We start from the raw sequence: 65,903 nt of genomic DNA, 5'->3' as shown, positions 1-65,903 counted from the left end.
GTGAATATGTAAAATGTAAATATTGCAATGTAAAATTCTGTAATATGAATACTGAATTATGAGAATTGAAATGTGAAATTCCGATGTAGGAATACAGACATGTGATTGATGAAATGTCAATACACCACATAATGATTGCTAGTATGTGGCAGTGATAACCCTGATGGATGGATATGGAAACCCTAATGATGGGTTGTGATATTGAGCACGATACCGTTGTTAGTGGTGTTAGTGCAACCACACGGACTCGTGGAGCGTGTGGCGTGACAGTAGACTGAATCGTATAGTAGAGTTGTTGTACCCCCTGAGTCTGGATAAGGGCTATTGGCCGGCCAATTGTACTACAGATACGGGATATATGATGTTATTTGACCTAACCGGGTAGGCCAACCGTCGTTAGGTCCAGCCTTCGGGTTGCACAACCTTATTCATGGGGGGAAGCATGACGTGATGTGGAGCAATATCCTTAGGGCAGCTATGAGTATAGACACAGATGTATCGGTTATGGTGACACTCATGAGCTAGAAATGAGAAATGAAAAGGAAATGGAAATGGAAATGAAAGGAAAATGGAAATGGAATGAAAAATGGAAATAAAATGAGAATGGAAATGAGAATGAAAATAAATATTGTGAGTTAATAAATAAATAAAGTGAAGTAAAACACACCATTTAAGGGCTTATTGAGTAAGGTGAGTACTCTGATAGTATCAGTTATAGCTGAACCCGAGTTAATTGGACTAGGCTGCAAACGATATCAGGGCAGAGGGAAGCTACTTGTATGGGCGGGTAAGTTTTCCTATTCTTAGGAACTTCACCGATAAACTTGCGTTACGAACAAATAATTGGAAATTGAAGTAAAGCTTTTGAAAGCTTATGTTGTATATCTATATGATTATGATTATGGAAATAGTATATTTTCTTAGAAGATATTATTACTGAATTGAATGTTTGTTATGATATAATGAATCTCATACTGCCACACACTGTTAAATAATTTATTCCGTCTTATTGAGATGTGTCTCACCCAATCATTTAAACATTTCAAGGAACTGAGCTAGACCTAATGATAGAGCTATGATATAGAGGGGAGCAGATACCCTGGGAAGACAGGGTGAGTATTTTAAGTTAGGGAGGTTTGATTCCCCTAAAGCTTCTGTGTTTGACTTGTATATATAGATGGTAGTACTTTGGTATGTGTATTCGTTGTGGTTTGTATAAATATGAAATGACTTCCGCTGTTAGGTTTATGTATTTGAGTATGATTGTAAACCCGATACCCAATTGCGGGTCGGGTTATGTATTATGCCATCAGTGGTTGACGTGGCTGATTTGTGGTTATATGTGCTGTATATATAAAAAAAAAAAAATTGTATGAAAATTGGGGCGTTACATAATCACACCCCCCAACTAACGTTTATCTAATCTCTAGCAAATAACGTGAATGAAATCCAGGGCAGTACCCACATACACTAATTCCAACAAACATGAAATGAATGCACATGGGACACGACCATGTAGTGGAGGAAGATTCTGAATGTAGTGATGAAGATATACTATGTGTTTCATTGGGTTCGGAGTGCCTCACGGGTGATTCTTGGATCTTAGATACCAAATGCTTTTATCCTAAAATATGGTTTGACATCTACATGTTAGTTTATGCTGGTTGTATTTTGATGAAAAAAGATATTTTATGCAAAATATTTGTTATTGGAAATGTCAAAATCAGAATGTATGATGGTGTTGTAAGAACCATATGTGATGTAAAGCATGAACCGAATCTAAGGAAGAATTTTATTTCATTGGGTACTTTAGATTGTAATGGACATTGTTACAAGTCTGAAAGTGGAGAAATAAAAGTATATGAGGGTGACTCGATAGTGATGAAAGGAGAAAAAATAGCAGGAAATATCTATTCACTACAGGATGTTACGATTGTAGGTGGAGTTGCAACTATTGAATCCGAGTCGGATATTATGTGGCATATGTGGTTAAGGCATGTGGGTGACTACATGTATTCAGATGTTTGGGAGCCGATGATGATAGCATCAGGGGATAAACATATGTATTTTGTGAATTTATCATGAAGGATCTTGATGTACTTCATGCAATGGCTAAGGTGGAGAACTAGACCGGGAGAGAGATTCTCGAGCTAGACATTGGGTCTGAGTATGCTCGTTTTGTTCAAAGAATTTTGTGAGCAGGGTAGATCATATGCTGGGCTTGCAGGGTACGACGCATTTCTCATGTGACTAATCGTCAAAGTTGTCACTAGATGGGAAAGTTGCAAGTAAATTGTGGGCAGGTTTTGCAGTAGACTACTCAGTTGTGAGTGGATGTCCATTAGTGCACTATTTTAGTGATAAAGGATCTAGGCTTGGTGTGATGTATGAACAATACACTTTTATGGGATATAAGAAAGGTGGGTACAAGTTAGGTGATCCTGTGGCATACAAAGGGGTAATCGAGGACATGGTTTTTGGTGTTAGAGCCATGAGACAACGTACTCAGGTAAAGGAAGAAAAACATATTTCAGAATACTACAGTAGTAGTAATCATGTTATTCAGGTGGAGTTAGGGACTTGGGGCAGAAATGCGGGGGGGGGGGGGGTCTATCTCAGGTCAATAGTATCACGGTATGAATGAGCATGTGATGCAGGTGGAGCAACAAACTCGGGACAGAGATGACAATGGTCATGTTGCAGGGAGTTTTAGCTTAGGAGAGCAGCAGAATCACAGTGGGCCCATGTGCACTATCAAACCACCACTCAGATATAAATTTGGCATTTTGGTGTTTCATGTATTCATTACTTTTATAAACTAGGTTTCTACTATTTTTCAAGTTGCAATGCATAGAAAAGGGAGAAATAGAAGGATAAATGTTATGGTAGAGAAATTGAATGTATTACATATGTACCAGGTGTGTGAGTTGGTGAAGCTTCTAGTATGGAAGAGGATGATAGGATGCAGTGGAGTGATGTATCTGTTGTGTGTGAATGACATGTTATTGGCTGAGAAGGCTTTAACTGAGACTGATCAATTGGAAACTATATTGAAAGTTTTTGACATGAATGTATTGGGTACGACCAAGATGGATCATGGTTTGGTGATTCGCATTGACAGAACTGTAGGGAGATTAGTGTTATCTCAGGGTGGTTTTGTGGACAAGGCTACAAGGAGATTAGTGTAATCTTGGGGTGGCTTTATAGATGGAACGGCAGAGAGACTTCATTTGCTGTCTCAAAGAGGTTCTGTGGAGAATCAATATGAAATGTCTATCGCTCAGTACCCAAGGACGGGCTGTGATATCCGAGATATGTCAAAGGTCCCTCATTATTATGTAATGGGGTGTTTCAGCAGGCAACAGAGTGAACCGTCAGTTGTGAGATTTATTGAAGACTATACAAGGGACTTAGGTGATAGAAGGCTTGCAGCAGTGTTTGTGTTTTCTATTGTGGAAAGGTCTTGTTGGAAGTCTAGGGTGAAGTCTTCAGGTGTTGTATCTACAATTGTATCAGGGTTGATGGTAGAAGCCGAAGTTGCCATCGGTAGGTTCAAGCAGTGTTACTTGGACTTGGTGCATATCTCCAAGTGCTAGAAATGGAGATGGTCTCAACTGAACGTTCTAAGTACAAGGTGGAGAAATCAGATATGTTTTTCAAGTTCTCCTAAGGAGCGTATAATCGCCAAGGTGGAGATTGTTGTATTTGTGTGTGGCTCTTATACTTGTTAGTGTTCATAAACAAAGGAAGAAAAACATATGGATGAAGACTTTGTGCTGTGCAACAGTGACTCGTCGACGAGTGCCCTGTACTCATCGACGAGTAGATACCAAGAGCTAGAAAATTGCAGTAGTTCTGAGACTCGTCGACTAGTGGTCGTACTAGTCAACGAGTGATCTTCTCTCTCTCGTCAACGAGTGTCATGTGCTCATCGACTAATGCCTTGGGGTTGCGAGGAAAAATTCAAATTTTGAATTGGAATGTTGGGACGGTAGGGTATTCAGAGGGAAGCCTCCGAAGGTTTGTTATATATGTTCTTCTGGGCATATTTTGACAAGTGAGAGGATGAGAGAAGGATAGAAGATCATTGTATAACATTGTAGTGTGTATTTTGATTTTCATAGTGAAATTTGATTGCTCCTGTGGATGTAGGCTTTGCCAAACCACGAAATTCTTGGTGTTGTTGTTCTTATCTTTGTTTTCTTTATATTGTTATGGTTGTGGGGATATTCTGTTTGTCATCATTTAGATTGTTGCATGTGTATGTTTGATCCTTTATAACAATATTGTTATTCCGTTGTGCATTGTTTCAGAGGCGTTAATTTCACAACACATTGTTTAGAAGAATATTATGATTGTACAAATGGTAAAACCTAGCAACACCCTCTAAGTTTTTTTAATATAACACTCCACCTTGAGTTTTTGACAATTACCCAAAAAAAAACTTTTAGATTTTGACAAAATGAGCCTTCCATTAGTTGACCATTAATTAATCGTTAAGTATATGTTAAAAACAAATCCATTTAATATAATGTTTTACCCTTTTTATTATATTATCATAAGATAACTTAAGAAAAATGACATTTGTTAGACCAAATAGTTAAAGGTCTTTCATTCCTACTATGTTTTGATGTTATCAACCCATTAGCTGCTCTCAAGGTCACTAACGTTTCTCTAAGATATGTTTCAGGTATACAGAAAGACATCTGAACCAACAAGCAGTCAAAACAACTCATGTCATGACCAGAAGCACGAGTCTCTTAAAAGCATTCATGAACAATACAACAAATGTACTAAAGTCATCTGAAAAATGAGTGTGTAAAATAAGATAGATATTATCTTGTAAATATCTTGTGCATAAAGTCAAACTCAATACAAAGAGCAAGAAAGGGGCATATCACACACGCACAACAAAATACTAGTTAAGCCATATCTTGAGTATATAAAGAAACCCCCCAAAATGGACAAGAACCTTCTTAGAAACTTAAAAGGACAAAAATTTAAGAAGGAGGATCTCATCGATGAACACAGGGTTTCGTTGATGAACACAGGGTCTCGTCGACGAAAATATACCGAGGGGCATCTAAATTCAGAACCAGCAACTCGTCGACGAATACAGGGCTTCATCGACGAAATTGCTGAAGAGCTCGTCGACGAACACAGGGCTTCGTCAACGAACGTCGGGCAGCAGCAAACATTAAATGTTGCGAACGACTATTTTTGAATCTTGTCTTACATTCATAAATGCCCAACGGCTCTCCAGCGTTACCCTCGTCCATTCAATGTATAAATAGGAGTAAATGGCATTTTACTAAACACTTTTGAGAAATCATATTGAAACAAGAACATTCATTAGTATTGTCATCTCTAGGGTTTACTCACAAACTCACTTCCCCTCTTCTTGCTACTCTTAGTATTGCATTCACTCTATTGACAGCGATTCTTGATGGGCTGTTTTTGGGTGTCTCTAAGTGAGCACCTTGTTGAAGCTCTTTGTGAGCTGGTGTGTATTGGCTTCTCCGCCCGAAGGAGGATTTTAGTAGATTTTGGGAATCCTTGAGTTGGTCTCAAGGCATGGACATAGGTGGGGTGCCGAACCACGTAAATATCAATGTGTTAAGCTTTTCTTCTCTCTTATCTTATTTATATTGTTATTGTGTTTTGCAACATTTCATTTTACACAACAACTTTATGCACTTGCTCTTAGTAAGATTTTTGTGTTTGTAGAAAGTAATCTCATCACCGAAGAAAGTCTATTCACCCCCCCCCCCCCCTCTAGACATACTACCAGGCCAACAACATTAATTTAGTAAATAAAGTTCAAAAAATTGTTCAATTAAGTAGAATATGTATGTATTTAAAATTTGAACTTTTAAGTGAATTGGACACCCAACTCTTGGGTTGACCAGTCTAATTGACATGACTCATTTCGATCAACAAGTTGACATAAGAATGATAAAATAATAAAATTATAATTTCAAAAAATTTTAAAATATATGAAAATAAATAAATAATACTAATAATTCAAAAAAGTATTTAGATTATGATATTGTTCCAAAATATTATTGCAAATTAAGTAACTAAATACCTCTTTAAAAGATAAAATATAGTTCAAAAATCAACACGAATCAGCTGATTGGTCAAATTGCAGCCTACTTTTCTAAGTCTAGTTGCATCTCATATTTAACAACATAACAAATTGGATAAAATAAGGAAAGAAAAATTGGTGAATTGACTCAAATAAAGATCAGCTAATTCTTATAAATTTAAGTTTTCTTTATCGATTGCATGCTTATTTTATACTCAAAATAAGTAACATTTAATTTTATAATTTTATTTTACAAAATATGAGTTTTGAGATTTTAGTAATGTTCGATAGGCACTTGAATTTAAAAATATTATACTACATTTTATTTATTTGTGATGTATCACATCATAAAATTTTCATTAAAGTTACATTTGACAAACATTTTGTAGCATTATAATTACTCAGTATTTTTTATAATTTATTGATAATTTCTATATTTTTTGTATATATTTTTTAAAATTTTAAAATAATGATAGAATTACTTCCTAGTGCTAATATTAACTAATTGACCCAAAGTGGTTGGACTGTTAAATTCAAAAATAAGTTATGTCTATGATCCGATTATTCAGCTTTCAAGACATTGTACAAATCAATTTTCTCAATTTAATTTATTAAGTTAATGTCATTTTAAAGTATCATTTTAGTAGTAAAATTTATTCTCACGTACTTCAGAATTAACTAGTGGTTAGAATGTTTAATTTGTCAATAAATTTAAACATTGGGAAATTTTGATCGTTTTCAAAAATTCAAAAAATAAAAGTGTCATATTTAAGAACTCAAATGGTATTGCTTGATTTTACCCTTCTAAAAATTAATACAAAAGTATTAGAAGTTGAACAGGGGAAAAATATGCCGGCAAATATTTGACCAAAGATCAAAGCCGCCTAAAAATTGATACATTGCATAAAACAATTATCACTCAGGTAGAGGATTGACCCATGTTTGATGTTACAATCCACTCTGTTTAAACCATAACCTAACAAGTCTGCAATTTGGTTGTAGCAATTCAAACCATGTTTTGAGTTTAATTTTGATTTTGACGTGACTTTAACAATAGTGTGCTTTGTGAGTTCCCTGGATTAGTGGAAACAAATACTAATCAACACATACCAAAGTCGAACAGCTATATTCATCAGAATATTCAGCTTCAAGCGTCACCATTGCCATCTTTATCATGGATTAATCAAATTAATTCACATACAATCAAAGTTTTGAAACATGAATACAGCTATGCCCATATTGCACCAAATCAAATAGTTGCAAGATCCGGTGTAACATGTTAAAGTTTTGAAACCTGAATACAACAATTATTGCCCATATCTGCAGGAACTTGCCCATTGCTTGGGGAAAAGAAAAGAAAAGAACAGAAAAATGAGGGAACTCTTCTCTATTAAATACTACTAAAAATAAAAATTTCTTTTAACATGATTAAAAAATCAAATATTAATGACAGAAAATCAAAAAAACAAAAAAAATTTCATACGTTTAATATATTTTAATTTTCTTTCTCATTTTTCTTTTTCTTGATAACCAAACATGTAAACATGGGCCTTGATATTTTCCTTTCCTTAATATTTTCGCGCACCCATGTCAAGCTGACTTCCATTGCAGGGCCACGAGACTCCAAAAGCCTTCAATTTTAGAGCCAGGGGACTAGCAAAGCAAGTCACAAGAAGAATCTCCTGCGGCTGGTGTCCATTTCCGGCTAAAATTCCAAAATAGCAAATTAGACATCACATGCTTCATTCCAAAAATAAAATAAAATAAACAAAAAAAAACATTAAAACTGCATTTGAGTCAGAGATTATTTTTTATTTTTTATTTTTTATAGAAGAGTATAGGTGAAGAAACAGATAATCTATTTTTTTGTTATAATTTCTCCATAATAAATACTATTTAAATTTGTTCTAATTTAACTAAAAATTAAGAAATGTTAAAGGCTAGGGACGGGTAAAAATCAAACTCTTTATTTATTGATGTACTGCATATTTTATTTTCTTTCAGGCGTTCCCTAGAATAAATAAGCAGATGCCTTCATATTTTTCTTTTCCTCTCATCCCTAATGTTTTCCAAGTTTCAAGATGTGTAAAAAATCAAACGCTACTACATATTTTATTTTCTCTCGCATTTCCTAAAATAAAAAGTGGATGCCTTCATTTTTTTTTTCTCTCATCCATAATGTTTTCCAAGTTACAAATGGAGCCTAAGAAATTTTACCAAATCAAATGCAAGATAAATTGGCAAAGTAAATTACCTTGTGAACCCACTCATATTCACTGCCTCTGCTGTCAAATGTTCCATGTTGTAGACTGATCAACTTCAAAATGAAACGAGGACCACACTCCTGCATGTTTGATAAAGATGTAAGACGTGCATTCATAAACCAAAACCAAAACCAAAAGAACACTTCGGGGGCAGGGGGGATCCTGGATGCTTTCTTTGTAATTTTATTTCTGAAGTGATTTGATATTTGTTCTCTTCACCTACTTTTCTCTTCAGCTTTAGGGGAGAAGCTTATATTAAAGGCTTCATCATGTACCATTGAGACAGCTTGGATTATTGAGTAATTGAACTCTAATTGGGCTTTCACTTTTCTCATTTTATTTTTCTTTTAATTTCCTCCTTTGTTCAATAAATTTCTCATTATCTTCTGTCCTTCTCTTTCTTGCCAATTGGTCCAACATCAATATTTAGTAGAGCTTCGCTTCTGATATAACCTAAAAGGGAACCTAGCATTAAACTCTGCATTAACTAATGTAAGACCAAAAACTGAAAAGACATCGAAGGATTAAGGGAAAGAAAATAAAATCCTTTAATTAAAGTAGGGGATTAGCATACTAATAGTTTTACTCTCTAATAACCCATCTGAAATGTAAGTCCTACAATTCATTCGTAGGGAAATCAATTGGAAAGTGTCCTGAATGCCTACAAAAAAAGACCTTATAAGGAAAGAAATACATCTCATCTTATCTCATTCTCATCCACCATCCACACTTTTACTGTTGCAAACATACAGTCCTTCCAGATTCTCTAACTTAAGCATTGGAGTAATTCCCCGAAATACATCCCAGGTCCTCCAAGCAATTTTTCTCTTATTCTTGACAAGTGATCAAAGTCGTGATTGATCCAAATTCTCTTAGACAAATTTTGGCAGCAGCAGCTGGCACCCTTTATGGAAAACTTGGAAAGAAATCTTTCTAAAACTCAATCATGGCTGCATCACACAATTCCGAGTCTGAATCCGTTGCTGGGGATCAATCACTCCAATTGGTTCACTCCCCACCACTAGACAATTTGTCGCAAATTGTGCTTTTAGACCAATTTCTAGCCTTCCAAAAGGTGGAAGACATGTTTAGCATGATCTTACAACAGAAAAAAAAAATCCTGTACATGGTCCAAGGACTGTTCAAGCAAAAAAGATACCTAATGGTAAGGCAGTGGTAGCACATAAAGCATCCTTGAAAATTTTAGATCCAACAAAAAATGTAGAAGCCAATAGTTTGGGCATTAACGAACAACGATCCCAGGAATTGGAAGAAAAACTCCAAAAAGTTAGTAAAAGACATTCGCAACCAACCCTTAGTAGGGGAAACCTTAGCCAGATCTTATGATCCTCCCTTTACCAAGGAAATAATGGAGATCCCTCCGCCTTGTAAATTTAAGATGCCCACCATATAAGAGGATATAATGGGTTATTAGATCCCCTAAACCACCTTGACACCTTCAAAATGTTGATGCAATTGCAAGGTGCACCTAATGTCATTATGGTTCGAGCATTTGCGACAACCCTGAAGGGGAATGCTAGAGCATGACATCGGACATTGAAACCCAACTCGGATGGGTCTTTCTCTGAGATGAAGCAACAGTTTGTAGGGCATTTTGTCAGCAGCCAAAAAATGGTGAAGACTCCGGCCAACCTTATAAGCCTTATTCAAGGAGAGGAAGAGACGCTCAAAGAGTTCATACGTCATTTTATCAATACAACTCTTGGTGATTAGAAACTTGGACACAGAGTAATAGTAGCCACCTTGATAATGGCTTTGCAACCTTGTGACTTTCTAAATTTCATAGGGAAAAAAAAACCCCTAACCTGCATGGGAGAGCTTATGGCACGACCCCTTATGCACTGAATGACTCGGTCGACCGAACCATGCCACGTGAGGTATGTGTTGTGCAGCCTCAGCCGACCGAACTAAAATGAAAATACTGTCCACGGCAGACTGAACTTCAAGCCTGAAAAACCGAACCTAAGCCTTGGTCGACCGAACCTATGAAGGTTCATAAATCGCCTTGACTCGGCCAACTGGCATTGCCCACAGCCAACCGAACCCTGTTTAAGATTCAAATTCTTTGCGTGTGTTCAACGGACCGACCAAAGCATCGGTCAACTGAACCTCTCAGGTTGGGTTTACCTTCAGCGCTTAATCGTCATTAATTTTTTAATTAAATGTTTCTAAAATGACGAGCGTGTCCCTCAACGGTCACTTTTTCAGAAAATCTATAAATACCCCCTCATAACCTCAAATTAGCAACTTTGATTAACTCTAAAATTCTCTCTAAACCTTTGTTAATCAAAGTTCCCTCAAATCAATCCGTATTGCTAAAATTATTCTTTTGGGGCAAAATCTTTTAAACAAATTTCTCTCAACTCTCTTTTACTTATTTATTTCAAAATCATTTTTGAAGAGAGTATTTTATTTTGGGCATTTTATCTGTATTCGCATGCATATACTCTCACTTATTATTTATCTTCTGAAAATCATTTTTGATAGTATTGCTTGGGTTTCTCCCGCTTACTTTCATGATAAATATTATTGGGAGAAATTATTTATAGCACAAATATTTTCTTGAACTTAAAACTCCAAATTCTCCAAATACTTTTATTTGCAAAAATCTTTGTTGGAGAACATAATAATTATTTTATATTCATATATTTTATTTGTGCAATAATCATTTGATAAGCACTCTTACTCTACTAAGCATAATGCATATCATAATAGAGTGCATACATCGGGCTTAACTGTTGTACATGTTCTGCTTAGTTAGAAGCATTTATTTTGTACAAATTATTATATTTGTTGTATTACCGACGGGAGGTCGGAAAAGGGAAACTCGCCCTATGAAAAGTCTCGAATTGCTCAGACTCGGTTAGGAGAGAACCGGACTGATTCAAACTCGATTAAGAGAACTAGGTGCACCATCCCGCAAGGTGTTGTAAAGGCTAGGGTTAGCCCTGTTGATCTGACATGGGTATTTCCTTGCCCAGTAAGGAGAGGGAGGTGTAATCGGTGTCACTTCACCTATTAAGCACGCAATTAGTGGAATCCTCTTACTTTTGAGCTTGAGGCGGGGACGTAAGCAGTATTGGCCGAATCCCGATATCATATTGTGTGTTGTTCTCTTCCTTGCGCACTTTATTTTCTACACTTTGAATTCAGGTCATGTATGTTTAATTATTTATTGTCTTGATTGTTTTCACATACATGCTTTGAATACTGCGGGTACTAGAATCTGTTTAGAAAAACCTTAGGTTGCGAAATACTGCTGATATCTAGTTAACCTAGGAAGAAGTTTTAAATTTTCAATTCACCCCATTCTTGGGATTACACCAATTCCAACACTATTCGTCTGGATACCGAATGTATCAAGTGGGCAACCCCTTTCCAATTCAAAATCATGTGGCTTAAACATAATGGTTTTGGAGATCTGGTTAAACAATGGTGTTCTTCTCTCCACTTCGAGGGTAAAGCAAGTTTTGGAGCTGTCTCAAAATAAAGGGACTAAAGGTAACATTGAAAAATCAGAGCCTCGTTGCTGAGTGTAAGCAAACAGACTCTCACTTCCAGGGGGTCTTGCAAATGTTATGTACATATAAGAAATCACCTAGAGAACAGAAATCTAGAGGGGGATTGGAACACTGTTTCTTCCAGCAAACATCAAACGCCAAGTTCAGCACTTTGTCTAAGGGATCGTTTGGAACCACTTATGCAAATTTGCTTTTTAGAAAAAGTGCTAAATTTAATAAATGTTGGTAATAAGTGTTGAACTTGAAAAGTGCTAAAAGTTATAAGTGTTGTTTAGTTGTATTAAAATAAGTGGTATTTGGACACTTACATTTATTATAGGGTACTACAAGATTATTTTTAAACATATTTTAAATTAAAAATATTAATATTTTAATTTAAAAAATTCATTTAATAATTATTTATAATTAAATTTTAAATATTTTTTGTTAAAAATAATATAACATTATTATTTTTAATTAATAATAATCTTGTTATTAATGTATATTTATAACATAATAGTATCATATTAAAATATGATAAAAATAATATTACTATTGTTAATTTAAAATTAATAAATAATTCTAGTTGAATCCAAAATTGAATTATATTGACCAATATGTATTTTTAAATATATTTTAAATAAAAATATTAATATTTTTATAATTAAATATTTATATAATAATTATACTATTTTTCTAATTAAAATTTAAATATTTTCTATTAACTAAAATAATATAATATTATTTATTAATTAACAACAATCTTGTTATTAATGTATATCTATAACATATGATTATCACATTAATTTATATTAAAAATAATATTAATAATTAAATTAAAATTTCTAGTTTATTTAATGTTAATTTAAATTTATAGATGGTATTTTTCATTCATTCCAAAATTTAATTATATTTTATTAATTATAACCTATTAATAATTAATAGGTTATAATGCATAATAAAATAATATATGATTAATTTTTATTAACAATTTAATTAAGGATTATATTAACTATTATTTTTAATTAACATTCAAATATTTTTGTTAGGTAAAAAAAATATAATATTATTTTTTGATAAACAATTATCGTGTTCGGAATTTATATTTATAATATATGATTGTCACATTAATTTATGTTAAAATGGTATTATTAATTAAATTAGTATATTTAATTTTTAATATTAATTTAAATTAATATATGGTTCTTCTACACTCCAGAATTGAATTATGTTTCATTATTATATTATAATACATAATAAAATAATATATGATTATCTTCTAATGTATTTTTTGAATTATAAAATAGTCACTACCCTTTCGATGCACAGTGCCACTTATAAGAAGGGGTGAGCATAATTCGGGTTTAACCGAATTAACCGACCAAGTTTAGTCGGTTCAGTTGAGTTACAGATTTTGATAATTTCGAGTATTCGGTTTTCGGTTCGGGTATGGGGAATTTTAATTCAGTTAACCAAATTACCTGAATTACTAATTAATTAAAAATTAAATATAAATTATTAATATTAAATATAACTGATATATTATATATTATATAATTAATCAATTTTGTTAATTTATTTATTAAATCAATGTCATTCTCCTAATTCAGCTCTTACAATTAAAAGAAAGGATAAACATTAATTTTAAAATTTGCAATCATATTTCATTTTTATAATTAATTTTAAATTATTTCAGTCAAATTCGGTTAATTGAATTACTCGAAAAGTTGGTTCAGTCAGGTATGGTTCGATTACAACACCTAATTCAGTCGGTTCGGTTAGAGATTATTGTTAACCAAAAATTTCGATTAATTCGGTTAATTAACCGAATTTGGTCGAACCGACCATTTGCACACTTCAAACGGGAGGTGGAGGGGGATGGAGGTTACTAGGAGGGTACCAAAAGTGGTATTTTTGAATCCTACAAATAACCTTGCACCAAGCCGAAGACTTGGACAACAGCGGAGCTGCAGATGGCATTACTTTGCACAGTGGCTTGGAGGACCATTCGATGACGAGGAAATCTATCAAGCCATTAAATCTTGTAATGGAACAAAGCACTTGGCCCACATGGTTTCACCTTAGTTTTTTTATTTTTCCAAGCAAATTGGGGACTCCTTAAACAAGACATTGTCAGCATTTTTAATGATTTTTCTTGAATAGGCAGATCTGTTAGCAGAGCGTTAAACAAGAAAATTGGGGCTTCCAACATTAAGGAACTCCAATCCTATAACTCTAGTTGGTAGAATCAATAAGACCCTATCCGAAGTTCTTGCTGCAAAGCTGAAGAAAGCAATCCCGGAGGCAATTGGCTAGCATCAGCATGCATTTGTAGCAGGAAGGCAGATCATGGCAACCTAATTGCTAATGAAGTTGTGGTTGCCTATAACGAAGGCACGAAGATTTGGGTGGTTTGTAAGCTTGACAAAGAGAAGGCTTACAATCATGTTGACTGGAATTTTTTTCGTCATAATTCTCAAAAGAATAGCTCTCAGAGATCTTTGGGGTGTGCAGATCCAGCAATGAATTCCAATGATCCAATCCCAACATCTTCAATGCTCATCAATGGCTGCTCATCAGACATTACATCATTTTTTGTGGAGAGGATCCTCAGCAAATCCTTAATCTTAGATGCATACTTCTCAGGTTTGAAGCAGTCAAATGCGTGAAGGTGTATCTGTGAAGAAGTGACTCATTCCTCTTCAGGCCAGCATCGAGGGAACTTTCCTCGAGGGCCTTTTCAGCTACAAACTGGAAGCTTTTCCAATCTCCTACCTTGGTCACCCTCTTGAGCTAAATTCAAACACAGAGGAGTTTGGGACCCCATTGATGAAAGATTTTTAAGGGAGCTGACCAAGTTAGAAGAGGAATTAATTTTCTGGGTAGTGAGACTTGGCCTTATAAAGAGCACCTTAACAAATCTGCAGGTTTATTTTCTATCAATCTTCCTTGTCCCTTGCTCTTTTGCTATGGGAGTTTAGGGGAGGATTTCAAGTATCGTCTGGTCAAATTGGGGGGTTTTCAAAGCTGCGAGAGAAGCACTGGTGTTGGAGTTCAGAAGCCTATTAGGAAAGCATGGGATGGTCTTTTTCTCCCTCATCATCTTCCAAGTGGGGCGAAGGGGTAATATTCTTTTTTGGCATGATAACTTGTGCAGCCATATTCCCCTTGGCATTAAGTTCTCTTCTATTTTCAGCTTGGCTCAAAACAAGGATGCCCTTATTCAAATTTCTGACCAACTGATTTTCTAGAGGTTCCCTTGATTAGAAATGCTTTCAACTGGAAATTTGACCATCTTATAGATTTTTATGGCTGAGTCATACAAAATCCAACAGCAGAACCCTACTAGACAAGTGGATCCTGGACAAAAAATGGTAATTTACAGTCATATTTTATTATAAGAAACTCAATCCACAGGCAGAAGTTTGCAGCAACTTTCCCAACAGGCCTATTTAGAAAACTGCTGTCCAACAAAAATGTTGCTTTCTTTATGTGGGTGGCTACTCTTTGGAAAATTCTCACTCTGGATAACCTGTAGAAAAGGGGCCTGCCCCTTGCTGAAAGGTGTTTTTTTTTTTTTTTGAGTGTTGAACCCATTCATTACATCCTCATACACTGCTCTTCAACCAGAGTCCTTTGGGACTTGGGCTTTTCTCACCAAACAGCAGTAGGTTACTGCCGAAGCAGCGATAGAAGAGCTGTGGACCTGGACAGCTATCAATTCCAACAAAGAGAGAAAGAAAGCTTTATCCCTCATTCCCCTTGCCGTCAGGAAAGAAATAAGAGAGCTTTTGAAACATTGCGCCCATGCCCACGCATACTACAAATGCCAATGGAAGCTACTACGATCAGATGGCACAGTTGTTTATTTATGGTTAACTCTTGTAACTCTTCATATTTTATTTTTTTAACCACCTGCAGTGGAGTGATTTCCATTGCTATGCCCTAGTTTTACAATCCTTAATCCGCTCCTTCAAACCATCCTAGAAATCCTACGTGTGATCCCAATTTGAATGGCCTTGGTCATGATGTCATGCCAACATCAGTTTGACCAACAAATTGACCTATCAATCCGACCAACCAAATGGCTTCAGCAGGTTGCTCACTACTCCACAATAGCTCAATTATAAGTCCATGCCAATCGAGTTTTAAAAAATCAATATTACTTATTTGAATCCATAATCACAATATGTCAACTAATCAAATGAATTACAGAACTCAAACCTGAAAGCGGGCTACAATGTTTTCACCATTCGCATTTTTTCCATTTTTATCTTTCAGATCACCATGTTTGCTTTCTTTACATTCAAAAATATACCTAAGAATGAAATAAAAATTAATAAAATGCAATTATCATTTTAAAAAAAGAACCCGAATTTCAAAGCAAGAACCAAAAATGAGGCATTATGTGCAATGGAAACTCACCGATGATGACGAAAGAATATAAAGTCTCTCTGGTTTCGAAAAGTCACAACTCGCCGACCACGAAAATTTGGATCTCGGGGGAAAAGTGATTGTATCATCCTAGATTTAAAATTAAAAAAAAAAAAAAAACAACGCAAAAAAAGGTAAGAAACATACATACACTCTCGCATACATATACAAAAAAGATGCAAAGTTCAATGAGAGAAAAAAGAGAGGGGAAGCGACAAAGATGGCACATAAAATTCTTTGATTAAACGAACTAGTCTGGCAACCTTCCAATTCGATGACCCAAGCTTGTTCTGAAGTCGATCAATGCCAGCTCAGGCTTGTGATTTGTTGGATTTCCATGACCCTGCAAGCAATATAAATTTGAAATATAATTCATCACTCAAATTGGAGCAACTTGGACTTTTTAATAATTGAATTAACATATTTGGAACAGTTTGATTCTCAGTGTTGTTCAGCTCAATCCAATGAAAAGAATCAATATCAAGAACCAAGCCTAGTTCCTATTCATTAGACTTGGAAGAACCCAATATGCAATCAGAGCAGCTTCCTAGATTAGTTCAGATAATTGGGCTACCTAGTCCCAAGTTACATCTTAGTGAAAAGAATGTGTGGCAGTAGTACTTGGTTTGAGTCTTTGAGAAGCCAATGGCATGCACTACATATCATCAGAGTTGATCCCAGCTCTAAACAAATCCGGTTCTTGTCCCGGTCTGATCCATGTTTAATAACTATGCTATTTCTAACATAAATTAGTGTGATAATAGTATGTTCTAAATATACATTTATAAAAAAATTATTACAAATTAAAAATAATATTATATGATTTTTCTAGATATAAAATTCTTAAATTTTAATTAAAAAATAATTAATATAATTATCAACTAAAATTTTAATTAGAAAAAATTAACATTTTTCTTTGACATACGTTAAAAATACATGCATTCTTTTACTAAATATCATGACATTAGTTATTAATGAAAAATAATTCAATTCCGAAATGAACAAGAACTGACTATAATTTAAATAACATAAAATAAAATAAAATTTTTAATTTAATTACTATAAGTTGATATGATTGACATATGTTATAAATATATAATAACAACAAGATTATTGTTAATTAAAAATAATTAAAATAATTAGAAATTAAATTTTTATTAGAAAATATTAATTTTTTAATTTAAAATATATTTAGAAATAATCATGTATTATTTTATTATGTACTATAACACATTAACTATTGATGAAATATAACAATATAAATTCATCTAGCACCTATAATAAAAGTAAGTGCCCAATTTTAAACACAACCAACACCACTTTATGACTTTTCCAGTTCAACACTATTTTTTTTTTAAATTAGCAAAGAGAAATTCTATAAAACGAGGCATCAAGAGGATGCCACCCAAGTACAAAGAAACAACAACAAAGGAACACACCGTACTAAAAAATATCAAGAAAATCAAGGACTACAAAGGGGTCCCTTTCAACTAGCCCAAAATGCCAGCTAACAAATATAGCAATTCAATGGTCCATGACAGCAGAAATAGGGCAGATAATTCCCTTGAAAGGCTTTTCTATTCCTATCTCCACATGGCTCAAAAAATAGCAAGGGGAATGAGCAAGAGAGATCTTCTCACTTCCTTATTAGACATGATCCCTTTCCAAGCCCGCAGTTTACCTCCCACTATAGACGTTGTGTCCCATTTCTGATTTACAATGGAGGTGGCTAAGTTCCACAATTTCTTGGTCCATCAACAATGCATGAGAACATGATCAACCGATTCCTCCTGCTCCAAGCATAAAAAGCATCTATTGATGAAGAGACATTTTTTTTTCTGAAGATTGTCAATGGTAAGGATTTTTCCAAGAGTAGCTTCCCATGTGAAAAAGGCAGCTTTTTGTAAGGGCTGCTGTTTTCCAAATCAACTTCCAAGGGAAGTTAGTGCTGCTCCCATCCGGAGAACAAAGGTGTTTATAGAAAGAACTAGCAGTGAAGTCCCCATCTTTCGTCAAAACCCATTTGGATTCATCAGAACTGGCAACACAATGAGACTTGTAGACTGCTGAAAAAATGTGGGTGAATATCAAGTTCCCAATCAAAAGCATTTCTATTCAAAGGAATATCCCAGACAATCCCTTGACTGGTGAACTCCAAGTGTTGGCTAATAAGGGCATCTTTGTTGCTCACAAGCTTGAAGATGGAAGGGGCAAAGGAACTGAGTTGTGAATTATTTCACTAAATATCACGCCAGAAGAAAACATCAGCTCCACTCTCCACATGGAAATAAATAAGAGGGAAGAAATTCCTCCATCCCCTTCTAATATATCTCCAAACACCTGTACCATGAGCTTCCTTCAAACTTTTGAGGTCCAACCATTATCATAGAGACCATACTTGGCTTCAATGACATCCCTCCGAGGTGATTTTTTTGAGTCATGAATCCCCAAAGCCATTCCCCCAATAGGGAATTATTAAAGATAAAGAGATCTGAGGACAAGGCAACCCTTTTGTAACGATTGTTTAACCATTCCCCATTTAACAAGATGATGTTTGAAAACCCTCACCCGTGTTCTCCCAAAGGAATATTCTTTGGATACCCTCTATTATCTTGGCCACTGCACTAAGGGATAAGAAAAGAGACATGAAGTAAATCGCAAATTGGACAGAGTACCTTTAATCATGGTCATTAAAATCGCGATCCAGATTGTTATATGATCCAAATTCACCCAAATGATCCAAGTCGCAACAAAAATTGGAATCAAGTAGAATTGTACAATTGAACATATCCCACTTTGTTACATGGATTGGGATTTTTTTTGCAGCTTTAATAACATGGCCAATGCATGTTTTTATTGGCCCAAAGGCCCCCAAAAGGTTTATGTTTGGTCCAAAATCTTCAAAAACTGGGCGGAATAGCTCCCAGCCTCGCATCGATGAACAGATTCAACAGAATCTGCACCTGACTTCCTTGGAGTTCAAGACCTTAGTCCTCTACTCGTTGAAGTTCAGCAACCGAACACCTGAATTACTCTCCTATTCGACAACCAGAGAGCCCTCTATCTTGTGACTGGTGTTCGATCAGCAGCAGCTAGCAGTTTTGTTGTTTGATCAACAGTTCTTTGGAGTTCGACAACCAGAGTTCTTGGGTCCAACAACAACTTAGTCCTCAATTCTCTTCCTTCTATGGTGTTCAGCCCTCTTCAACACACAGTTCTTGTTTGATCAGCAGCAGCCAAGAAAAGAGCTAAGCAAGCAGGCCCAACAGAGCTGCAGAGGTAAGCTTTGAAAGAGATATGCTTCTTGAAAAGACTCAACAGTAAGCACTATTTTTCTCCTTCCTCTTCTCCTTCTTTACTTGCATTTTTTTATTGTTTGAACTTTTTATTGTATTTTTAACTTTTTATACTTATTTAAGTTGCTAACCAACTTTTTAGTCTTAAGACTTGTCATAAAGTTCCACATATAATTTTTTAATATTTATTTTTCATTGAAAGTGTTACAATTCTCGATCCGATTCTACGATTCGATCCTGCAGACTGCTTCAACAATCCCACTTAGAATCCCAACTTTAACTACTTGCTTTTAATAAGAAAGTGTCTGCCACCATTTGATAAGAAGTTCCTTTTCCAACCAGCGAGTTTCTTTATGAACTTGTCAACAATGGGATCTCAAATACCCTTGTCCTTAAACTTTGTTCCCAATGAGAAGCTGAGATAGGTGATAGGAAAGACACTGAGTTTACAACCAAGGATACCTGCAAGTAAAGGGCCACAATCACCATCAGACCCCAATGGAATAATTTCACTTATGCACAGATCCACTTGTAAACTTGAAGCTACTTCGAAACCAAGGAAGCATCTAAGATTAAGAATTTGCTCCCGCTCAGCCTCACAAAAGATGATAGTGTCATCTGCAAAAAGGAGACTGGAGATTTCCATAGCATCATTGTTCCTTCCCATGCTAAGACCCTTTAGAAGACCGCCTTCATTTGCACTAATCATCATAAGACCCACACTTCCATGACCATGATAAACCAGGGGGAAAGGGGGTCACCTTGCCTTAGATCACGAGACAATCTAAAGAAATCAAAAGGGCAGCCATTAACCAAAACTGAAAAAGATGGTGTTGACATACAATTGGATCCATCTGCACCAAGATTCCCCAATATCCATTCTTCTCTGAATGTACAGCAGAAAACTCTAGTTAACAAGGTCAAAAGCCTTCTCCGTATCCAGCTTGCACACCACTCCTCTTTTCCCATCCTTAATGTAGCCGCAAACAACTTCATCGGCTATCAGAGTAGCATCCATGATTTGCCTACTTGCAATGAAGGTGTTCTGGTGCTTACCGCAACTTCCGAGATTGCATGTTTGAGCTTAGTTGCCAGTACTTTGGATAGGATTTTGTATAAGCCGCCAACCAAGCAGATCAAGTGAAAATCTTTGATATTTCAAGCTCCCGGTTTCTTAGGAATCAAGCAGACAAACGTTGAGTTGATATTGGACACAGAATTGCCAGTTCTATGGAAGTCTTTGAAACCCCAATGATGCCTTACTTGAGAAAATCTTAGTACCTTTGAAAGAAAGCCATATTAAAGCCATCTGAACTAGGCACTTTATTATCAGCACCATGAAATTCCGCTTCTTTTCTGAAAAGCACTTTTCAATAAGTGGTTAACGATCTCTAATTAACATTATTACCATTTCTTTAACAGTAATGGCATCTACAAATCCAAATCTCTCTTTCCCTTAATTCCTTAATATCCCATTCCTACATCACCATCAACCCTCAACCTTCTCCTCTATTTACCAAAACCTCCTTCACTATGCCATCTTTGCACTGCCAAGTGCTCTCTCTCCCATCCATAGGGATGCAATGTAGGGGAGATCTCCGCATGAGAAGTTTCAAAGAGGGACTGTCCGTTAATTTTTTTAACTTTTTACAGGGCCCTTTGACTTCTTTCAAAAACAAGAAACATGAATATTGCAATTTGAAAGCAGACTTACCATACATTGCCACCCCATCACTCATTCACAAAGGATTGCCTACAAAAAACTTTGCCCTTTTCTAAAAGGAAACAAATATGATATCTATGTTGTTTGGATGAAGAAATAGTAAAGTAATAGCATATTTCAAATACACATGGCAGGGTAGGTCAACAGCTGCGCTTTGTCCCCAAACAAGAGATGGAATGGAAACAAAGACCCACCATAAGACAGCTTAGAATCATATATGTCAATCCCAACATGAGAAGGGCAAGGGAGACTACCTAATTAACCCATTCCATTGTGACTCTCAAATAAAATTTAGCAGAATTTCTCAATTCTCTTTCTTTTTAAATCCTCTATTGGTTAAGAACTTAGACTGTCAATGGATTTTTTTTTTTTTGCAGAACCAATGTTCCTATTTTTCAGAAATTGATTATCCACCTTGCCTCAAGGAAGTGGGCCATGGCTAACTACCCCTACAAAACCCCCTCTCCAGAGTTTTCCTAACAATTATGTGACAATATGACACTACCCCACCACACCATGCTTTAGTGCATGTATACATGCACGCAAGCCTGTGCATGACACATTCAGTTGGGCTAGCCTCACATTTTGTTGGTGTAACACCGCAGCCTACTACAAACTTCAATGCATGTGAACATGCACCTGAGAAAGTGCCAATTAACAGCATTCTCCTAAACCTTTCTTGACCTTTGACATTATTCAACAATCCACTATGAGGTTTTAGCTTAGTTTTTCTATCCCTCCCTCCCTCCTCGATAGGAGAGCAAAACGCAAAATGGTGATCAGAAGGAAGACTTCCTTCTCAAAAGTGGAACATTGACTTCCTTAAAATCACGAAGTACACAAGTGCCAAGAGGAGAAGCAAAAGGCCCATGATGACGTCTTGGTATCGTTGAATGAGTAACAAGGATGAAACCTTCTCAATGCAAATAATGCAAACAAACAGGGTAAATACCATGCATTAGTGGATATGGGCAGTGGTTGCTGAACAAAATATAGCCTTTTCAAAGGGCTATGACCATGGTTTTAAATCGCGGTATCGGGTAGCGTAACGTAACGGTAACGGGTGTAACGAGAAGCAGGAGTAGCGGATGTTACATAACGGGAAACGGGTGTAACGGTCGTGAATTTTTTTGAAGCACGCACAACCTTGTGCATATTAGCGTACTTGCATGTTTTAAGCTTTTAGCCATTCTTAGAAAGGGTTTTTGTGTATTTTGGACCTTTAGTTCGAGTAACTAAGTTATTTAGTAAGGGCAACAAGTTTACATTTGTTTTAAACCATCATTGATAGAAAATTACGTGTGTGCACGTATTTATACTTCTCATTGTTCTTATCTGTAATAAATTCTTATGTGTGCTAAATGAATTAATAAAATAAAATACATTATACACTTCATTAATCTATTAGACACATAAGACATACGAATAATATAAATATAAAATAGCTAGAAAAGAACGAAGGTTGAAGTTGAAAAATAAAGAACATAAATATCACATTACTAATATTATTAAAAAAAAAATTTCCTAACAAGTTAGTATTTTGAAATTGTTAATTAATGCATTTATTGTGAGTATTTAAAGAAATAGTAAATTTTGTATCATTGTCATCCTCATTATAATCTTTTCCCCCTCTTGCCACTTGGTATATTGAGAATGATATATGAAAGAGAGAGAAAAAAAATGAGAAGAAAAAGTAAAGAATAAAATATTTTTTTGGTGTAACAGTCCTGTAGCGGCCTTTACGTAACGGTCGCGATCTGTAACTACCGCTACGGCCGTGATTTTTCTTCCCACCGATTTCGCGGTGTGTAACGGTATCGATAACCCAAAAAACCTTTACGTAACGGCGTTATGTAACGGTCGCAGCCTTTATTTAAAACCATGGCTATGACTCAAAAGAGTTGGCACAATATCTCGTCATTGGCGGTCAAGCTAGGCTATAGAGTGATTCCCACTTTTAAATGGAAGTCCTAGGCCTCTAAATCGAGAAGGATGACACCGACCAACTTGCAAATGGAGAATAAGAAGGTGTCCTTTCTCTAATGTGGCGGAGGTGTCCTATAGTGAACTCATGTTGAAGAGCTCATTTCATGGAAAGTGAGGGGACTCAATGACCAATTTAAGACTTTAATCAAATCTTTTCCCAAGGAGTGGAGGAGAGGTGACATTTTCTTGCACAAAACTAAAGTAGGGCAGTGGAGTAGTTTTTGGTCAAAGGTTTATGAGGTCAAGAGGCCTGCAGATGGATTTCCTTCAAAGCTGAAGGTAATGCAGTTCTTGTTCTATGGAAGCATAGTGTAGTTGACTCCATCTCCTGCTTGTTCAAGAGCCTCGAGGATAACTTCTAGTGGATCCTCACCGATATCTACAACCCATGTGAGGGACCCTCTAGGCATTTTTTGAATGATCTCTTGGATGTTAGAAGCTGGTGGGATGCACCTTGGATCATTGTAGAAGACTTCAAAATGGTTGACTATCACATTCAAGAAGCGGTGGTAATTAGAGAGAACACATGCATGAGAGAATTTTCGAACTTCATCAATGGGAATTTCCCCATTGATCTTCCACTCATGGGTGGCACTTGCTCCAACTCTAGGGAGTCACCCTCTTTCTCAAGGATTGATAGGTTCTTAATTTATATGAATTGGGAAAATTCACTTCTCCAATGTTCGAGTCTCCTATCTAAGTCCATCTCGAATCCCTTTCCTATACTCCTTGACATGGGAGGAGTTAAATGGGAGCCAACTCCACATTGATTCGAAAACATGTGGCTCAAGCATGACAGTTCCGAGGATCAAGATATGCTATGATGGTCCCCACTCCATTTCAAAGGGGAAGCAAACTATGCGCTTGTCTCAAGATTGAAAGAAAAGCTGAAGTTCAGGAATAGAAGTACCTTTGGAAATGTTCATGTGAAAAAGACCAGCACTCTTAATGGCATCAAAGAGCTAGATGAGTAGGAGCTTAGCTAGGGTCTCAATGCTGAAAGGAGGGCCAAGAAGAGTGTTACTAAAAGGGTATTTGGCCCATGACAGTTAGAAATGTCCTACTGGGAACTTGATCGCCTCACTTAGTTTTACAGTAGTTTGTACAAATTCAGGCTTTGAAACATAACCAATAAACCAAAAGGGATCTTGAATAGAAATAATAGATTCATGGTCAACTTTTTTCTAGAAAAGTTTCCCCAATGGGAACAAATTGCGGCAACCTCACTTGGGATCACAGTTGGGAGACAGCAGCCCACAGAGACAAGTTTCCTCACTTGGAAGGCAATGCCAACAGGTGGCTGATCCTTGCCAACAGTTGTTGTCTATGTATGATGCTGAATTAGTTTATCATACCCGCCTGCACTGCCCCTGAACCAGGAACCTTTGAAGCATGATCTCCTCCTTGACCAGGCAGCAGGGCCACTACCAGCTCTATCGGAGGGGACTTTTGGGCTCAAAAAGGTGCTCGAGCCACCAAAAAAGAAGAAAGCTTTGACTCTTGGAAGGAAAGAAGTAGTAGAGCCTTTGAAGGATCAGTTAGACCCCTACAGATTAGTAAAGATCAGTCAGTTGCTTCTATTACCAGCTGGCACAGTGTGCAGTTTTGGAATGATCATAATTTAATTCCATTTTTTTTTCTTTTGGACACCCTGCAAGGTGAGTGATTACTGATCTTTATCCTGTTCGTGTATCAGGCAGGCATCACCTTGATGCCCTGTTAATAATGTTCTTTTTGCTAATGAGATGATTGTATAATCAAGGCAGACACTATAATGAGTCAATAACAAGCGTAACACCCAAAACTTCACCCACTTATTCCCCCCATGTTCACTTGCATGTGGACTATTCATTCCAATTAGTAGCAAAAGTCTTCTTTTCTACAAATATTAGAATATATACAGATTCAATTGTATGTTTAAACAACCTATTTAATTTAGAAATCCCTTCATACATCAAACTAGGAACAGTAAATATTTCTCATAAGCAAGCTAAAAATAACCATGGACATACAATGCTTATCTGTAGGCAATAATTTGTTCTTGTATGGGTGTGTATTCTCATGAATGTTCAACAGATCACCTCTAGTAACTTAACTAATTAAATTTGCCTCCAATGTTTAGACGATACTAAACCCTTAATTGGATGCATAGTCGATAAGCAACACAAACCAGCAACTTCAGCATAGAAGCATATATGCAAGTATGTCTTTCTTGCAGGGAAAATCTCTAGGTAACTGCGAGATTCATACCATATCAATTGCAAGAAAAACATTAGTCATTATTTCATACAGGATTACAAAAGGAACATTGTGTACAAGCCATAAGGTGTTAAAGCACACCATCCACAATAAACACAAGCACACATGCATGCATGTCTGCACATACACATGCTTATATCAGAAAGACATCTTTTATAGTTATTACTCACTAGCTGTTGGCTATGCAGGTAGTAGCTCACACAGAATAAAAGATGTAATGCTAATTAACCATCAATGACATACCTTAATATCTTTGCGCAAGAAAAGTCCTGAAAGCTTGAAATGAGCAGTAGGACCATCAGGCAAGCTAATAATTAGAAGAGCATCTACAAGGCAGCCATCCAGTTCACAACATAAACTTTCTAATAACAATGGTTAGGGTGTGGATTTTAAAAAAAAAAATCCACTTGTCCTGCTAACGAAAACACACTCCCAGTCCAAAGAAATTATAGAAGCACAAGACTCCTAAAATGCAAGACCACAAACCTGGCTCCCTGCGGTTAGTGTGAACAACTATAAGGGAGGTGAAATCCTTGTGTTTTGCATACTCTACAATCTGAAATTAAAAAAATAAAAAATCAAAACACTCTGGTTAAAAGAGTTCACACGACAATACTTCGATGTCAATAAACTTCTATGCCAACAAAATAAAAGAAAAAGAAAACATATGAGTAAGAAAATTAATAACCAGCACCTTTTTTAAGTCATAAGTCCCCCTCTTATAGTAATGTGCATTTGGGATAACTGAAAGCAGTTCCGATATAAAAGCAGGTCCCCTCTAAGTACCAAGCAACATATAAAACAACAGCAATTTAAACATGTTAGAAAACATTTTGCAGAAAAGATTTTGTTTCAACCCAAGAATTCTGTCAAACATGGGGAAAATTAAAAATGCAATGTGTAATCCATTAAGCTTAATGGCCCTATGAAAATGACACGTGAAGTGGAGAGGCCATACAGAAGAATTGAAACGGCAAGTGGTAATTAGTATCTTAGGAGTGCGTTCACCATTTAAAACTGAACTAAATTCATCTGCATCATTTCCTGCAAATAGCTGCAATTTTAAACATGAGCAATAAGTCAACCACAAGTAGCACTATAATTTTTTTATAGCCAACGATTTAAAAGACAATAAAATAAATTGAAAAAAATTTATATTTAGACAGAGAGGAGAACAGAAAAAACGTAAATTCTGAAAAGATCCAGGTGTCATGAGCAGTCCAGCCCAGACCAAAAATGCTGTGATGAGGTTAATTGTAAATTAGCAGTGCAGAAACACGAGATTCAAACTTAAAAGAAAATAATGCAACAGTATGCATGTCTTTTGTGTTTCTATGTATATGTTGTGTGTGTGTGTGTGTTTGTGTGTGTGTGTGTGTGTGTGTGTGTGTGTGTGTGTGTGAGAGAGAGAGAGAGAGAGAAAGGATACAACCTCTTCATCATCAGGCCTGCAAACAGTTTCATCAAACTCCCGTGTGTTTTCAATAGTGCGGGGAATCTGCTTAGGTGGAGGCTGCACAAAGAAAGAAAAAGAATACAAAACTATTAACGTCCCAAACTATTATTAGCTCCAAAGGCAAAAATAATCCTTCAAATCTACCATTATCAAGTTACTTGTACGATTGGGTACTAAAATCAAATAATTGAATCAATCAAAAACGAAGGCACACCTCCTCGCCAAGCTCAAGAGCCATCTTTTCAGCAGCATCACGCACTTTAGCCTTCTTACGCTTCTCAAGCTTCTTCTCATGCTTGAGCTTTCCATGGACAATTGATCTCTTCTCCTTGTTCTTTATCATGGATGGAAGTAACTGTTTCTTCTTAGTCTTAGTACACCCAGAATCTTCAATTCCTCCATCAGCTACTTGTCGTTTAACCATTAGGCTAATCCTTCTAAACAGTGAATAATGGCATCCTATTGAATTAGAAAGTACTAAAATTTATTGGAGAAATTAAAATAACAGCAGATAAATCAAGCATGATAATAAAAATCAAGTAATAATTGCAACATTGAAACTCCATGCAATTAAAAAGAAACTAAAACGGAACAATGGAAGCACCAATAATTTTTACTTCTTTTTTTTGTTTAGAACATAGTACAAATGATTCTGTGGTGGTCAAAAGAACTTGGATTCTAATAGAGTTTAATTTGGAGATGATCACATGCTTTTGTTGCTCGGCTTGAGAACAGGAAGATGATGATCAGCAATGATGGATGGCTAGATATAAAATTAAAAAATAACACCATGTTTGGTGCACAAAAATAGAATGGATAATGAATGAACTTCAAGTAGGAATGTAATGACCACTCACATTCCATCATTTCTTGCAAACCTAAAAAATGCTAGATTCAATGGACTCTCTCATTCTCATGTTCAGTATGAATAATTATAATGACACTAGATTGCTAGAGCATAGAGCAGAAGAAGGGTTTTTGGTTTTCTTAAGAACATAGGGTGTATTTGGATCTCCCAAGTCCCTACACACACACACACACACACAAAGATAGATGTGCACGGTACTCGAGAAAAGAAAACATAAAAATGGGGTGGCAATGATTGTAGACAAAGACCTAAACGATAATGTGGTTAACAGAATAGGGCACAGGATCATAAAAATCAAGATAGTTCTGGCCTTCTAGGACTACAGATGATAAATGTCAATTAGCATGTATGCTCCCCAAATAGGCTTAGCAAAAAACCTTAAAAGGCTATTTTGGGAAGATATGGATGGCATAATACAAGGGATAACCAAGGTCCAAACAAACAATCATAGCAGCTAATTTGAATGGACACAATAGAAAGGACAATAAAGGTTTATGAGAGGATACGTGAAGGCCATGGTTATGAAGATAAAAATGAGCCTAGTGATAACATTTTAAATTTTTCCATGTCTTATAATTTGGTTATAATGAATAGAAAAGAGAAGAACGCTTGATAACCTTCAAAAGTGAACAAAATAAAAGCCAAATAGAATTTTCTTAACTAATAGGGTGCATCATTTGTCATGTAAGGATTTTAAAGTTCAAGTGAAAGTTGGCTGAACAACACAAAGTTCTAGTATTAGATATAAAGGTCATCCTCGAGCCATAAGGCTCCCCACTTTGCGAAAGTGGAGGGAGGGTCATCACAGTGTACACAGACTTACCCTTGCTTTATGCAAAGAGGTTGTTTCCTTGAACCCAAACCTGTGACCAATTGGTCACAAAGGAGCAACCTTACCCTTGATCCAAGGCCTGCCCACAGCTCTAATATTAGATATATGTACTAAAAAATGGAAAAGAAAGAGCAACATTTATCAATGCAAGAGGATTAGGTGGTGGAGTCTAAAGGAAGAAAGTATTATAAAATTTAAAGATAAAATTATCAAAGAGGGTGATTGAACAATATCAGGTAGATGTGGACACTCGATGGAATAAGATGATAAACTCTATTAAAAAGATAGCAAAAGAAATTTTTAGGTGAATCTAGAAAGAGATTCTTGGGTAGTAAAGAGAGTTGGCAATGGATCAAGATGTCCAACAAGTTGTAAAGACAAAAATAATTTGACAAAAAACATGGCAAAATTGTAGAAACATAGAAAACCTTGAAAAGAAGGGGTAAGAGATATATAAAAACTTGCTAGAGCTAGAGAAAGAAAGTGCAAAGATTAAAGTAACGTAAATGCATAAAAGATGAGAATGATAATGGCTTGACTCTACAAGACAACAAAAGAGAGGCGGTGAAGACACATTAATATATTGTCTAATGAAAACCAAATTGAAAGCCAATTGATATATCTTCTTTTTCTATCGAAAAACAAAATAGAAAATCAAATTGAAAACTTGAAGCTAGAAGTGACAAATGAGGAAAAGGCTAAAAAAAAATAGAGGATTTATTCGAAAAATTGAGTTACTCAAGTTAAGATGGCTTTCAAAAAGATGGGAAGTGGGAAATCTATAGAATCGAATAATATCCCAATTGAAAATTGGAAATGCTTAGGTGATAATGGGAGTATACGGTCAACTAATCTATTTAACACTATCGTAAAAACAAAGAAAATGTCAAATGAATGGAGCAAAAGCACTTTAATACCGATATACAAAAACAACAGCAATACCAAAATTGTAATAACTGCAGAATCGAACTTATGAGTCATACGATGAAACTGTGGAAAAGGGTAATTAAACAAAGTACGATAAAAAATGAGGGTCTCAAAGAATCAATTTGGCTTTATGCCCGTGAGATCAACAATAAAAGCTCTTTATATTTTAAGAAGGTTAATGGAAAAGTTTAGGGAAAAGAAGAGAGACTTGCATATTATTTTTATTTACCAAGAAAAATTCTATGATCAGGTTACTAGGGAAGTTATTTGGTGGGTTTTAGAATAAGGGAATTTGTAGTAGATATATTAATGTCATTAAGGATATGTATGACAAAGTGACGACCAGCTTTAAGATTGCAATTGGAAAGTCTAGGAATTCCCAAATACAATAGGTGTACATCAAGGTTTTAATTTGAGCTCTTATCTTTTTGCTTTAGTGATTGATGAACTCAGTCAAAACATTCAAAACAAGATCCCATAGTATATGTTGTTCGTAGATTATGTTGTTTTGATTGATGAAAGTAAGAGTGAAGTAGAATCTAAGTTAGAATTATGGAGAACAACTTTAGAATCAAGCGGTTTTAGTATAAGTAAAAATGAGACATAATATATGAAATGAAATTTCAGCCATGGAAGGAGGAATGTTGAAGATAAGATTAAACTGATAATCAAGAAATTACAGCACTAGTAAATTTCAATTCCTTGGATCTTTATGCCAGCGGGAGGAGAAATTATAGTGGATGTAATACATAGAGGTAAAGCAGGTTGAGTAAAATGAAGGTGCGTTTCAAAAGTGCTATGTGATCCAAGAATACCCTTAAAAATAAAAGAAAAGTTCTATAGGATGCCTATAAGATAACCCATGCTCTATTGATCAAAATGTTGGCCAACCATGAAACAACATATGCAAAAAGTAAAAGCTGTCGAAATGCAAATGCTAAGCTGAATGAGTGGTAAAATATTAAAAGATAAATTAAGGTATGAACATATTCACAATAAGTTTGGTATAGCATAGGTAGGAGATAAGACAGGGGAGGGCAGCTTAGATGGTTTGGAAATTTGAAACGTAAGCCAAGTAGTGCACGAATGAGGAGTGACATAGTCATTATCACTAGTAGTAGAAGGGGTAGGGGTAGACCAAATATAACATGGAATGAGATAGTGAGGAAGGATTTAATAGCTCTAAAGCTAGACGAGGGAGATGCCCTCAGCTGTGTGAATTGGCAGAAAAAGGGTTGTTGTTTGTGCATGCATGTGTGTATATATATGTCCACACACATTTTGATGCCCATTTGGCCCAATTACAAAGCTTTAATGCTTTTATTTATATGGGAATCCTAAACTTTGTGGATCCCCACTTCCCACCAAGACAGATGAGAGAAGGGACAATGAGCTTCAAGAAGGGCATAAGAAATTTAAGAAATGGAGAATTTTCCGGTGCTTGTGGCTCTTTGTTGCTCAACAATAACAAAGTTTATTTGGAAGAGGAAATAAATGCCCAAATGAAGAAGCAGGAAACAGCCTGATGCATCAGAAATTTTTATAAGCAAACATGATTATTTAGAGAGGAATTGCTAGTGAGAACATAGCAGAAGCACAAGTGGATGAAATACCCAAAATCCAAAGAAAGGTTTCTTTTTGGCTACTTAGAAAGATGGTATCATTTTACTAGACTATCCTCTATTTAAATAAATGCCCAAATGAAGAAGCAGGAAACAGTCTGATGCGCCAGATTTTTGGATTAGCAAACATGATTATTTAGAGGAGGGAAATGTTTGTGAGAGCATAGCAGAAGCACAAGTGGATGAAATACTCAAAATCCAAAGAAAGGTTGCTTTTTTGCTACCTAGAAAGATGGTATCATTTTACCAGACTATCCTCTATTTATGTCCTGTCAGTGATGCATATCTACATTAACCATTGGCAGCTTCTGCAATTATGCCTGCACTATAAAGATCAACTGAAATCATTGTCATTTTTAATTTTACCTCAAATCCAGTAATACCAGCTTGAACTATTTTTCAATTGAATTTTTTTTAGATAATGAAAAATTTATGATTAAAATAGACTTTTAATATGAATGTTAGCGTCTATCATCATCTGCCATTTGAACTTAAGCTGAAAAGATTTATAAAGCTCATAAACCACTCACAGTTCATGAAGATTCAAATATTTTCAATTTTTAAGCAATAAAGGTGGCTAGGTCTACATAACAATGGAGAATTCTGTGAAATACAGCAAAAGAAATTGAGCTGTCAGTATCAAACCAAACAACATAAAAGACACAAACACACACACACACAGAGGATCTGCAGTAACACTCCCAATCAATGTGGAGAAGAATTCAGAGAGAGAGCGAGATGCGAGATTCTATGATGATGACAGTGAAGAATTGAAAGCAATCCAGATTGATGCAGGTGGAGAGAGAGAGAGAGAAGCGTTGATGATGATAAAGATTCAAGCAAGGATGCAGTCCTGATTGATACAATCCCAAGCAAACAAGGAAGAGAGGTAGGAAGTTAAGGTTGAGAAAGGTTTCTCTAGCATTCATATTTGATTCCCATTCTGCGTCTTCATATCAAATAAGCCCAGCGATGAGAGAGGATAAAAGCTGGCAAAACAAGTCAATGCCCAACAGGTGTCTCACAACTAATCCATTTAAACAAATCCTGGCCTTAAGTCCTGTCCGTCTCTGCTCTCCATCACGGCCTCTCCCGTCTACTGCACTACCACAGGTGGCAGGCCACCTGTAACGCTCCACACATGTACAGAAAATTAAAGTAGAATCTAGAACACTCCAGATTTATGAGGAACTCTCTAGAGTATCATAGAGTGATCTAGAACCGTGGAGAATTCTCTAGAATGTCCTAGAGTGTAGTAGGAACTACTAGATATTTCTACATTCTATTGGAATGTACATATGCTAAAACCTTCCTTGTAAATATCTAAATGAATAGTCTAGAAGATGAATCTAGGTTGTAGATTCAAATTGATCTCCACCGTCCATTGAGGAGGTGGAAGCGTATAAATAGGTGGAGGCCTCATTTGGCCAAACCAACCTACAAAGTGTTGTAAAGCATTCTCCAAGCAATACAAGTGTCTTCATTCTCTCAAACTCTCTAGCTCTCTCTTGTCAACTTTGGTGTCCATCTAGCAGGTTAGGCTGACTTAACATCACAGTCGGTGTGAATATTGCTAAGTGCCGGCACGGTTGGCTTAGAGAAAGGTCTAAGGCCATGACACGCCGCTCTAGCTCTCCGCAACAGTGATAATTCTCCATGGCAATGACAGCCACAGTTTCAAATGCTCCAGCTCTCCCTTGCTTTTTTTCATTGTTTTCAATTTGATGATGCAACTTTCAAATGATTCTAAACCAATCACAAAATGATGCTCATGCTTGCAGGATTTCCACCTCTTTTAAGGAAGAGGAAAAAGAGGGGTTTAGTTTTAACTTTTTCATGAGGCTTGATTAGTTTTTAGATAACAAGAATTCATTAGTAACAAAACAAAAGTAGAGGAGAAGGAAATGGTATACTCCACGAACTAGCCAATTACAAGGTGCTGCCCTCCAATATCTTTGGAGATAACTCAACGATATTCCACCAAAAGTTTCTAAAAAAGAAGTTCAAAATAAAATAAAATAAAAAAACCTAGCCCTAGCATTCCTCTCAAAGCCACAACATCCAAAAGATTGCATGCACTGAACATAACAAAAAACCTTCCCTCTTCTACTCTTACTAAAACCCTTATATCTCATAAGTGGAGCCACCAACATTTCATCAAAAAAGGAGAAACGAGCACCCACAAAGATTCCTTACCACCTGATGTCTCATTGGACACACCAAACAACATGTAAATATCTGGGTTGAGAGTTTCATAGGGCCCCTTTACCTGTAATGAGTCTTCATACTAATCCTATTAAGAAATAGAGTCCAAGTGAAAGCCCAAACCCAAAAAGGAACCTTAGCCTTCCAAATGACATGATACAAAGGAAAAGGGCAAGGGATTGCAAGTTTTGAAAGATGAGAAAAGAAAGATTTAGAACAAAAGAAACCTGGAGAATTCCCTAGCCAAAATTGAGCATCTAACCTATCATAAGGAACGGAAGAATCCAACACACTCACAAAGAAGTAAGATCACCATTCACTAACCTCACTTTCGTTGAAACTCCTAAAGAAGGGGAAACCCAAAGAAAAGAGAGCCCCCTCCCTAAGTATATAAAAAGTTGTTATTGGTGCATTGTGAACCGTAGATAATCTAAACAAGCGAGCAACAGCTCCAATGAAGGTCTCCCCACCCAAATCTCTTTCCGAAACCCAATTTTATAGCTCGCCCATTTTAAAGCGAGTAAAGAACATAGAATAGACCAGCAATGTGGGAGACAAACTTCCATGGGCTCAAATGGAAAACATTGCCACTTCCTCAAGCATATCACACAATCTGATTGACTCCATGTTTACTTTTAACAATTGATGATGCCATAGGAAATTAGTCTCTAAGGGGAACCTCCATAACTATTTTCTGTTTAGACACCATATTGCCAAGCCGCAAACTCCCTCAACTTAGGTCTCCTAACCACATCTCAACCTACAAGATGATTTCACTTAGTCTCACCACTAATTAACCACAAGAAATCTCTCATCAACTTGTACGAAACCCTCACCACCCTCAGATGAATACTAAGAAGTGGTTAGAAATAAATGGGAATGCTAGAAATGGATGAACTAATAGGAGTAATACGAGCCCCGGTGAAACTAAAGCCCTATTCCACCCCTCCAACCTTTTACACACTCTCTCAACAACAGGATCCCAAGAAGTAGCAAACATAGGGTTGCCTCCTAAAGGAAGACCAAGGTACAATAAAGGCCAAGTCAAAAAAGCACAACTAGCAATAGTCACAACATTTTACTCATTCTCTCAACCACAGGATCCCTAGAAGTAGCAGACATAGGGTTGCCACCTAAAGGAAGACCAAGGTACAATAAAGGCCAAGTCAAAGAAGCACAATCAGCAATAGTCTTAAAACCCTCTACATCACTAAAATCTACGTTAATGCCAAGCCCTCCACTCTTTGATGTGTTGATCACCAACACTTAAATGAGGATCTTTCCAAATTTCCTGATATTATCATCCAAAAATATATATGGTGTCACATGCGAACTTAAGATGGGTCACCTCAACCTCCTCCCTCCCAAGTCCCAAGTAATAAGCCTCTATTGTCCCCAAAATCTGAGCATGAGAAATCAACCTGATTAAACCATAAACCATGAGGATGAACAAGATAAGAGACAAATGATCTCCTTGTCTTAACCCTCGTGAGGCCTTTAACCACTCCATAGGTTGTCTTACAACCACCGCACATTTGTAGAACTAAGACAACCTTGTATCCAATTCCTTCACACTGATCCAAACCCCCCTTACCCATCACTTTGTCTAAAACCTCAATTCACTAAGTCATAAGCCTTTCCAAATCCAATTTGCAAACTAATTCCCACTTACCTCTACTCCTCACATCCTCAACCACCTTGTTAGCCACTAAAAATTTGTCTAAAATTTGTCCATCTTTAATAAAAAAAGATTGTTGCCATCTATCTCCCCTTTGAGTCTCGAAAATAAGACCGTAGTTGAAATTTTGTAAAAACTAGTCACCAAAATAATAGGCTTAAAATCTCACCCTTCTAGACCTCTCCTTCTTACTTCTTAGGCATTATAGCAATAAAGGTTGAATTCACATTATTTCCCACCACCTCGTGACAATGAAACTCCCCATAAATTTTTTTTTAAAAAAAAGTAATAATTTCATCATACAAAACTTCCTAGAAATCCATATATATATATCGTGAAGCCATTTGATCCAGAGCTTCACCCCTAACCATAAAAAACTCCATTCTAACCAAGAAGATCAATCCACCCTTATAGGACTCCAATCATGACCCTCAATCATCGGTTTATGCTAAGTCCTGTATATAAATGTTTATAAAAGTGCATTTCTCATCTCCAATTTATTTTTTCTCTCTCACAATAAATCCCAATAAGAGCTCCAACTCTTTAATTACGGCCGCTTCTTTCCCCCAGCTTATCCTTAATTTCTGACGCCAACTCCTCTTCTCCCCTAGAAAAAGCAGCTCAACTCATTATAAATATTTTCCCTTCTAGCCATATCCTCCTCATACAACAACCTGCACTCCTCCAGTCTATCAAGTCCCTCAATCTCAACAAAAAACAAAAAACCTTAATTTTTTGCTCCTCGGTTTTCCCAAACTCCTCTCTATTCCATTGCTTCAATGTATCGTTCACAAATTTCAATTTTTTCATGACTTTAAAGCCCTCCCATCCTAAATGTGATTACCTCCCCACCATATCTTGATATTATCCCTTTAAAAGGGGTATGTCAACCACATTCTCTAATCTAAATGAGGTTATGGACCCACCAAATAGGATTAGAGTCTAAAGAGCACCAGACACTGATTAGAGATTGGCCTCACCAGAACCTCTTGCAGAACATTCAGGAAAAAGTCTTCCCAAACACTCGTGAACAGCAATCTATCCATACAAGGAGAGACATGTCTACCACCCAAAGCCGCCCATGTAAAATTACCAGTACTCAGGGAGACATACCTAAGGCTACTTCAGTACCAAATGAAAAAAACAAATATCTCAGAAGAGATTCAAATATCTGAGATACGATGTTCCAACTTGAGAAATGACTCAAGCATAACACTCTAAATAATGGTCCAAAACATGATAATTCAACAGGAACATCTAAATGTTCTGATTTTAAGTGCTTGGGTTTTATTTAATTCTAGAAAGCACTGATACCGACATGGGACACAGACATGACAGCATATAGACACAGGGGTACTCGATGTTGCAAAAATAAGGATACAACTGGGATAAGTTAGTCAATTAATAGTGAGGTAATATTAATTTAAAATGAAATAGGCAGTGGGACATTGGCCATTGGCAAGCACTCAACCACTCCATTTAGATACAAAATTGATTTTTCCCCAAGACGCTTTTTTTTTTCCTGAGGGAAGGGGATAAGTTGCATAAGCAGAGCCAGGTAATATGGTTCCGACACCTACACACCTAACAAAACAACCAGCCCCCCTTTTTAACTTCTGAAACACTGAAACATCAATTTAGTGTTTAACTTTTCATTCACAGAAACGTCAATTTTGTATTGAGCTTTTCAAAGACTGAAACCCCTTCTTGTAGTTGGGCCTGCAAACTAGTAAAGAGCAGGTAAGGAGATGGGGAAGAGGGAGGGAATGAGGAGGGACTCACGTACAGCAAAGAACGGGCTTCGAGCCTTCGAGAGAGAAGGGGCTTCGAAGCTGCGAGATAGGTTCGACGGCAAATATGGGAGAGAATGGGGAAGCTCCTGCTCGAGGCTGCGATGTCCGGCGAACAGGTCGAAGAAGGCTGCGAGGGTGGGAAAGAGACTCCACGGCAAGAATGGGAGAAGATGAGGTCACCAGTCACTCTAGGGCTCCAAGCCTCCAACGGAGCTTCTGCTGGTCTCTCGTATCTGACGTGTTTTTCTTTGTCTTTTTCAGTTTATATAAGCGACCGAAGGAAAGAAGCAAAACGCAGCGTTTGACTCAAACAAATTAAAATTAAAATTTTAAATGTTGGAAAAAAAAAATGCCCCGCATGTCTATTCTTGTCTAAAATTTATTATTATTATTTTTTTAAATATATATATATATATATTGTTTATTTAGCCTCATTCCTGTTTTTTTCATTTTTTTTATTTTGAATATTAAAAATAAAAATTATAAAAATATATTTATCTACGTTGTCAGTATATTTATGTTTCTATTTTCAACTATTTTTTTAAAAGATTAAAAATTAAAATTTTATGATTTTCAATTGTGTCAAAAACCTATTGTTAATATTCAAAAAATTATGAATTGAATTATTTATTTATATATATTTAAATTAAATTTAAAATAAATTGATAATTATAATTTAAACATAATTAAATTTTAAAAATGCATAAAATTTTAAAGATTTTGAAAATAGTAAAAGTCATTTATAAATTATTTTTACTATTTTTAATTATTAACTACAGTAATTTTTCATGTGAACTGAAATTTGAAAACTAAAATAACTTATATTTTTATTATAGTATTTTTAATTTGTATCATTTTGTTCTTTTATTATTTAATATTTTTTAAAATGTTATTTGATTCTAGGAAAAATAGTGCTTGTTTAACCAAATTTTAAATTTATTTTAATATTAGAAATATAAACCAATTATGTTGTTGATTTTTTATTTTTTGTTTCTATTTTTGTATTTTTTGTTTGCTTTTACTTTTTTTAGTTTGTATTTTTAACTGTGATGTCAAATCACCTCTTAAACTCTGACACATATCAAATAACTATCGGTCATCTTAATAATGTATTCGTGTCTCATACATGTTGAATAATGGTAGTTTTTCTGATTTGGAATGTCAATATTTCTTAAATTCAGTTTTTCATTCATATAGATATTTTTTCTCGCATTTGTGTATTTAAAGGAAATATTGAAGACAAAAAAAATGAAATTTAAATTTATTATATATTTATTAACAAAATTGATAGATAATTGGATAAGTTAGTGTATAGTTTTGTTTACTCATTTATAAAACTAGAATCCAACCCATCAAGGTTCTGCCCAACCCAATTTGATTCCCAACTTGTTTTAAGGTAATGTTTGTCTAGTTCAATCCCAAAAACTCCAAAATAAAAATTCCAAATGTCTGGGAAGCCATATGAAATTAAGCCCTGGCAACTTGAGTTAAGGAAACCCTAGGAATGTTCAAGTTCTACGACTTTCATTTTTATGTTTTTATTTAAATAACAAATGAACTAAAATATCACCATAAGATTTTCGGATGTTTCTCATAAAGGACTCTACATTTTGAGCAAGAATTATACAAGTAGAATTTATTATGTATTCTTGATTAATTCATATCAATACTTTAAAAGGCTCAATCATGGCGTGTTTCAAGGTTTGCCCGAGGCAGGTCTAAAACACCTTAAGCCATAGTCTAAAAGACCAATTTTAAAAACGCCAAGCATTACATGCTGAGCCTAATCCATTTGTACGAAAAGGCGCACACTCTACCATTTTTTATTTATGATTACAATGCATAAATCTTAAGTTACATTTAGATGGAAACTTATAAACACATTTCTTTATGATGAAATTGTTAGTATCGGAGGATTCCATGGGTGGGTTTGATACATATGGGTGAACACCAACTTGACTCAAAAGCTTAAGTCTATTGGACCTTAGATCCAACCATGCACCCATCGTCAACTCAATTTTTCCAATGTGTAACAAACTCACAAGTAAAATTATTAGCAATCTCCCCCTCACTTGTGAGTTCCAATTGCTTCTCCTTGAACAGAAATCATCTCCCTCATGGGAGTAAGTCCAACTCTCCAACAGTTACTAAAGTGGGTCTTACCACTGCCCCTTACGTGCCTTAAATTACATTCCACATGCCTCCGAATCGATCCTACTTCTCATATCTTGACCCTATTTGATCCATCTTCCAGGCCTAGATGATTCTTATTGGTCTCGATCACACACTTTGTTCTTAATTGTTAGCATGTCAGGAGAATTAGTTTTATACCTTAACTTTTATAAACTTTTTTTCTATAATGTCACTCACCCAGAGTTACGAACCATCGGCACTGATACCACTTGTTAGCATCGAAGTAGTCCATGGGTATGCTTGATACACATGGGTGAGCATCAACTTGACTCATCACCCACTCAATTTTTCTAATGTGGGACAAACTCAAAAGCGAAATTCTCAATAGAAATATCCCAATATAAATTGATTTATAAAACTCCTTAACTCAACCTTTCCAAAATAGTAGAAAGTTATATCCTAGATTATGAAAATAACTAAACTTTATAATGTTATTTTTATCTATTAGCATTACTTACCAAATGAATTCAAGTTAGTACTCTTAGAATGTTCAACAAATCTTTTACAAATTATATTTTATTTTTTTAATTTTTTAGTATATAATCTATTTACATATTATATAATTTTTTTTACGTATTGAACTCCGAAAAGGTTTACACCTCACCTCATAAGAGTTAAAACATATGGCTTTAAGCCTTTTGTCTTTATAAAATATTAAGTCAAGTGATTAATTAATCAAATCAAATTAATAGACAATTTTATGTCTTCAAACACACTACATTTTATAAATTCATGACTATACAGCATGTGCGCAAGGCTTGTCCACGGAGGGTGAGTCAAAGCCTAAGATCAAGCCGAAAGGCATGGTCGCACATTTTTATGACAAAGATTACATTGAGGTGTACGATAGAAGTTGCCTTAAATCCATCACAAAGCTATCTACTCTTCGCTAACACATCAAAAACTAATTATATTGTACCAAATACTAATCGTAAAACTTATCGATTTCATTATACTATCTTGTTAAGGTCCAGAAAATAAAGTGGAAATAAGGAACGAAGAAAACGAAATTTAAAAATGGGCAAACAATAGGACTCGTTGACGAATCCCTTGTTTTCGTCGACGAATTCCCTTATGTAACTCATTGACGAAGTTCAGGCGTCGTCAACGAAGAAATACCGAGAGGAATTTCAGGCATATGATTCGTCGACAAACCCCTTCTTTCGTCGACGAATGTTCTTCTACGGTTCGTTGACGAATTGTGCCAGGTCAAAGGGTTATAAATAGATTTTTTAGTTACTTCTTCATTAAGTAAACATAAATATATCTCTCTCTAAACCTATGCCCCTCACTCTCTCTCTTCGATTTCTCACCGTTCGTCGCCCGAATCTAAGATTGGTAGCTGCCACGAGGATCTAAGGCATTTCTCTACAAGTCTAACAAAGCAGTTTTTTGAACTAGGTTTTCTAGGAACCACTCCAAAACCACGGTAAGTAGGGTATTTTAGGGTTTTATTGTTAATTTGGAGTATATGAGGCCTAGGAAATGTTAAATAAGAAATATTCTGTGAATTGAGTTGATTAATTTGGGAAAAATATAATTTCAGGGTTTTAAACTTTGAACACCGCAAGGCGTGGATTTAGGGTTCCTAGTAAGTCAGGTAAGGGATTTATATTATGTCAGTTGTTTTGAATTATGGACCAATTTAACGGCAATGTATATTTTCAGAAATGGAATATATGATTTTCTAAATAAATTGGGTATATGAAAAGGATGGTTTTGACTGTTATATGTTTTGGGGAAAATTAACGTGATTGGTTTGAAATCTCCTATCTTCTATAAAATAAATAGTTTAAGTTAAATAAAAACTTGGATATGCTCAGACCCTATTTTCAGTAATTTATGTCTTTCCCCATTAGGTTATTTTATTTATGATCTATCAGATAAAAATTGTGTGGCATAAGAACAGTTTTTAAATGATATATATGAGCAGAATTTTTTTACTGATAATACATAGTATGATGTGACAGCTGGGGGTTGAGATTTGATATGACGATCGGGAGGCAAGATTTGATATGATGGTCGAGCGCCAAGATTTAATATGACAGCCGGGGGCTGAGAGTTAATAAAAGACAGGTTTTATATGAAATGAGATATAATACGGTTTTATTATGTAAATTGTCATATATGATTCTAGAGCCCTATGGATATGAGATGTGATATATTAAGCACAGTACCGTAGCTATATGTTGGTAGGGAGTGCAACCACACTGGGATGATAATGTGATGATGGATAGACGATTGGTGACCTGGGCACAATACTCCCTCGAGGAAAGTGTCGAGAGGGCCCATCTGATGCAGTTTCGGATGACCATAGGTAGGCACAATCGTACTTACTACCTTTACTAACTCAGCTATGGTCGGCCGGCCATTGAGTCCAGCCTTTAGGCCGCACAACCCATAATGAGGGGAAGCATGTCGTATGAGTTTATGATAGCGTGACGACGCTAATACATCAGTCTAGGTTATATCTTTTATGCATATATGGGCAAATTTACTATAAAATGGGCTATATTGAGCCGACAGTTTATTATTATGATATTATGTATTTTTAGATATAAACAGTGTAGTACAGTTATAAAATATTATTTCATATACAATTAAATAATAAAAATTTTATATTCACGCGAGAACTCATGCTAGCCACACACTGATATTAATATAATTCGTCTTAATGAGAAGTGTCTCACCTCATTATACAAATCCTTTTTCAAGTCCTTTAGGAAACCGTACCAAGTTTACCTCGGGGCTGGGATTAGACTTCTGGAGTGGCTATCAAAACTGGTGATACCAGATATCTTATTTTTGTTATTTTGAGATTGTAATATGTAGTCAGATAGTGGTGTGTATGTGTTAAGGAACAGATAGAACTCTGGTAAAATGTTTTGATGTTTTAGAAATCTTCCATTGTATGCTTTAATTCCAGTAATGACAGGTGCACCCGGGATTCCCTGGTTAGGGCCGGTTGCAGTATATGTATATGTGGTATGAGAGAGTATTTATGTATTTTACTAGCACTCCAGGCCCATGTGGCGGGTCGGGACGCTACAAAGGTGGCATTTATTAATATAACATAAAAGATACTGACCTTCTTTTAGGTTTGGTAAAAAAAATATGGAACCCCTTCTAAGGTTTGAAAAAAAAGGTACAAGCCTTACATTTCAAAAATTTTATAAACCTTAAACCTTCCCTTGTATTTGTAAAAAAGACAAACTAACCTAAAGAAGCATAAGTATCACAAAAACAAAAATGTCACGGTTTGCATGATTTCTCCATGTCCTTTTGCCCAGAGAGGAATGTGAAAATTTTAAAACATCAATAAATGTTCACTTTTTTTTTTTTCCAAACCTCAAGAAAAGTGACTTTTGCACTATAATTGTATTATCATCATGAGTATGGAAAGTGAATGTTTAGGCAAACGTGCTTGCCCTTCCCTCTCTCAACAAGAAATGTTAGCCTTTTACAAACTTACCAAGATAAGCAAATAAATAATAAATGATAAGTCACATAAGCTCCAAATTCACATAAGCTCCAAATCAATTGGAGTCTGCTACTACGCATTCATAAGGTCAAAGTGAATGTATTACAGCTTACGATGCCCAAAACTAATCCTGATTTGAAAGTTAGATACTTAGAATCCAAGTAGTTTTTTTAGTTCAAGTTCTTAGTTCATTCCGAAACTCATGTGATCAAATAGAGCATACGAGATCTAAATCAAGTGGAGTTAGTTCCTACTCTCTAATGTTTGGAGACTATATACAAGGATTAATTCCTATGATTTTGATATATTTATTGTAACAACCTGCTATTTAACAGGGTTTATATATATATATTGCAAAATTTATAAGACTCTAATACCTACTAGATCAAACCTATCTATCAACCTACGCAGTAAGAAACGGATTTCATATAAACACAATCAAGAAAATATACAATACCAGAGTGCTAAAAGGTTCCTCAAAATATACATATATGACCGCTTCCCAAAATACCCTCAACTGGGCTAGGGCTATGCATAAATACTCTCAAAAATATTCACTCTATCGGCGGGGCAGTATTGAAACCCCTCTATCTGCAAGCCTGATCTGCTCGCCTATCTGGATCTCCTAAAAAATGTTAAAGTAATGGGATGAGACGACGCTTAGTAAGACGAAATATGCTATTGCTAGTGTGTGACAAATGAGTTACAATACTATGAAGAATTGTTTCTATATAATCATGTATACCTGAATATGAGAATACAAGTACAAATAACATATACAACCACCACTTGTACCTTTGTTGCTTAACATATCTTTTTGTTTATAGGTTTTCCATTCATAATACTTCTACTATACATAAGTACGCCTTTTGTTACTGTAAAATTGTATATACATATAATAATAACTGAAAACTTCTCTAGATGGTTGTATGTCATGATTTAAACCCTCATGATAGGGTTGTGCGGCACGAAGGTGGGATCTACCCTAACTGGCCAACCAGGATAAACCACTATACTCCATCAGTTTGATTAGCCCTCCTCAACCCATATCTAATGGGGAGTCTGTCCACTCATGGGCTCTATATGATCGACTTTCATACCACGTATTATATAAATAGGTGGTTGCACTTTATACTGAATATCTGTATATAGCAATGGTACCGTGCTCTACTGTCTGATCCATCAGGGTTTGATACTAAATAACACATTGCTATATACAATCTATCTGTTTTACCATGATTCTGTAATATCTTTATTAACCATGACGATGTGATAAACTATATCTGTATCAATTGTATTTCTGAAATGAATTGTAAAACTGTATGTTATGGTACTGAAAACTATTTAATCATGGTATTCTGAAAATACTATAAAACATATTCTCTATCTGTATAATCTATATAACATAATCTAGAAAATACTGTAAAAACATGTTTTTATACTATATCCATATTCTCATGTCACACAGAAATTTAAAACATTTTAAACATATTTGATAAACTGTATAAATTCCTGCTGTGAAATAATAATCTGGTAAAAACATATAATTCATACTAAAATCATACTAGTATTACCTAGCATAGCATATTTCCCTTACTTGATTTCTGCTAAAATCCCCCTACTGTAGTTGGTCCTACACTTGCAAGGTTCTCCACTTAATACCCTTACGTCTACAACATTTCCTATAACTTCCGAAAAACCAAATTTCGAATAAAAGACTTTACCTTAAATCTGGGATGAAATCCAACTTCGTCCCACCGACAATCCGCTCCAGCAAACTTAGGGAGAACTTCCTCAGAAGCATCGTGGTGGCCTCAAATTGTTGATCCGACGAACAACGGGGCCCAGATTGAAGAGAGATGGAGGTGGAGCCATAGGAGAAAGAGAGAGAGAGAGAGAGAGGGAGTGATTTTTTTTGAAAATTTATGCATTTAACCAGATTTTAGGCTATTTGTACTGTGGAATTCTTCGACGAGACACGTCACCTCGTCGACGAGTCCTGTAGAAAGTTCGTCGACGAACCTACACCCTCGTCGATGAATTTCAGATTCCAAAAATCCTCTCTCGGTATCTTCTCGTCGACGAAACATGTCTTCGTCGGCGAGGGCCTTTTGTACCCTCGTCAACGAATCCACTGTGTTCGTCGACGAGGACCTGATAAATTCTCTTGGGTCATTACATCTCAAAGTGCAACATCATCGATGAACGCAAGTTGGCTACCTCCTTTTGTTACTATTTCCATTTCTATCCCTCTTTATTATTTAAATACCCTTATTCTTCGGGTCGTTACATTCTCCCCTCCTTATAAAATTTCATTCTCGAAATTTACTATTCATATAGCTCATCATCCCTTAAAGGCAAAACTGTCTACTTATTTTATTACCTGCCCTCACTTATGGTAGAGGAATACTGTGTTACATGGGTAGTTTTGAGAGATTACAAGTATAAAAAAAAATTCCTCCAAAACCAAAATACTACATATCCTATACACTACATTACAATTGCACTTTTTAAACAAAATAAAATTATTATTACCTTATTTATACATCACTGTTGTATTCACTAAACAGATGGGGGTATTTCCGTCTGATCTCATCTTCAAGCTCCCACGAGGCTTCTTCTATCGTGTGATTCCTTCACAGGACTTTTACTAAGGGTATCTTTTTATTGCGCAATTCCTGTTCTTTTCTATCTAAGATCTATACTGAAGCTTCCTCATATGCTAAATCACCACTGAGTTCCAATTCTGCATAGCTGATGATATGGGAAGGATCTAGGATGTATTTCCTTAACATAGAAATATGAAACACATCGTGAATCCTGAATAGAGATGACGGTAAAGCCAGCCGATAGGCAACTAACCCAATCTTCTCGAGTATCTCAAATGGGCCAATGAACCTAAGACTCAACTTACCCTTCTTCCCAAACCTCATGATTCCCTTTAGCGGTGTTATTTTCAGAAATACATAATCACCCACTTCAAATTCCAATTTTCGGGGGCGAGTATCTGCGTAGCTTTTCTACCGACTCTGTGCTGCACTGATTCGATCTCAAATGAGTCGAACTTTATCGTACACCTGATGTACTATTTCTGGTCCCAAAACTTGCCTCTCACCCAGCTCACTCCACTATAAAGGGGAATGACACTTTCTACCATAAAGTACTTCATAAGGAGCCATGCTTAGACTAGCCTGATAGCTGTTGTTGTAAGCAAATTCCACCAATGACATATATTGAATCCAGCTACCCCCAAAGTCCAATACACACGCTCGCAACATATCCTCAAGTACCTGAATCGTTCTCTCTGTCTGACCATTCGTCTGAGGATGAAAAGTGATGTTGAATGCTAACTGAGTCTCCAATGCCTCTTGCAAACTTTTCTAGAACCGTGATGTAAAACATGGATCACGGCCCGAGACTATGGATACTGGCACTCCATGGGGTCAAACAATCTCCTGTATGTAAATCTTTGCTAACCTGTTCATAGGGTAGCTAACCTTACTGGGCAGAAAGTGTACTGTTTTCGTCAACCTATCAACAATTACCCAAATGACATTCTGACCATGCGGCGCCAACCATAACCTAGTAACAAAATCCATGGATACATGGTCCCACTTTCATTCGGGAATGAAAAGTGGCTGCAACTGACCAGCCGGCCTCTAGTGCTCAGCTTTAACCTGCTGGCATGTCAAACATTGCTGCACAAATTATCCTATTTCCCTCTTCATGTCATTCCACCAGAAATACTCCTGCAGATCCCTATACATTTTCATACTGCCAGGATGAACAGTGTATAGAGATCTGTGTGCCTCCTCTAAAATCATCCTCTTGATGCTATCATCTGCACGCACACATAATCTGGTGCAAAATCTCAAAGCCCCATTGTCAGAAATGCTGAATTCTTCTCCTTGACCGTCCTATATTCTGGCTATCACTTCTACCAATTCTGGATCATTCCCCTGGGCGGATTTAATCCTTTCATATAGTGTAGGCTGTACAACCAGACTAGCAATAAACACCCGAGGATCATCTGCTACTAATTCCACGCCAAGTCTTTCCAAGTCTATCTAAATTGGGTGCTGAACTACTGCAACTAGTTCTATTGTATCTTCTAATTTACGGCTCAAAGCAGCAACCACCATATTTACTTTACCTAAGTGGTAATTGATGGTGCAGTCGTAATCCTTGATGAGTTCTAACCACCTTATCTTGTGCATATTCAACTCTTTTTATGTAGAGATGTACTTTAGGCTCTTGTGATCAGAAAATTTTTCACATTTCTCACCATATAAGTAATGTCTCCAGATCTTCAGTGCATGTACAACTGCAGCCAATTCCAAATCGTGAGTAGGGTAGTTCTTTTCATATTCTTTTAATTTCCTAGATGCATACACCACCACCCTATCATGCTGCATCAGTACACACATGAGTCCTCTCAAAGTCGTGTCACTGTAAATCACATAACCATCACCTCCTAATGGAATCGTCAGTACTGGTGCAGTGACGAGCCGCTGCTTTAATTCCTAGAAACTCTGCTTGCATTCTTCATCCCACAAAAATCTGGCATTTTTCCTAGTCAACCGCGTGAGAGGTCCTGACAAAGCCGAAAACCCCTCAATAAATCGACGGTAATAACCTGCCAGTCCCAAGAAACTTCTGACTTCCTGCACGTTATTCGGCCTGACCCAATTCACTACTGCATCGATCTTGCTGGGATCCACTGAAATACCGTCTCCTGAGATCACGTGGCCTAAAAATGCAACTTTCTCAAGCCAGAACTCACACTTACTAAACTTGGCATAGAGTTTCTCTTCCCCGAGTGTCTACAAAACTTGTCTCAAATGCACCTCATGATCCTAGAAATCCCTTGAGTACACCAGTATATCATCAATAAAAACTACTACAAACTGATCAAGATACTGGTGAAAAACTCTATTCATCAAGTCCATGAACACAGCTAGGGCATTCGTCAAACCAAATGGCATAATGAGAAATTTGTAGTGCCCATATCTGGTCCTAAAGGTTGTCTTTGCAATGTCCTCTGTCTTCACTCTCACCTGATGATAACCTGATCTGAGGTCGATCTTGGAATACACCCGTGTACCCTGGAGCTGATCAAATAGATCATCGATATGGGGTAGATGATATTTATTCTTAATAGTAACCTTGTTAATTTCCCTGTAATCAATACACATCCTCATAGTCTCACCTTTCTTCTTTGCAAACAATACTGGAATTTCCCATGGCGATACATTGGGTCGTATAAATCCCTTATCCTACAAGTCTTGCAACTGATTCTTTAATTCTCCTAATTTAGTTGGAGTCATATGATAAGGAACCTTAGAGATCGACGCTGTCCTTGGAGGCAAATCTATAGGAAAATCCACCTCACGTTCGGGAGGCAACCCCGGTAGCTCCTCTGGAAAAACATCTGGAAATTCTCGTACAACTGGGGTACTGTCAAGTTTCAATTCATTCTCTGACACTTCCTTTACAAAAGCCACAAACCCCTGACTTCCGTCTAGGAGCAATCTACTCGCCTCCATTGCTGATACCAGCTGTGATGGAGCACGTACACGAGGGCCAACAAACCTGAATTCTTACTCACAAAGGGGTCTGAAAACTACTTCTTTCTGAGAACAATCAATACTGGCGTGATTAACAACCAAGCAATCCATACCCAATATTATATTAAACCCGCACATCTTAAACATAATCAGGTTCGCTAGTAGCACTCTCCCCTTAATTTCTATAAGATAACCTCTAAGCACCCTCTGACACCGTGTCACTAACCCTAACGGTGTAGCTACTGACAATTTCATATCTAATAATTGGGTCTCACTTCCACATAATTTAACATACAATGCAGAGACAAAGGAATGAGTGACACCTGAATCAAATAAAATAATAACAGAATGTGATAAAACAATAAAAGTACCTGTTACCACATCCGTTGCAGCCTCAGCATCACCCGACATCAAAGCGTAAACTCTCGCCTGGGCCACATTCCTCTGCTGACCTCCACGAGGCGCCTGATATCCTCCACGATAGGGCCTGGGGGCTGGGACCTGGTCTTGCGAATCTGGGCATGCACGTGAGATGTGGTCGGGTCTCCCACAACGGTAACATACACCTCTCCCTGTCAGACACTCCCCCAAATGACGTCTCCCGCACGTATTCTAACAACCCCTACACGCCACGTGGGCTCGGAGTGCTACTTTAGTGACGTTAGTGTACCTGATACCTTATTCATTAAATATAAAATACACATACGCAGCAGAAATAAAATATAAAATCCTCAAATGACGTTACCAGAGTTCTAATTATCATTATACACAAATATATCCATTTTCACATAATTACGTCTCATAAAACTAAACAAAAAGAAAATCTCTATCTACACACTACCTACATAAAATTCACACCACTAGCCCGACTCCTCTAGCCTGCTAGACCCAATCTATAGGATTTCTTGACTAGACAATTTGTAAAGTAGGGGTGAGACACAGTTCAGTAAGGGAAAGACTAAGTTAATGTCAGTGTGTGGCAAACATGCATTTAGTATATAGAAAATAACAAGTTCACTAAGCAGATAAACTCATTTATGAAAACATTCTTATTTACACTCACACACACAATTAGCCAAGGATAGGAAAGATTACCCGCCCATACAAGTAACTTCCCTCTGCTCTAGTATCATTACTGCTACCAGGGCACTCACCTTTCTCAGCAAGCCCTCGAAGTTATCTTGTTAATTAACTGTATTCACATAAATTAATAGATATGCATATAAGACACTCCCTGTGACAAACATGTCATTTACATCCCCATGGCACGGGTTATGCCACCCGAAGGTTGGACTAATGTCCTGGGGGATCCACCCAGACAGTAGTCATCTATACTCTCCGCTAACATACTCCGCGGGTACACGCAGCTCTAACTGCTGGTCCGATTGCCCTCACCCAAGGGTGCATTCTCTTTATGTAGGCAAATCGGATAAGGCCACCCTACACCTCTTAGCATAGGTGTGGGCGCACATGGCCACATAACAAATCTCTAGCAACGGTACCGTGCTCACAATACATTGGTCCCCAGGTTTCCTAAAGCATATAATGCAATTTAGATAATAGAAATCGTCATTTAAAAATATCAATTCATATATATTTCCTGTTATTCCAAAAACTTAGCCCCCAAGCACAAAATACAATCCGGCATATAGCCATCAATTAAAACTCGACCCTCACCCATCAAATAATAATCGTGGCCCTTAGCCAATCAAACAGTACCTGGCCACTGGCTGTTATTTCAAACTCCTACATTTCATAAACAATTTCAGTATTTTCACAAGCATTTCTAGTATTTTTCATAACAATTATAGTATTTCTCAAACAATTCAGTATTTCAAAATCCCAAATTTGGATACAATAATCCATACAAATTAAATCATCTGCCACACAATTTTCCACATTTTAACATATCCATATAAATAAACAAACTTTTCACCACATTTTAACATATCCATAGAAATAAACAAACTTTTCACCTTACATTTTATTCAAAAATACCATACCATATATCCTAGGTTTGTAAAATCCATTTCGAACGATTGGTTTCCAAAATAGCCTTTAAATTCCCAAATTAATAAATAAATAAATAAGTAAATAAATAAATAAATATATTAATTTAATCCGTTCAAATAAAATAAAATTCATGACTTAACTTAATCCCCTTACCTGATTCCTGAAAAAGTCCACTATTACCCCAGCCTATGCCCCAGGCGTTAAAAAAAATCCCAGAGCCCTGAAATTCAAAATTCACTATATTATTCGTCACAATCCCTAGAACAACTTTCCCTAAATTTTTCCTAGGGTCAGAATACCCTAAATAGCCTAATAAAATCCTAAATTATTAAACTTACCCCTGATTTAGGATTGGTACCACGGAGCTCCAATTCGAAAACTCGCTCCGGCTAGATTGTAAAGAATCTCCCCACGAGTCTCCTAACAATTTCCATTCGTTTATGGGGCTTATAATTTAAGAGAAATTGAGATAAGTTTAAGATTTCACCTTACCCCAGGAGATATGCTTACGCCGCTCCCACGATAGATCCGCTCCAGTAGAAATGTCAGTGGCGGCGAGCAGAGCCCAACGGTATTTTTGAATTTTTAATCGGCCAAATAACGGAGACGAGATGGAGGAGAGTGGGAGAGAGGAGACGAGGAACACGTTGAGACACAGTCTCTGCACAGAATGAGAGAAGAAGAAGAAGAAAAGAAAAGAAAAATGTATATATATATATATATATATATAAATAAAAAATATTATATTATATTATTATTATATTATAATAATAATAATAATAATAATAATAATAATAATTTAATTAATTAATTTACTATTTTTAAAAAAAGTTTTAATTTAAATTTAAATTTAATTTAATTTATTTTTAATAATAATAATTTGTTTGATTTAATTTAATTTAATTTTTTTATTTTTTTTAGGAATACTACATTCTCCCCTCCTTATAAAAATTTCGTCCTCAAAATTTGTTAACTATTACCAATTATCTCCTTAATTCATGATCCCTGTCTATAGAAGAGTCGGTAGCCACCCACATAGCAGCCCCGCCCCACGTTTATTAACTGCCCTCATTTATGTCAGAGGAATACCGTGGTTACAATGCTGCATTTGAGAAATTACAATAACCATAACAAATTTTCCTAAAGACTATTCATAATCAAAACTATACAAAACTAACCACACAACCTACTCTAATCTCTCTACATACAACTATACCCTTACCCGTATGGCACTAGCCCTCGCTAAACAGCTATGGGTACTTTTGGCGTATTTCCGTTTCTAACTCTCAAGAAGCCTCCTCAAGAAGCCTCCTTAACTGCATGATTTCGCCACAAGACCTTCACTAACTGTATATCCTTAGTAGGCAGTTCCTGTATTTTCCGATCCAAAATATGAACTAGTACCTCCTTGTATGCCAGAGTACCCCAATCTCCAACAATTCATAACTGATTACATGCGAGGGGTTTGGAACGTACCTCCTCAATATGGACACGTGAAACACATCGTATATCATGGACAATGTTGGGGGTAGTGCTATCCTATAAGCCACCGAACCAATCATCTCCAGAATCTCAAACAGTCCAATGTATCTAGGGCTTAGTTTGCCCTTCTTTCCATACCTCATCACTTCCTTCATTGGAGCAATCCTCAAGAATATCATATCACCTACTTCGAATTCTCGCTCCCGTCGGCGAGTATCCACATAACTCTTCTATCGACTTTGGGCTGCCTTGCTCCTTTCCCTGATAAGTTCGACCTTTGTAGAGGCCTGCTGAACAAGTTCTGGTCCCAAAATCTGCCGTTCGCCTACTTCATCCCAGTACAACGAAGATTGGCACTAGCGACCATACAAAGCCTCATATGGTGCCATTTCAATGTTGGCCTGGTAGCTGTTATTATATGCAAACTCAACCAACGGTAGATATCGGATCCAACTACCCCCAAAATCTAACACACATGCCCGTAGCAGATCCTCGAGAATCTGAATGGTTTGTTCAGACTGTCCATTCGTCTGAGGGTGAAATGCAATACTGAAAGTGAGTTGAGAACCCAACGCTCTCTGCAAACTCTTCCAAAAATGGGAAGTGAACCGCGGATCCCAATATGAAACGATGGACACGGCCATGCCATGTATTCTGATTATCTCCTGAACATAGAGTTCTACCAGCTTATCCATGGAATAACTGGTTCTAACCGGAATGAAATGGGCAGTCTTCGTCATTCTGTCAACCACTACCTATATGGCATTCCGCCCATGTAATGCTGAAGGCAATCCCGATACTAAATCCATCGAGATATGCTCTCACTTCCACGTAGGGATGTCCAGTGGTTGAAGTGGTCCCGCTAGCCTCTAGTGTTCTGCCTTCACCTGCTGACATATCAAGCACTAACCCACAAATTTAGCAATTTCCCTCTTCATGCTACTCCATCAGAACCATTCTCGCAAGTCTCTATACATCTTCGTGTTACCTAGGTGAACAGTATAGAGAGAGCGATGAACTTCCCCCAGATCGTTCTCTTTATCTTTATGTCATCTGGCACACACAATCGAGTGTGAAATTTAAGAACTCCATCCTCAGCTACATTAAAGTCCGTGTGTTGCTTGTCCTATATCTTCTCTACAATCTCCATCAATTCTGCATTTTACAATTGAGCTGTTCTGATTCTCTCCCGTAAAGTTGGTTGAACCACCAAACTAGAAATGAGCGTCTGATGATTCCCTTCTACCAATTCTACACCCAACCTCTCTAGGTCCATCGCGATATGATGAGAAGCCATAACTGCTGAGGTTGACGTACCCCCAGATTTCCAGCTCAATGCATCGGCTACCATGTTCGCCTTTCCTGGGTGATAGCTAATGGTGCAGTCGTAATCCTTTATCAACTCGAGCCATATGTGTTGCCTCATATTCAACTCCTTATGGGTGAAGAAGTACTTGAGACTCTTATGTTCAGTAAAGATCTCGCACCTTACACCATAAAGGTATTATCGCCAGATCTTCAATGCAAACACAACTGCTGCTAGCTCCAAGTTGTGCGTAGGATAGTTCTTTTCGTACTCTTTCAACTGGCGAGACGCATACGCAATGACTTTCCCCTGCTACATTAGAACATAACCAAGTCCCTTCTGTGATGCATTACTGTAAATTACAAATCCACCCTCATCTGATGGAAGGGTCAACACTGGGGCAGTGACTAGATGCTGCTTCAACTCCTGGAAACTTTGCTCACATTCGTCGGTCCATTCAAACTTCACATTCTTCCTCGTGACTCATGTCAAAGACCTTGATAATTAGGAGAACCCCTCGACAAATTGGCGGTAGTATCCGGCAAGACTTAGAAAACTTTTGACTTCCTGTACATTCTTTGGCCTTGCCCAGTCAACTACAACCTTTACTTTGCTCAGATCCACTAAAATCCCTTCCTTGGATACCACATGACCCAATGCAACCTGCTCTAGCCAGAATTCACATTTCTTAAGTTTAGTAAATAACTTCTTTTCCCTGAGTACTTGAAGTATTAGTCTCAAATGAGCTTCATGCTCCTCAGGGCTCCTTGAATAGACCAAAATATCATCTATGAACCCAATAACAAACTGTTCGAAGTACTCGTGGAATACCTTGTTCATCAAATCCATAAATACCACTGAGGCATTCGTCAACCCAAACGGCATAACCAAGAACTCATAATGGTCGTACCGAGTCCAAAAAGCAGTCCTCGATACATCATCTGATCTAACCTTCACCTGATGATATCTAGATCGCAGATTGATTTTAGAGAAAATTTGTATACCGTGAAGCTGATCAAATAGGTCGTCAATTCGGGGTAATGGATACTTGTTCTTCACTGTTACCTTATTAATTTCTCGGTAGTCGATGCACACCCTCATCGACTCATCCTTCTTCTTCACAAACAACACTAGTGCATCCTAGGGCGATTCACTTAGTCTGATAAACCCCCCATCGAGAAACTCCTATAGTTGCTCCTTTAACTCCTTTAGTTCAGCTGGAGCTATTCTGTATGGGGCTTTGGAGATTGGTGCTGTCCTTGGAATCAAATCAATTACAAATTCCACCTCTCGATCAGGAGGCAACCTCGGTAAATCCTCTAGAAAAATATCAGAGAACTCCCTTATTACTGAGATATCTTCCAACTTGAGTTCCTCATTCGGCACTTCCTTTACCATTGCAAGGTAACCCTAGCATCCCCCCAAAAGTAACCTCTTTGCCTGGATAGCCGAAAGGATCCGTGGTGCCGAACGCACACACGACCCAACAAATACAAACTCCTGCTCCCCAGGAAGTCTGAATACCACCTCCTTCCTGTGACAGTCAATGCTCGCGTAGCTGGATGCTAACCAGTCCATGCCCAGAATAATATAAAAATCATGCATATCAAGGACTATCAAACTCGCAGGCAGCACTTTCCCCTAAATCTCTACTGGATAATCCCTGATCACCTTACTACATACTAACACTAACCCTGTCAGTGTGCCCACTACTAACTCTGTCTCTAACAGTTGAACCCCTAACCCACATAGTTTAACAAATCCCCGAGACACAAACAAGTGAGTTGCACCTAAATTAAATAATACTAGAGGTATCCCCTCCAATCACAATATCTTTTCCCCTAGAATCCATCCTGTAAATTGGATATAATCCAACTTAAAATGTAGTAACCGGGAAAAAATAAAATTTTAAAAAAATAAAATAAAATAATAAAATAAAATAAAATAATAAAATAAAATTAATTAATTAAATTAACAAGTAAAATGAATAGTATGATAAGGAACAAATATATATATATATATATATATATATATATATATATAAAGTGTGAAAGCTTCTTCAAGAAGCTTTACTTTAATTAATGTTTACTATTATATATATATATAATAACACAAGCTTCTTCAAGAAGTTTTGAAAGTCAAAATCCAAATTGAATTGATTTTTGGGTGTGCGTGAGTGCACTCTCTCTCTTTCTCTCTCTCCTACGACTCTCTCTCTCTTCGATTTCGGGCTAGTTTTATGCCGGATCGACAAACCGAAGCCACCACGATGCTCCTAGCGAAGTTCTCTACAAGTCTGCCGGAGCGGATCGTCAGGGAAATGAAGTTGGATTTCATCCCAAATCCAAGGTAAGACTTTATATTCAATATTTGGATTTTTGACATTTGAAGAAAGTGATATACGGGTAAAAATACTGAACTTTAATACTGAAAATTTTCAGTTCCAAGGTGTTGATTGGGAACGTTGGGAATCATCCTTAAGTTGAGGTAAGACTTTTTAAATCGAATTTGACTTAGTGGTAGTTATAGAAAATGTTGTACGTACGAAAATACTAAACTTTAATTCTGCGAGTTTTCATTTTCAAGGTGTTGAGTTGAGAACCTTGTGGGTATAGGGAAGATTTCCTTAGGGCCTTTTCAGGAATCAGGTAAGAGAATAAACTAAACTAGTTTTGTTTTGAGAAAATGCATGTATATATATGTAGCATCTGGTTTCAAGAAAAATAAATATATTTATATATACGATATATATTTGGAAAATACTGTTTAAATGATGATATGTTGAATACGTGGAAAATTTGTTTAGTGTGGCATGAGTATAAAAATGTTGTGAAATACTGTTTTCTGGGAATGGGGACGATATAGATTTCTATGATGGAAAACCAGCGTACGGGCCGAGATATATATATATATATATATGTGATTTGCCGGCGTATGGGCCGTGCTATGTGGATATGTTTGTCGGCGTACGGGTCGTGCTATGTGGATGAGATTTGCTAGCGTATGGGCTATGCTACGTGATTTGTCAGCGTACGGGCCGAGCTATGTGATTTGCCAGCATATGGGCTGTGTTATGTGATTTGCCGGCATACGGGCCGAGCTATGATAAAATGTGAAATACCGGCGTACAGGCCGATGATTTTCATGATATATGTATATGTGAAAAATGATATGAATGATTTGATAATTAATGATATGAGTTATCCATGTATCACGATTTTAGTATATATATATATGATATCAGAACCTGGTTGGCTTGGTCTAAGCTAGCACTTGCACGGTACCGTTGCTATGTGTCCATGGTCCTCGTGATCATGATATCTGTATTAACGCCACTGTACGGAGTGGTGTGAGATTGGATGGTCGATGTGGTTATTTTCAAAAAGTGTGCTGTTATCGCCCCTAGTGTATGGACCAGTCTGGGTAGACCCATCGGACCTACAGACTACTGTTTGACTTGGCAGTGGTCGGCCAACCATTGTCAGGTCCCTCCTTCGAGCCACACAACCCAGTCATGTGGGGGTAATACATGACAACAGCCAGCTAACCTACCAGGATTGTTTTATGTTATTATTAGTGTATGAGATGAGATATGTTTATAAAAATGCAGTATATTCTGCTATGTGTTGATATATATGTATGTTTTCCCAGATTTAATAAACAGTATTGAATATGTTATGTATGGTATATGTAGAACACATAATACTCATGTTGCCACACACTGGTATTAGTTTATTTCCCTTACTGAAAGGTGTCTCACCCCTAAATCTTATTAACTTTTCAGGAGCCCCGGATAGGAGAGCGGGAAAAGCCCCGCTGATATAGTACGGTCTATCTACCCTTTTTGAAGGGTAAGTTTTGTAGGGACAGTTAGATTTTGTGGGAAATGTCCCTAGGTTTTATTTTTGGAATGTATATATGAAAATACAGTAATTGTAGTAACTTTGGTATATTGTGGTATATGGTGTTAAGATGTACATGTTTGTATATTTTCTGCTGTCAGGGCTTCTGCTTTATGCTTTGATATATCCCTGGTGCCCACGGGCCTAGGTGGATTGTGACCTGCTGAGCTGGAATGGATGATGTGATGATAATTTATTTATTAAAAAAAATATATATGTGAAAAAGGAGCAGGTCGTTACAGTTGGTATCAGAGCCAGGTTGCTAAGTTCTGTAGACTTTAGAGTGCAGCAGGAACAATACCAGAATTTAGGAAATGATTTGAGGTTTTGTTTTACAGTCTAGAGGCAGGACTTCTGTGGTAGAATCTGTGTTTTTCCTGGGGTGACGATTTCAGGAAAACCATAGTAAGCTATTGTCGGGTTGTGTTCCTAGAATGTAGGACTGGGGATTAACAATGAGTTAGAAATGTTGAGATGAGTAGTGAGGATAGGTGGGTAAATTATGAGGATAGGATTACTGAATTGCAACTGCTATTTTCCAGGATGGATCCAGAAGGAAATAGTGCCCATGCGAGTGGCAGTGATGGAGCAGGACCATCAGGTGTAGCTAAGACCGACTCTGATGCGGTATTACGTAGCGTGGCTTAGCAGGTTATGGCTGAGATTGCTAGGAGCTTGAGGGAGCAGAGTGATCCATCTACAGGCCATGGGTGCACTATAGAGAAATTTACAAAGATGAATCCTCCGGCGTAACAAATCTCTAGCAACGGTACCGTGCTCACAATACATTGGTCCCCAGGTTTCCTAAAGCGTATAATGCAATTTAGATAATAGAAATCGTCATTTAAAAATATCAATTCATATATATATTTCCTGTTATTCCAAAAACCTAGCCCCCGCTACAAAATACAATCCGGCACATAGTCATCAATTAAAACTCAATCCTCACCCATCAAATAATAATCGTGGCCTTTGGCCAATCAAACAGTACCCAGCCACTAGCCGTTATTTCAAACTCCAGCATTTCATAAATAGTTCTAGTATTTTCACAAGCATTTCCAGTATTTTTCACAACAATTCTAGTATTTCTCAAACAATTCAGTATTTCAAAATCCTAAATTTGGATATACAATAATTCATACAAATTAAATCAGCTGCTACACAATTTTCCACATTTTAACATATCCATATAAATAAACAAACTTTTCACCGTTCATTTTATTCAAAAATACCATACCATATATCCTAGGTTTGTAAAATCCATTTCGAACGATTGGTTTCCAAAATAGCCTTTAAATTCCCAAATGAATGAATAAATAAATAAGTAAATAAATAAAAAAATATATTAATTTAATCAGTTCAAATTAAATAAAATTCTTGACTTAACTTAATCCCCTTACTTGATTCCTGAAAAAACCCGCTAATACCTCGGCCTACGCCCCAGGCGTTAAAAAAAATCCCTAAGCCCTGAAATTCAAAATTCACTATATTATTCATCACAATCCCTAGAACAACTTTTCTTAAATTTTTCTTAGGTTCTGAATACCCTAAATAGCCTAATAAAAGCCTAAATTATTAAACTTACCCTCAATTTAGGATTGGTACCCCGGAGCTCCAATTCGAAAACTCGCTCCGGCTAGATTGTAGAGAATCTCCCCACGAGTCTCCTGACAATTTTCGTTCATTAATGAGGCTTATAATTTAAAAGAAATTGAGATAAGTTTAAGATTTGGCCTTACCTCAGGAGATATGCTTACGCTACTCTCACGATAGATCCGCTCCAGTAGAAATGTCAGTAGTGGTGAGCAGAGCTCAACTGTATTTTTAGATTTTTAATCGGCCGAATAACGGAAATGAGATGGAGGAGAGTGGGAGAGAGGAGATGAGGAACACGTTGAGACACAGTCTCTGCGTAGAATGAGAGAAGAAGAAGAAGAAAAGAAAAAAAAAATGTTTCTTGAAGGATTAATCCTTCACGATAACCTTAACTTATATATAAATAATATATTATATTATATTAATAATAATAATAATAATTAATTTATTTATTTATTATTTTAAAAAAATTTTAATTTAATTTTAATTTAATTTATTTTTTTTAATAATAAAATTTTTTAAATTTTAATTTAATTTAATTTTTTAAATTTTTATTTTTATGATCACTACACGTATGACATACCAGGGCATTCGGCACACCCTGATTCCCACGAAGTCCTGTCATCTGCCTCTAATCTCCCCTATCACGACCTCCTCTCCATGGACCCCTACTAGAGCCAACCTGAAAGCCCTGAGGCGCAGGCCTCTTCTTCTGACCCTGAGCCGCTATACCCCTTTGTATACCACTCTTAATGATTGCGGTTGTAGGGACCCAACCTGTATAAGTTGGGTTCATCGACGAAGTCCTTTAGATCCTCGTTAACAAAATTCAGAGCCTCATCGACGAGCAAATACCGAGCAAATCAGAGAAATATCCGGAACTTGAACTCGGCGACGAAGGGATGGCCTCGTCGACGAGCTGTGTGGCGAATTCATCGATGAAGATGACGCCTCATCGACGAGTTGTACTTGGTCAAAGGCCCTATAAATATCCATGTTTGTTGCTTAAGCGCTAAGTTTGCTCCCAAAAGCTCTCTCTCTCTCTCTACCCACAAAATTTCTCTCTTTCTCTAAGATTCTTTGCTACTCTTCGTATGTTTCCAAAAACGGAGGGTACTGCGTGGATCAGAAGAGGAAACTTTACAACTTTAGCGAATCAGATCAATATTTTGAGGATTTTCGAGTTTTCCCAAAAATCGAGATAAGGATCTAATCTTAATTTTGATTGGATATTTGGATAGTAGTCAAAATTATAGTAAGGTTATATTCTGTGGTTTTAGGTTTTCAAGATCCCAGGTTGTCAGTTTGGATCGTTTCCAAATTAAGTTTTGTTTCGATTTTAAGGTAAGGGGAAATTGATTACAACAACATTTTTGGAAAACTCAAATCGCTAAAAAGCTAGTTTATATTTATATGTATGATTTAACTGCTTATTTTCTAAATTCTACCGAGTAGAAATGTCGGTTTTAGGATTTTACAATTTTTGGTAAAAAGAAGGATTTTGGCATATGATCTCTAAATCTTATGAAAATTACTTATTTGCACTTATATTGTAATAGGAGAAGCTTGATTCCTTTACTTTTCTTTTTAAGTCATGGTTACTAGATTTATATCATTTAGCGGATTTTTGGACTAAACTAGGGTGATATATGTTGAAATGGAAATGTATGAATTTTCTATACTATTGATATAGATTATGGGAACGGAGTTCCATTTTGTTATACTGAAAATGTGGAAAACAGAGGCCGGTTATATATCGAGCTGTATATATGTAAAAAGGGTAAACCGAGTGGATAGGTACCGGTTTGAACCTGATGTGATTATCTGAATTTGTGATAATACTAGAATTGCACAGGTTACTATATTTTGCTATAAATTATATATATGATAAATGGAACCACAGCTTGCTACTAAAGGAGTTGAAAGATACTCCAGTAATAGGGGTTGAAAGATACTCCAATGTGAGAAGTTGAAAAAGCTTTATTAATGGAGTTGAAAGATACTCCCAATGGCAGGGAATATTCCTCAGCTGGAAGGGTACAGTGCAACCACACATGTAAACCAGTGTGGGAACATAGATAATCGACTAGCAGGTGTAGTGAAACCATTGGAGAAATAATAGACCAGATGGGGGCAGTCGGAGTATATTAGATACTCGACAAATGTCTGCACGAACAGGGCATTGTTGGAGATATCAGTGTACAACCCGTGCCACAGGGTAAATAGGCAATACATGTATGACAAGCTGGTCGTTGTTCTAATAATCATATGCATGATTTAAATACTTGATGTGCAAATAAATGTTATTTGATACAGTATTAAAAACAAATGTTTCAAATGTATGAATTGTATGAAAATGTGCATCTATGTAGTCACACACTGTTGTAACACTTTCTTCCTTACTGAGAGGTGTCTCACCCTATTATACAACCTTTGTTTTCAGGTCCATCAATACGTTGGTCCTAGTAGTTAAAGGGCCTGGGGAGATTATTTTGGTTTAGCTTACGTAAGTATTTGAATCCTGTATTAAACTTAGATGAAGTTCTTTTCTGGAGGATTGTAATAAAAGGATTTATGCTATGTCTGGATTTATGTAATTGTGGATGTATTAGTAATCTCTGGTATAAGATTAATAGAAATCCCAACGGATGTTTATGTTTTTCTGCGACATTTACATCAAAATTATGTATGATTTACACCCGTATATCCTTGGTTAGGGCGAGTTGTCTATGTATCTTGAACAAGTGCATGTATTTAGTATGAGTGAGTGACACCTGGGTCCGTATAAAGGGCTGGGTCATTACAACAGGTCTATCTACAACCTCCATAAATGTTTGAGCTTTGAAGTCAATCACCTGCTCAAACAAATTTTGCCTCAGTCCCTCTTCAAACTTCCTTACCTTTTTCTCTTCATCAAGTGCTAAATGTGGAGCAAAACGTGACAACTCAATAAACTGAGCTGCGTACTAGGATACGGTCATCTGCCCCTGTACCATATATAGAAACTCTACTGCCTTCCGCTCCGAATGAAAGAAGGAAAATATCGCTCGAAGAACAACTCCTTGAATCGATCCCATGTCAAATTGGTACTGAAACCGGCCTATGCTCCTCTATCAATCGCGCTGATCTCCTCCAGCACTTCACCTCCCCTATCAGTTTAAATGCCGCAAATACCACCTTCTGCTCATCCGAACAGGGAAGCACTGGCGATGTCTCTTCGATGTCCTCGACCCAATTCTCAACTACAATTGAGTCATCTCCTCCAACAAAGGATAGGGGCTTCATCCGCGTAAACTGGTCAATCGAATAGCCACGCTCCCTAGAGCTCTTGGCCATCTCAACCATCACTTTCTGAGTGACACTACGTAGTACAACATCTGTATCTCCTCCACCTATGTTGGAAGGTCTTGGCCTATCTTCCCCAACATTCGTACCACTGCTTCTCGAGTCCATCCTGAAACAAGAAACACACTTAAGCACCTTATCTCCTATACAGACCTATCATATACCAATTCAAAATTAACTACCTTCCCTGACCTTAACTTAATATCCAGTCCTGTCACCTAGACACACAACCAAACAATAGTTTACTATGGTTTTCTTGAAATCGTCACCCCAGGAAAAACACAGAAACCACCACAAAAATCCTGTACCCAGACAATCGAACAAATCTCAAATCCCTTTCCTTTACTTTGGCATTGCTTCCGCTGCACTCTAAAGTCTACACAACCTAACAACCTAGGCTCTGATACCAAACTGTAACGACCTGCTATTTAACCGGGTTTATATATATATATTGCAAAATTTATAAGGCTCTGATACCTACTAGATCAAACCTGTCCATCAACCTAAGCAACAAGAAGCGGATTTCATATAAACACAATCAAGAAAATATACAATACCAGAGTGCTAAAAGGTTGCTCAAAATATACATATATGACTGCTTCCCAAAATACCCTCAACTGGGTTAGAGCTATACATAAATACTCTAAAAAATACTCACTCTATTAGCAGGGCAGTACTGAAGCCCCTCTATCTGCAAGCCTGATCTGCTTGCCTATCTGGATCTCTTGAAAAATGTTAAAGTAATGGGATGATATGATGCTCGATAAGAAGAAATATGCTATTGCTAGTGTGTGGCAAATGAGTTACAATACTATGCAGAATTGTTTCTATATAATCATGTATACTTGAATATGAGAATACAAGTACAAATAACATATACAACCACCACCTGTACCCATGTTGCTTAACATATCTATTTGTTTATAGGTTTTCCATTCATAATACTTCTTCTATACATAAGTACGCCCCTGTTACTGTAAAACTGTATATACATATAATAATAACTGAAAACTTCCCTGAACGGTTGTATGCCATGATTTAACCCCTTGTGACAGGGTTGTGTGGCCCGAAGGTGGGATTTACCTTGGCTAGCCGAACAGGATAAACCACTATACTCCATCAGTCTGATCAGCCCTCCTCAACCCATATCTGATGGGGAGCCTGTCAACTCATGGGCTTTATACGATCAACTTACATACCACGTATTATCTGAATAGGTGGTTGCACCCTATACTGAATATCTGTATATAGCAACAGTATCGTGCTCTACTGTCTGATCCATCAGGGTCTGATACTAAATAATACATTACTATATACAATCTATCTATTTTACCATGATTCTGTAATATCTGTATTAAGCATGACGCTGTGATAAATTGTATTTGTATCAACTTTATTTCTGAAATGAACTGTAAAATTGTATGTTATGGTACTGAAAACTATTTAATCATGGTATTCTGAAAATACTATAAAACATATTCCCTATCTGTATAATCTATAAAACATAATCTAGAAAATACTATAAAAACATGTTTTTGTACTATATCCATATTCTCATGTCACACAGAAATTTAAAACATTTTAAACATATTTGATAAACTGTATAAATTTTTGCTGTGAAATAATAATCTGGTAAAAACATATAATTCATACTGAAATCATACTAGTATTACCTAGCATAACATATTTCTCTTACCTGATTTCTGCTAAAATCCTCCTACTGTAGCGGGTCCTACACCTGCAGGGTTTTCCACTCAACACCCTGAAAACCATAAATTTCAAAACAAAACATCACTATTTCTACGTCTGCAATATTTCCTATAACTGCAGAAAAGCCTAATTTCGAATAAAAGACCTTACCCTAAATCTGGGATGAAATCAAACTTCGTCCCACCGACGATCCGCTCCGGCAGACTTAGGGAGAACTTCCCCAGAAGCGTCGTGGTGGCCTCAGATCGTCGATCTGGCAAATGACAGGGTCCAAATCAAAGAGAGATGGAGGTAGAGCCGTAGGAGAGAGAGAGAGAGAGGGAGTGAATTTTGCCGAAAATTTATGCATTTAACCCGATTTTAGGCTATTTATATTGTGAAATTCGTCGACGAGACACGTCACCTTATCAACGAGTCCTGTAGAAAGTTCGTCGACGAACCTGCATGCTTAATAGTTCATTTAATAGTTTATATTGTTTGAATATACTGAACTGCATGCTTAATTTGAACATAATCTACTTGGTCGATGCAGATTTGTGCATTGCATGCTAATAGTTGACTAGGGTCTGGCATGTTGAATTTATTGATCTATTTTAGACATACATGCTAGTTAGTCAACTAAAATTATGACTTCATAAGACTTATTTTTTAAATTTTAAATACTTTTGAAAGTCTTATGCAGTATTAGTATGGTGACCAAGTTGAACTTAGTGTTTTAACCTTAAGTGGTCACTTAAACTGGTTCATGTACATTGTCATTAATGAATATTTATAAATGATGCATGATAAAAAGATCATTTGCATGAAGATTCATTGGTAATTATAAGTCTTTGCATGTTAAATGATCATGGCTTGAAATCCATTGCATGTGGGTTGAACTTTATGAATTTTTTATAATGCATGCTGAATAATTGTATGCTCTAAAATATACACATGCTTTTTACCAAGTTGTTTGGACACATTTACCATGCTTAAATTATAAGCATGAATATTTTGTGCTTATTTTGAAAATGTCTATTCTTGAATGATCATTGAATGATTGATCTACAACAAATGGTTTAACTTCTGAATCATCATTCATGAGTTTGGAAGGAAGCCAATCTAGGCTTTTCTAATATTATGGTTTAGCATCCAAAATTTTGGTATATGTGTTTAGCACACACTCACCTCACCACTATGGAAACTAGTCTTAATAGGCTCTTAGAGTATTTTTAAGATAAATGACCTCTCTTTTTGATGATGATCAAAGGGGGAGAAGATATTTGAAGTTATCCATGGGGATAAGATTTATGGTGTTATATATGTGAGGGAAAACATGATGTATGTGTGGGGGAAAATATGGAATGCATGTTAAAAGCTCAAATGAACATGAATTATTTTTATGCCTCATATGCATATAGTAAGGGGGAGCAAATTATAAATATCATTTAACAATATGCATAAATTAAGGGGGAGCGCAAAAATTAAGGGGAAGCTTTAAAACATACCCCATATAGAACACCAATGCTTTGCCATCATAAAAAAGGGGGAGAATGTTAGCCTTAGAGGTTACGTAAACTTAATTGTCTTGTTTTGATGATAAAACCCCATTAGTGGTTCTAAGTAGGATTATCTTTGCACAATAAGCCTTAGTAAGAACAAACACAAATGCAAAGATTAAGTAGATTCTTAATAGGTTAGACATCATCAAAAAGGGGGAGAATGTTAGCCTTGTCAACTACACTATCTTGGCTTATATGTCTTGATGATATTAACCTAGTTGTTGTTTCTAGTATTTTCCATCCTTACAGATCTTATCTAGTATAGGTACATCGTGTCAGATACACAGAGGTACCAAATTAGAAGCAAAGATCGGATCTAGTAGGCATCAAATAGAAAAGTTCGGAAGGATACTGACTCAGAAGCACCAAAGCACATCTCGGAGTTTTTCTTGTGTATAAATTAATTATAATAAGTGTTGTGTGAGTGAGTGCGTATTATAACTCTTGTGGTGTGTGTCTTACATGATTTTTTGAGTAAGAATTGAGTCATTGCATAAGCATACTAGGACACATGAGTTTATAGGATTGCACTAAAGACATAAACACAAACTCACCTTTCATGGCTTTCTAAGTTAAAATAAGAGTTTGTTAAATGAATACTAAAACTCAAATATGTTTTTAAAGGGACAAGTTTTTAACATCTTAGTTTTAAGAACATTTTTATACTTAGTCCCGATTGTATTAAAACAAGTTTAATGTCCTAAAGGTTCAAAGAAAGTCAAGTATTTTTACAAAAGGACTTACTAAGCATATGAGATATCAAAATGGGTTTTCAAATGTGTTTTATTAATTAAAATATCTTATATTCAAAAGGA

General features: G+C 36.4%; 1 protein-coding gene across 4 annotated transcripts; it reads right to left on the bottom strand.

Moving 5' to 3' along the window:
- Nucleotides 1–7,263: 7,263 nt before the first annotated feature.
- LOC131150996 (uncharacterized) lies at nt 7,264–37,192 on the bottom strand. 4 transcript variants are annotated; one of them, XM_058102140.1, is made up of 12 exons: nt 36,942–37,192; nt 27,242–27,464; nt 27,004–27,084; nt 26,530–26,625; nt 26,266–26,349; nt 26,058–26,127; nt 25,815–25,897; nt 16,571–16,650; nt 16,299–16,397; nt 16,098–16,191; nt 8,343–8,432; nt 7,264–7,793 (listed from the first exon to the last, which is right to left on the bottom strand). In XM_058102140.1, exons 2-12 carry the CDS (start codon nt 27,449–27,451, stop codon nt 7,755–7,757), a joined length of 1,026 nt encoding a protein of 341 aa, XP_057958123.1. In that variant the 5' UTR covers nt 27,452–27,464; nt 36,942–37,192; the 3' UTR covers nt 7,264–7,754. The 4 variants fall into 4 exon arrangements, with proteins under 4 accessions (XP_057958123.1, XP_057958125.1, XP_057958126.1 ...); XM_058102142.1 differs by having other exon boundaries at nt 27,242–27,486; nt 36,946–37,190; XM_058102143.1 differs by having other exon boundaries at nt 27,242–27,486; nt 36,942–37,187.
- Nucleotides 37,193–65,903: the final 28,711 nt, after the last annotated feature.

This window comes from Malania oleifera, chromosome 3 (genome assembly GCF_029873635.1).
Source record: "Malania oleifera isolate guangnan ecotype guangnan chromosome 3, ASM2987363v1, whole genome shotgun sequence".
Lineage (NCBI taxonomy): Eukaryota > Viridiplantae > Streptophyta > Magnoliopsida > Santalales > Ximeniaceae > Malania > Malania oleifera.
The sequence above is the reverse complement of the archived record's forward strand: the minus strand, read 5'-3'. Positions and strand labels throughout refer to the sequence as shown.

Excerpts from the sequence above, each read along its gene's own strand:
- LOC131150996 (XM_058102140.1), bottom strand. The coding sequence starts at position 27,451 with ATGGTTAAACGACAAGTAGCTGATGGAGGAATTGAAGATTCTGGGTGT. Across the intron at positions 26,626-27,003 it reads GCAGGCCTGATGATGAAGAG|CTATTTGCAGGAAATGATGC; the intron begins GTTGTATCCTTT and ends TTAAAATTGCAG. Across the intron at positions 8,433-16,097 it reads ACATTGTAGCCCGCTTTCAG|GAGTGTGGTCCTCGTTTCAT; the intron begins GTTTGAGTTCTG and ends TCAAACATGCAG.